This window comes from Nomascus leucogenys, chromosome 13, assembly GCF_006542625.1.
Source record: "Nomascus leucogenys isolate Asia chromosome 13, Asia_NLE_v1, whole genome shotgun sequence".
In the NCBI taxonomy this organism is placed as follows: domain Eukaryota; kingdom Metazoa; phylum Chordata; class Mammalia; order Primates; family Hylobatidae; genus Nomascus; species Nomascus leucogenys.
Genome location: NC_044393.1, coordinates 97466434 through 97538522, shown reverse-complemented (window position 1 = coordinate 97538522; position 72089 = coordinate 97466434). Strand labels below are relative to the sequence as shown.

The window sequence follows — 72089 nt, the reverse complement described above, 5'->3', positions numbered from 1 at the left end:
AAGAGATTTAATATTTGTAAAAACCACCCTGTGTCTATCAACAGGTGAATTAACAAAATGTGGTATATAAACCAATGAAAGCATAAAAGGAGTGAAATAAAGACATAAAAGGAGTGAAATTCTGATGTTTCAGAATTTCAAAAGGAAATTTCAAAATAAAAATAAAAAGATTTCAAAATAATTCAGACATAAAAGGAGTGAAATTCTGATACATGGGTGGACCTGGAAGATATTATGCTGAGTGAAATAAGCCAGACACAACCTTTTGTACAAAAATACAAAATTGTATGATCTCATTTATATAAGGTAGTTAGAAGAGGCAACTCTGTGGAGACAGAAAGTAGAATAGAGGTTACCAGGGCTGTGAGGGGAGAGGTGAATGGGGAGTTTAATGAATACAGAGTTTCTGTTTGGAATGGTGAAAAAATTCTAGAGATGGATAATAGTGATGGTTGAACAATATTTTGAATATACTTAATGCTACAGAATTGTACACTTAAAAATGGTTAAAAATGGTAAATTTTACATGATATATGTCTGCATCTATATATATCTCTCTATATATCTATATATCTTACCAGAATACAAAATTTAATAACACACCCCGAAAACCTTTACAGATGAGGAAACTGAAGGAAACTGTCTACAGGGGAGGAGTTAAGAATTTGCCCAGGATTATTCAGCTGGGAATTTGCATTCGGGATCCAAACTTAGTTCTGTTTGACTCCATGTTATCTACTCCATATTATCTGTTCTGTGTTATCTGCTGGCTTTCTGGATGGTTAAAGATATGTCAGCTCCAAGAAGAATGAGTTTATTTGAATCATTCAGAAAGTTACATTTAAAAGTACGTAATTGTAGTTTGATGGAAGGTACAGTGTGAAACTCTAGACAGACTAAAGGTTAATAACTTTGAGGATTTCTTTCTCAGCCAGAGTGGTAATAGTATGCATTTGAGAAGGGAGGAGAGTAGAGTTCTAAGGATGTGGTCTTTGGAGACAGTTTCTTGGGTTCCAGTCCCTGAACTACCAATTTGTGTCTGGGGTGTTATCCTCTTGATATCTGAGCATCCCTATCTGTAAATTCGTGAGGATAATGATAACATTTGATAAGGTGGTTGTGAGGATTAAAGGAATTGATACATGTGAAATCCTTAGAACTGTACCTGGCACAAAGTGTTTGATAAATGATTTTTAGTTATTGTGCCAATATTATTTTAAAGAGTTGATGTACTTTCTCATTAATGGAACCAAACACTTCTCAAGTTAAAACTATGTGCTTAGGATGTGAAATCCTTAGAACTGTACCTGGCACAAAGTGTTTGATAATTGATTTTTAGTTATTGTGCCAATATTATTTTAAAGAGTTGATGTACTTTCTCATTAATGGAACCAAACACTTCTCAAGTTAAAACTATGTGCTTAGGACTGGTAAGTTACAAAAATGGTACCACACATGTTTTATCTATTTCAATTTAGAAATGTCTGTTGATTAAATGTGTTCAGTTTAAACTACTGGAACAATGTAGACATTTATAAAATGAAAGCGTATTGATCCCTGTTATCTCATTCCCTACCTTTAACAGTTTGATGTATATTCTTCCCCAAATTTTCAAATATATTCATATGTGAATATGTATTTTTACATATATTTTATAAAAATGGGACCAAGTTTTTTGGTTCTAACATGGCTTTTTTAAAAGGTCAATACAAAGATCTATTTTATTAAAAAATAATTAATATTCTTTTAGGGCTCACTATATGCTTGGTACTCTTCTAAGTCATTATTTTATATAGATACTATAATATGGAGAGATGGAGAGATTAAGTAACAACTAGTTAGTGGTAGAGGAAGGATTTTAATTTGGGCACGTTAGCTTCAAAGTCCTGATCTCCCAGCCAGGGATCATTTTTTGTAAGGCCTGCAAGCTGGGAACGTTAACATTTTAAAAAGAGTTGTAAAACACCACCCCACTTCCCTGAAGAATATATAAGGGAGACTAGATACTGCCTGCCAAGCCTAAAATACTTACCATGTGGCTCTTTACAGAGAAAGTTTGCTGCCCCTTGCTCTAAGCCATCTGGCTGTACCTCTTTGGTAAGTGGGATGCATAGTATTCCAGTTTATGAGTGTGCATTATGCAGCAAACCAATCCATTGTGATTGACATTGTTTTCTCTCCTGAAAAGAAGTGAACATCCGTATGTATCTTTGAACATTTGTGTGACAATTTTTATATAGAGTTGGCTGTTCCAAGATTATGAACATTTCTAGTTTTAATAGGTGTTGTCAAGTTATATTAATTTTTAGTTAAAACAACTGTATTGAAGTATAATTTACATACAATAAAAAGCACAGATTTGAAGGGCATGATTTGAGGAGTTTTGACAAATGTATGCACCTGCACCGCTGCCTCGATCAAGATCTATAATGGTTGCCATCATCTGAGTCCTTTCATGCTCCTTTACAGTCATTCTCTCAACTTTTTTTTTTTTTTTCCCCTCCAAGATGAAGTCTTGCTCTGTCACCCAGGCTGGAGTGCAATGGCATGATCTCGGCTTACTGCAACCTCCGCCTCCTGGGTTCAAGCAATTCTCCTGCCTGAGTCTCCTGAGTAGCTGGGATTACAGGCATCTGCCACCACACCCAGCTAATTTTTGTAGTTTTAGGCGAGATCTCGGCTCACTGCAACCTTGACCTCCTAGGCTCAATCGAACCTCTCACCTCAGCCTCCCAAGTAGCTAGGACCACAGGCATGTACCACCATGCTCAGTTAACATTTATTATTAATATTTTTTTGTAGAGATGGGGTTTTCCTGTGTCGCCCAGGATGGTTTCCAACTCCTAGGCTCAAATGATTCTGCCTTGGCCTCCCAAAGTGTTGGGATTACAGGCATGAGCCATGGCACCTGACTTGTAGTAAACTCTCTGAATTAATATTCCATTGTAGGCATATGCTACAGTTTTTAAATTCATTTACCCATGGATGGACATATAGGACTGTTGTCAGCTATTGATAAAGCTGCTATCACCATTTGTATGTCTTTCCTGGACATGTTTTAGTGGTAAATATTGATTTTACTTTGTAAGAAACCGTTAAACTCTTTTCCAAAATAGTTGTACCATTTTACATTGAAAGTTACAGTTGTAACTGTGCAGGAGTTACAGTTTCCTCACATTTTCATTGACACTTCGTGTTGCCAGTCTTTTAAATTTTGGCCGTCAAATGAGTATTAAGTATCTCATTGTGGGTTTGTGTTTCTCAGATGATCAATGATGTTGGAACATCTTTTCATATGCTTATTGGCCATTTGTTTACTTTTTTTGGTTCAAGCCTTTTGTCCGTTTAAAACATTGGATTGTTTGTCTGGTTGAGTGGTAAGAGGTCTTTATATGTTCTGGGTACATAGTCACATTATCTGTCAGATTGTGTTGCAAATATTTTATTGTTCATTTTTGTTTAATTTTGTGTATTTTTAATAATATAAAGATCAAGTTAAAACTTTAATATGGGAAGCATAATCAGATAAATAATGTGAAACAAATTGTCCTTAATTCACGAGTCATTTAATTAGTGTAACAAAATGTTATGCATTTGCAGAAACATGTAAACTAAAAGGATAGTATTAATATACTGTTAGGTGTATGGCATGATAATTTTTTTGAATTAAACTAGTTTTGAAAATGTATTTAGTAATTCTCTTCATTTTGCATAATTCAAACCTTTTCATTTATTAGTGAGTTAAACCTTAAATATTTTTTTCAAAGGATAAATGAGAATATTAAAAGTAAAAAGTGACCTTGATCTTAGAATGTGGTATGTAGAAATGATGACTGCCAAACTTAGTCTGCCTACTTTGACAATCGAGTAAATTTTTTTTTTTTTTTTTTTTTTTTTTGAGATGGAATCTTGCTGTGTCCCCCAGGCTGGAGTGCGGTGGCGCGGTCTCTGCTCACTGCAAGCTCTGCTTCCCGGGTTCACACCGTTCTCCTGCCTCAGCCTCCCGTAAATTTTTTTATTATAGAAATGGATGGCTTTTCAGAGTATATATACTTGGTTTCTGTACACTATTTTATTTTTGTAAAGTACCAGTTCTTTTGCTCAACACCTGAATTGCCCCCACAATAAATTTTAAGTTTTTCTTCAATATTCAAATAATACATAACTTTTCCTTTTCCTGTTTAACAGAGAAAAAATATATATAAAGCAAGCTGTTGGACCTCCATTGGGTGTTGTTTACCACCACTGTAGGTGATCGTGGCATTGTCCACCTCAATCTTCTCATGGCTGTGGATTCAAGTTAAGAAATTCCTGAAGGTAGCATTCCAGGTAGTCTGTAGAACAGCCCAGACTCTCTGAATTAGTATTATCCCTGAATTAGTATTATCCCTGATAGTTTTCTTTGCTTTTTTATTTGAGATGGGGTTTTGCTCTGTCACCCAGCCTGGATTTCAGTGGCACAATCTTTGCTCACTGCAACCTCCACCTCGTGGGTTGAAACAATCCTCCCACATCAGTCTCCTGAGTAGCTGGGACCACAGGCACATGCCACCATGCCCAGCTAATTTTTTGTATTTTTGTTAGAGACAGAGTTTCACCGTGTTGCCCAAGTTGGTCTCAGACTCCTGAGCTCAAGCGATCTTCCCATCTTGGCCTCCCAAAGTGCTGGGATTACAGGCATGAGCCACTGTGCCTGGCTCTGGTAGTTTTCTTCTTATATCTTTCTCCTCTTGATCTCACTTTGTTTTCTTACTAGTCTACAGGACATTTCACGTGGAGATTCTGTGCCTGTCCTCTTTCTGGAATATCTTCCTTATTTTAGCATCTCAAGATGCTGTTTAGCTTCTGGCTTGAAACCACCCCTCTCCCATCCCATCCAAATTAAGCAGCTTCTTTCCTACTTAGAAGTACCATAACATGTGTATTAATCTTCTATCTTTTTCTCTCTCCTTCCCTTCATTTTAAGCTCCTTTTTATTAATCTGTAGGGCAGAGCTTAGAAAAAGGTTTTTGTACATTGTAAATACTAATAAAATATTTGTGAAATTGATTTGGGACTTGGGAGACCTCTCTTCTGTAAGCAACTCAATAAATAATTATTTAAGTACCACCCTCACCCAGTGTACTGTTAGCTGCTGTTATGATATTGATTACTATAAAATTTTAATGTATATCCTTGGTAGACTGTTGATCAAAGTCAGAAAGCTTGAGAAACTCTGAGGCAAAAAAAAAAAAAAAAAATGAAGAGCATGAAATGATTCTGCAAACTGATCTTACGATGATCATTCTTTTTTTTTTTTTGAGACAGAGTCTCACTCTGTCACCCAGGCTGGAGTGCAGTGGCACGATCTTGGCTCACTGCAGTCTCTGCCTCCCAGGTCCCAGCAATTCTCCTGCCTCAGCCTCCCAGGTAGCTGGGAATACAGGCACACGCCACTACGCCTGGCTAGTTTTTGTATTTTTAGTAGAGATGGGGTTTCACCATGTTGGCCAGACTGGTCTTGAACTCCTGACCTCAGGTGATCTGCCTGCCTTGGCCTCGCAAAGTGCTAGGATTACAGGCATGAGCCACCATGCCCGGCCTCTTTTTTTCTTTTTTCTTTTTTCTTTTTTGTACACAGAGTTTCACTCTGTTGCCCAGGCTGGAGTGTAGTGGTGTGATCATAGCTCACTGCATCCTCAGACTCCTGGGTTCAGGGGATCTTCCCAGCTCAGCCTCCCAAGTAGCTAGGACTATAGACATGAGACACGATGTCTGGCTAATTTTTTTAATTTTTTATTTTTTGTAGAGTTGGGGTCTTGTATGTTGCCCAGGGTGGCCTGCCACCTTGTCCTCCCAAAGCTGTGGGATTATAGGCTTGAATCAGATCCCAGTGATATTTATCCCTCAGCTGCATTTATATGGGCTAAATTCATAATAGTGTATCAAGATGTCTCCAGGAAGTTTAAGAAAAAAAGGTATCGAAAAGACAATATGTCATGACTGCTTTATCTATTTTAGTGCCTTAGTTTTTGATACTAAAGACTAGACCGGAGAAATGCTTTAACAAATCACAAAAATCTAAGAAAATAGACAGTTAATTATTTTTAGACAGTGGAAGAATTTCAATCATAATCAAAGCAGCTTTTGTATTTTTTGATGTCATAGCCTATAGTGAAATTTCATATATTCTATTTGTAGATATACGAGTTCCTACCATATGCGTGCACATAATAGAACTAATTACTATTTGTTGAGAACCTGCCCTGTACCTAATATACATGTAGTTTCTAAATCAAACATTTTCCTTTTTTTAAAAATTGTAAAAAGCCCATGGTAAATTAATCACGTTTACCATTTAAAAATGTACAGTTCAGTAGTGTTAAATACATTCACATTGTTGCACAACAGATCTCTAGAACTTTTTCGTCTTGCAGCACTGAAATTCTGTACCCATTGAGCACTAATTCCCACTTCCCCCTCCCCGCAAATTCTTGGCAGCCACCTTTCTACTTCCTGTTTCTATGATTGACTGTTTTAGATACTTATATGCATGGGATTAAACAGTATTTGCCCTTCGTGATTAGCTTATTTTGCTTAGCATAATGTCATTGAGGTTTGTCCATGTTGTAGCATGCGACAGAATTTTTTTCTTTTCTTTAAAGGCTGTATACTATTTCATTGTATGTATAGACTGCATTTTAAAATCCATTTATCTATTGGCGGACATTTGGGTTGCTTGGTGATTTGGTGATTCACTATTCATGACTAGCCAAGAGTAATATGCAGTAAATGTCGGTATACAAATATCTCTTTGAGATCTTGCTTTGAATTCTTTTGGATATACGGTTGCCCATTGAACAACACAGGTTTGAACTATGTGGATCCATCTATTAGTGGATTTTTTTCAACCAGCCATAGATAGAAAATATACTATTTGGCTGGGCGCAGTGGCTGATGCCTGTAATCCTAGCACTTGGGAGGCCAGGATGGAAGGATCATTTGAGGCCAGGAGTTCGAGACTAGCCTGGACAACATAGTGAGACCTCATCTTTACAAAAAATAAAAAAGTTAGCTAGGTGTGGTGGCATGCGCCTGTAGTTTCAGCTACTCAGGAGGCTGAGACGGGAGGATTGCTTGAGCCTGGGAGGTCGAGGCTGCAGTGAGCTGTTATTCATGCCATTGCACTCCAGCCAGGGCAACAGAACAAGACCCTGCTCAAAAAAAAAAAAAAAAAAAAGAAAATACATTATTTGTGGGATGTGAAACTTGTGTATAGGGTGGGTGGGCTTTTTGTATATGCAGGTTCCATAGGTCAGATTTTGGGGTTTGAGTATGAGTGAATTTGCATGTATACAGGTGGTCCTGGAACCAGTCTTATTCTTCCTCTTTTTTTTTTTTTTTATTATTATTCGTCTTTTATTTTTTTGGAACCAGTCTTCTGCATATGCTGTGGGACGACTGTATATCCAGAATTGTGATTGCTGGATCATATGGTAGTTCTATTGTAATTTTTTGAGTAACCTCAGTACTGTTTTCCATAATGGCTGCACGATTTTTACAGTCCCACCCACAGTGCACAAAGGTTTCGATGTCTCTGCATCCTTGTCAACACTTGTTATTTTCTGTTTCTTTTGGTAGTGGCCAACATAATGGGTGTGAGGTGCTATCTCATTGTGGTTTTGATTTGCACTAACAATGTTGAGTATCCTTCATGTTTATTCACCCCAAATATTTTACTTTTGAATTTATTGAAAATCATGCATTTTAATTATGTAAAACTCAATACCATGCATCATTTGTTAAATGGGAAAAGAAAAATTTGTCCTTATGACTATTATAAAATATTCTAATAGGGTGAACCTTTTTTTTTTTCTTTCGAGACAGGGTCTTGCTTTGTCATCCAGGCTGGAATGCAGTGGCGCAATCTTGGCTTACTGCAGCCTCTGCCTCCTGGGTTCAAGCGATTCTCCTGCCTCAGCCTCCCGAGTAGCTGGGATTACAGATATGCACCACCACACCTGGCTAATTTTTGCATTTTTGTAGAGTTGGGGTTTCACCATGTTGGCCAGGCTGGTAATAAGATGAACTTTATACTTCTTTTTTTTTTTTTTTGAGACAGAGTCCCACTCTGTCACCTAGGTGCAGTAGCACGATGATGGCTCACTGCAGCTGTGACCTCCTGGGCTCAAGTGATCCTCCACCTCAGCCTCTCAAGTATCTGGGATTACAGGTATGCACCACCAGCCCCAGCTAATTTTTATATTTTTTGTAGAGATGGGGTTTCGCCATGTTACCCGGGCTGGTCTAGAACTCCTAGGCTCAAGTGATCTCCCACCTTGGAGTCCCCAGGTGCTGAGATTACAGGCATGAGCCACTGCATCGGGCCAGAACTTTATACTTACTAAACAGTATGCTGATCTACCATTAGATAGGAAAAAACTGTGCAATCCTTATTTGTAAAATCCTGATCTAAAACGTGTTATACTAAAATTATTTAATAATGCAAGCAAAATTGGCAAATTTATTTGTAAATCCCATTTTGGGCTACTTTGAAAATTATTTATGGATCAGAAAAGGTTGGGAAATACTTTTCTAGAGTAATTGAGCAGGCCCTGTAGATGGCAGAAATGTTGCTTGAACTGGCATAGAGGAAGAAAGTGTTGAATTGCCCCACTTAATTCCTTAAGTAATTTTGCCTCTTTGGAGAATATTTGCCTGAAATAGAGAGCTCAAGTTATGCTATAAAGATTCTTTTTGAAAAATAGAGACAGGGTCTCACATTGCCCAGGCTGGTCTCAAACTCCTGGGCTCAAGTGACCCTTTCACCTTGGCCTCCCAGAGTGCAGGGATTACAGGCATGAGCCATCTTGCCAGACCAAGAAGATATTTTGGAGGGCTACATCCCACCAATAGCTTGATGTTGTACAAAGAGTGGTAGGCTCTGTGTGAGGCTCTGCCATTACGCTAGTTCTATTTCCTTGGCAAGTAGCTTTTGTGGATCTCTCCTCTTCATGGTAAGATGAATGAGATGAACAAATAATGGAACAACTTGTGTTTATTGAGTATCTACCATGTATGTGCCTGCAGAGAGGATGTCTTCATTTTGTAGATGAAGTAATTAGTAAATAACTTGCCTAGGTTCCCTCAGCTAGTGGGCCCTTGAAGAATAGGCTTTTATGGCCAAGTGCATTGGCTCACGCCAGTAATCCCAGCAATTTGAGCGGCCGAGGTGGGAGGATTGCTTGAGCCCAGGAGTTCGAGACCAGCCTGGACAACAAAGTGAGGCCCCATTTCTACAAAAAAATAGCCGCATGTGGTGGCATTTGCCTGTAGTCCCAGCTACATGGGAGAGTGAGGTGAGAGGCTCACTTGAGCCCAGAAGGTAGAGGCTGCAGTGAGCCGTGTTTGCACCCCTGCACTCCAGCCTGTGTGACAGGGTGAGACTGTGTTTCCAAAAAAAAAAAAATAGGCTATTGCTGCCTATAGGGTTCTTTTTAGTGCAAATATTGGGATTCTAAGCACTTGGTTTCTGTTATCCAGGTAAATCTATTTCTCTGGAGAGTTTGATTACCATCACAGGTGATGGTAAGATTCTCCCTAGCTGGCATTTAATCCAGTGGTTATATGTATCTCTCCCAAATTCTTTATCAAGTTAGTCAATTCATAAAACATCTAATGCTGATTATAAGCCTATTATCTTGTTTGTGTCTCTGCATTATGGGCATAATAGCACCTAAAAGCTTTTGCTATAATGGACTATGATGTATCTGAATAAATTACCTTTATAAACATTCAAATCTAAATTGGCAAGTTCAGATTTACCCAACTTTTCTTATAGAATTTACCCTTGCAGTTAAATAAATAATTGTTTTTTACCATTTGTCTGGTATGACTTGTTATTTATGAATAGCATATAACTGGCCAGCAGTACTATACACATTTTCTAGAAAAGAAAATTTCTTCAGATTTCTTATTGGGTGCCTTAGTCTTTTACCCATTAGGGCTATTCAAATAAAGAATGAGATATTCTCTTATTCTCTAGAAAGAGACATTCTATGCTAATGGAAATACCAACTTTTAAATCTAGACTACCAAAGAAAAAGTCATGTTTTTCTATCCTAGAGGCTATAGATTCTTAATGTCAGCCACTCACCTTGGCCCTCTCATTTTCTTCTTTTTCCCATATGGAAGTTCTGGGGTGATATAGTTTGGCTGTGTGGCCCCACCCAAATCACGTGTCAAATTGTAATCCCCAAAGTTGGAGGAGGAGTCTGGTGGGAAGTGATTGAATCATGGGGGCAGACTTTTCCCTTGCTGTTCTCCTGACAGTGAGTTCTCGTGACAGTGAGTTCTCGTGACAGTGAGTTCTCATGACATCTGGTTTAAAAGTATGTAGCACCTCCCACTTTGCTCTCTCTTCCTCCTGCACCAACCATGTATAATGTGCTGGCTTCCCCTTTGCTTTCCGCTGTGATTATAAGTTTCCTGAGGTCTCCCCAGCCATGCTTCCTGTATAGCCTGCTGAACTGTAAGCAAATTAAACCTCTTTTCTTTATAAATTACCCACCCTCAGCTCTTTATAGCAATGTGGGAATGGACTAATACAGAAAATACATACCAGAGAAGTGGGGCATCGCAATAAAGATACCTGAAAATGTGGATGCACCTTTTGGACTGGGTAATGGGCAGAGATTGAAACAGTTTGGAGGGCTCAGAACAAGACAGGAAGATAAGGGAATGTTTGGAACTTCCTAGAGGCTTGTTGAATGCTGATAGTGATATGGACAGAGATGGCCAGGCTGATGAAGTCTCAGATGAAGATGAGGAACTTATTGGGGAACTGGAGTAAAAGTCACTCTGGTTATGTGTTAGCAAAGAGACTGGCAGCATTGTGCTCCTGCTCTAGGGATCTGTTGAACTTTAAACTTGAGATGTTTAGGGTATCTGGTGGAAGAAATTTCTAAAAGCAGCAGCGTGTTCAAGATGTGGCCTGGCTGCTTCTAAAAGCCTGTGCTTATTTGCATAAGCAAATAAATGACCTGAAACTGGAACTTAAAAGGGAAGCAGAACATAAAAGTTTAGAAGATTTGCAGCCTGCCATGTGGTAGAAAAGAAAATCTCACTTTCTGGGGAGAAATTCAAGCTGGCTGCAGAAATTTACATAAGAGGACGATACATGGGGTAAAATGCTTTTTCCTCCCCTTAAAGCCTTGGTATTAATCTGGAAATAGCAGGAAGGTAACTGTAGGAATTATATAATGGGTTTCCCTGTGCTTGGTCATTTCTCTGTATCATTTCCATAGGTCAGTGGAGACTCAGAAAACCAGTTTCTCTGGGCTTTTGATAAGTAATGTTATAGTAATCAACAGATGGTAACTTCCGGTAAAACAAATTGTCTTCATCTGTTTTGTGCTGGTATAATGGAATACCTGAGAGTGGGTAGTTTTTAAAATTATTTATTTATTTATTTTTGAGACAGAGTTTTGCTCTTTTTGCCCAGGCTGGACTACAATGGCGCAGTCTCGGCCCACTGCAACCTCCGCCTCCTGGGTTCAAGTGATTCTCCTGCCTCAGCCTCCTGAGCAGCTGGGATTACAGTTGCCCACCACTATGGCTAGCTAATTTTGTATTTTTATTAGAGACAGGATTTCACCATGTTGGCCAGGCCGGTGTTGAACTCCTGTCCTCAGGTTATCTGCCTGCCTCGGCTTCCCAAAGTGCTGGGATTACAGGCGTGAGCCACCACACCTGGCCAAGACTGGGTAATTTATAAAGAATAGAAGTTGGTGAGGTGCAGTGGCTCACGTCTGTAATCCCAGCACTTTGGGAGGCTGAGGCGGGTGGATTGCTTGAGGTTAGGAGTTCGAGACCAGCCTGGGCAACATGGTGAAACCCCATCTCTACCAAAAAATAAAAATTAGCCGGCTGTGTTGATGTGCACCTGTAGTCTCAGCTACTTGGGAGGCTGAGGTGGGAGAATCACTTGAACCCAGGAGGTAGAGGTTGCAGTGAGATAAAATCACGCCACTGCCCTCTAGCCCAGGCAACAGAGTGAGACCCTGTCTCACAAAAGGAATAAAAATATATATATATACACACACATATATATATACGTATACGTATGTAAATACATATATATGTATATATGTGTGTGTATATATATATATTTCTCACAGTTTTGGGGGCTGGGAAGTTTAAGATCAAGGTGCCTGCATCTCATGAAGGCCTTCTTACTGTGTCCTCATATGGCAGAAGATAGAAGGGCAAGCTGGGAACAACTCCCTCGGTCAGACTCTTGTATAAGGGCATTTACAAGGCAGGAACCGTCATGGTCGAATCACCTCTGAAAGGCTGCACCTCTTAATACAGTTACATTGACAACACCTGAGTTTTTGAGGGACACCTTCAGACCATAGCACAGATACTGACAAGTCTCATCAATTATTAAGTAAATAGTACTTGAAGAGTTTGAAATTTTGTAGTACCCCGGCAGTGTGTTTATATTTGTGATAAATTTTAAGTATAGGAAAACCATGGAAAGACTTACTGCTCATAACTGCGCTACCTCGTTTACTTCTATCTTTTCCTAAACTACTGCTGTTCTTAGCAAGATCATGAACTGTGGGGCCGACATAAGCCATAGGAGTTTCTGAAGAGTCTGCTTCAGTAAGGGGTTCTGTTGGTAGCCATAGAATAAAGAAATGGCACTTGGCAGATATTGGTACTTCCTTGAAAGAACTGGCTGTGGCATATACAGAACTCAAAAATTGAAATTACTAGGTAATGGTTACTTGGTTTAGGTTGCCTGCAAATTATGAGAGGTTCTGTAAATGCTTTGGGATTAGTAGTTTGAACCACCTAGTCCATTTTATGATTCTATCTTCAGAATATAGAAGGAATTGCATCTTATTTGGGGATTAGGATATGAAGTTAGTGTACAAGGCAAAATAGCATGTAGGCAAAGTTACCCATGCAGTGTTTGTGGGAAGATGCTTTACCACAAAGCAGTACCTTTTTAGGTTCAAGACCAGCCCATTTTTCCTCTATAATGAGAACAGATCATTGCTCTTCTGTTGAGCACAGAGTTGTTGGTTTGTACTTAAAGGCAATCCTATTAGAATCACTCCTGAGTGGCTAAATATCCTCAGTCTGAGAGACTTGGCCAGCAGGTTATGGGAACAGCAGATTCATGTCGCCTCTCTCGTGCTCGCTTAGGCATATGCTTAGTGTCTGGAATGGTGGGTAGAACCCTTGTATTTACTACCAAAATTGAGCTTTCTCTGACATTTTTGCTCAATGTATGTTAGATTTGTGTAAGTTAAATTAGATGTTGGCTTATGCGTGGTAAAAGATTTAAAATAGACTTCTTAGCAAAAAGAACATCTGGTATCAGATTGACTTACCTCTTTATTTTGTTTGCTTGTATTCAGTGGAGTGTTGAAATAACAGGTATCTCATGTCTCATCTTTGAATTATAATGAATTTCGTATCATAGCTTTTTTTTTTGAGACAAATCTCGCTCTGTCACCCAGGCTGAAAAGCAGTGGCGCGATCTCGGCTTACCGCATCCTCCGCCTCCTAGGTTCAAGTGATTCTCCTGCCTCAGACTCCCAAATAGCTGGGATTACAGGCACCTGCCACCATACCCAGCTACTTTTTGTATTTTTGGTAGAGATGGGGTTTCACCATGTTGGCCAGGCTGATCTCCAACTCCTGACCTCAGGTGATTCACCCGCCTCAGCCTCCCAAAGTGCTAGGATTACAAGCGTGAGCCACTTTGCCCCAGCCTCTGGTACATAATTTTTTCCATTTTCCGTCCAACAGTGTTTCAGTAAACTGAGTATATGCTCGATGAAATGAGAAGATTTAACTTATAAAATCGATTTAGTATAGTTTTGAAGAAAAACTTAAACCTTTTTTTTTTCTTTTTTTCTTTTTGAGACAGTCTCACTGTGATTGCCCAGGCTGGAGTGCAGTGGCACAATCTTGGCTCACTGAAGCCTTGGCCTCCTGGACTCAGGTGATTGATTCTCCCACCTCAGCCTCCAGAGTATCGGAGACTATAGGCACATGCCATCACACCTGGCTAATTTGTATTTCTAGTAGAGACAGGGTTTCACCATATTGCCCAGGCTGGTCTCAAACTCCTGGACTCAGGCAATCTGCCTGCCTTAGCCTCCCAACGTGCTGGGATTACAGGTGTGAGCCATGGCCCCCAGCTGAAAACTTTAACCTTTAGATGTCAGTTCAGTTAGTGAGTCTGTTTTACCTGTTGTTCAAGCAAATTCTTTAAAACACTTAACAGTTCTTCAATTGGTTGAAATTTATATGGCCATTTCTTTTCTAAGCAGTACTTTCAGATGAACACCAGAATGCTGGTCTATGGACTTCAGTTTGAAATCAGTAGTTTACTCTCTTGCTGGAAGGAGGAAAGTGATCTTATTATTGTGGAAAATATATTACTGCAGAATCTACTCACTTTTGCTGCAACAGTCAAGTTAATGTTTTCTATCATTCAGCGAAGATTGCTAAATTAGTATAACTTCCCTTTGCCTCTGAACTTTTTAGCGCTACAGAAACCAGGACTACAAATACGTTCTTTACTTTTTTCTGTTATTTTCCCCTATCATGAGACTTCTTGAACGCAAATGCTGTTCATTATGCTTTCTCATCTGTAGTTGCACGTACATGTAATCCACTGTAGTGAAGGCACTGAAACCTGTTGTATTTTCCACATTTCGATGGATCTCTCACAGGATTTAACACTTTTGGAATGCTCAGTAAATTATTATTGACTGCTTGATAATACCTCTTTGTTCCTGCCTTTCCCCAAGTCCTTCAACAGAAGTTTCTTCTAGCACTTTGCAGGTCAGTTGAGTGGAATATTTGGGTCCCCCACAGTAATGAGCTTGTGTGTTTTTGTCATTCTTTTTTCTTTTTTTGAAAAAACAATAGAGTCATTTAAGGAAGCAAAAAGGTCCCTGGATCAATCTTTTTATTTTACCTTTTATGGTGATAGGGTGAGGTGTGAGTATTTAGGGAGATGGTTGGTAGGATGGTGTTGTCTTAGGGTTGCAGGAGGGTCAGAAGGGTGACTGTAACTACTGATGATATCTTACAGTGGTGAAGGAGAAGATAAGTGAAAACAGAAGCAATTTGTTTAAACAAATTTTAGTAGGTATTAGTCTCTTAATTTGGCACTGACATATGACAGATTATTTCATTTAGATCTGTAGTTTGACAGGTATAATGAAGTACCCTTCATTAAATATTCTTCACATATACTCTTGTTTGCCTTTTTCTAGTTGCAAGAGTGGTGATTTCTACGTTTCGTTACAAAGTTTAGAAATATATAATTTGAATATATTGTCTGTTCTAGGTTCTTTGAGTCAAGAGTCAAGAAAAGGCAGGGTATTATGACTTCTGATTCGTATGATGTCTGGATATATTTAAGGGAGCAGTTCTCAAAGTGTGGCCTGGGATTATGGGATCAAAACTATTTTTTCTTTTCTTTTTTTTTTTTTTGGAGACAGGGTCTCACTCCGTCATCCAGGCTGGAGTGCAGTGGCGACATCTTGGCCCACTGCAACCTCTGCCTCCCAAGTTCAAGTGATTCTCGTGTCTCAACCTCCCGGAAACTATTTTCATGATAATACTGAGTTGTTACTTGCTTTTTTTAAAAAAAAAAAAAAAAAAACAAAAAACCGTGTTGGACATTTGTACCCATGGTGCAAGAGCAATGAGTAAACACTGTTGGCACCTTAGTACTTGCAGTTAAAAGCCAGTTTTGTTTGAGAATGTCCTTGATGAAGTACTAAAAATGATTAATTTTATTAAATCTTGATCCTTGCGTGCGTGCAATTGTAACATTCTGTGCAGCAAGATGGGAATGTGTGTAAAGTGCTTTTGCATATTGAGGTATGTTGGGTTTTGAGCAAAAGCACCTACGTGGTTAAGTTGTGAGCTCCACTAGCCACTTTTTTCATGGAAATTTCATTTTTACTTAAAAGAGGGTCTGACAAACCATGATTATTCAGACTTAGGTATTTGGCTGACATTTTTTAAAATCAATGAAGTGAGACTGTCACTTCAAGGAAAACAACTGACCATATTTGTTGGCAGAGAGAACATTTGGGCTTTCAAGCAAAAATTAAAATTTTTGGAAAACTTTTGTCTGTTAGTGTGAGCATGACAGCTTCCCAGTACTTAAAGACTTTCTGATGAGATTAATGGGTTTAACAACATGATTTTTTGAAATATGCCAACTTCTGGAAAATCTGCGTAACTCAGTGGACCAGTACTTTTTAGATGAGGAATGATGATTTATAACATCGTGCCTGGGTTAAAGATTCATTTAAAGTGAATAAACTAATGAATGTTAATGTGGCAGAGTAGGAAAAGTTCACTGATAAAATTTCAGATTCCATGTTGCATCTAATCTTATAAGAAAGAAATTACCACTGCTAACTGAAGTATGGTGGTTATTTTGAGGAAAAGCACCTGTGAGATTGAGTTGTGAACTGAACTAGCCACTTTTTAATAGAACTGTTTTGGTGTAATATCAAAGCACGAGATCCACAATGACCTCAGAAGGCTATTCAAACACTGCCTTTTCTAAGCTAAGTATGTTTGAGATTGGATTTTCTTCATATACTTGAACCAAAACAACATATTGGAACAAATTGAATGCAGAAACAGTTACGAGAATCTGTTTCCTATTAGATAGATATTAAAGAAATTGGCAAAAATGTAAAACACCACTTACTAATTATATATATATATATTTTTTTTTTAAATAAAAGAAGGCTATGTTGCTCAGGCTGGTATGAAACTCCTGGGCTCAAGTGGTCCTCCTGCCTCAGCCCCGCAAAGTGCTAGGATTACAGGCATGAGGAACCACGCTTGCCCTCACTCACTAATTTTTTTTTAAAGGAAAATAGTTTCTTTTTAAAAATGTATTATTTATATTAATAGGTACAGTTGGCCTTCCATATTTTCAGGTTCAGCTTCTGTGCATTCAACAACTGAAGATCAAAAAATACTTGTGGAAAAAAGCCAATAAAGTGATAGAACAGGCCGGGCGCTGTGGCTCATGCCTGTAATCACAGCACTTTGGGAGGCCAATGCGGGTGGATCACCTGAGGTCAGGAGTTCGAGACCAGCCTGGCCAACATGATGAAACCCTGTCTCTACTAAAAATACAAAAATTAGCTGGGCATGGTGGTGTGCGCCTGTAATCCCAGCTACTCAGGAGGCTGAGACAGGAGAATCCCTTGAACCCAGGAGGCGGAGGTTGCAGTGAGCCAAGATTGTGCCACTGCACTCTAGCCTGGGTGACAGAGTGAGACTGTGTCTCCAAAAAAAAAAAAAAAAAAAGATACAAATAATACAGTATAACAACAATTTATATAACATTTACATTGTATTAGATGATCATAAGTAATCTAGAGCCAGATGATTTAAAGTATAAAGGAGAATGTGCATAGGTTATATGCAAATACTACGCCATTTTATATAAGAGATGAGCATCTGTGGATTTTGGTATCCATGAAGTTCCTGGAACCAATACCCCCTAGACCCCCATGGATACTGAAGGCTTACTATTACAGTTTTTAATAAAAATAAAAAACAGGCCAGGTGTAGTGGCTCACATCTGTAATCCCAGCACTTTGGGAGGCCAAGGCAGGCTGATTGTTTGAGCCCAGGAATTCAAGACCAGCCTGGGCGACATGGCGAAACCTTGTCTCTGTTAAAAATAGAAAAAAATAGCCAGACATGGTAGTTTGCACCTGTGGTCCCAGCTACCTGGGAAGTTGAGGTGAGAGGATCACTTAAGCCCAGGAGGGCGAGGCTGCAGTGAGCCGTGATTGCGCCAGTGCACTTCAGCCAGGGCCAGAGTGAGACCTTGTCTCAAAAAAATAAATAAATAAAATAAAAGTAAATTGTAAAAAACTCTTTAGTTTTTCATTTCTATTATGTTAAATGTTAATAGCTATAACACATATAAACTAAACAGGTCATGAGACCAAAATGCTGAAGAATGGTGTTAATCGTGTTCTTACTTTGAACTACCGTTTTTGTTTTTCTATGCTAGCTAATTACTATGTGAATAATTAATCTCAATGAAGTTCTCTATTCTCTGTTGTAGCAGTGGCTGATTTAGGGCTCAATTATCTTTTGACCTGTTCTTCCTTCTCATATGATTGCATCTCGATTTTTAATTTTAGACTTAGTTTTCATTCTAAAATTAAAAATCTTTTTTTTTTCTTCTATGCCCACTGCTGTCAACCCAGTCAGGGCCCTTGTCACTTTATTCTTGAATTACTTCAGTACTCCATTTTTTTTCTCATGTGGTGTTTTTCAAACTTGAGTGTCGATTGGAATCCCAGGGTTAATTCGACTTTAATTTTATGAATATGATTTCATATAAGTTCCTTATGATAAAACTAGAGCAGATTTACAAATTAAATATAGACCATCAAATTAGCTACACATATTTAATAATGAGATTTTGTTAGAACCAAATAGTCAATGTTAGAGCCTATAGAATGACATAGCCTCAGGATCAGCTTTATAATAAATCAGTCTTTTTAATTTGGCTTGATAATACTAACAGAATGGCTATTTGCATAAATGTGTTTTATAAAATGGTGTTAACTTTTAGTCTTTGTTCAGGATAATGAGACCTACTAGTTAACCAGAATGGGGCCAGCAAGCAACTCTTGAATGCTAGTTTTAATGGCTGATCAAAATTCTGTAAAGCTGTGTTGATCACTGAGGCGTTGCGGATATACTGAATCTGCATTAAGTGGATATTTAATCTAATTATTTCTGGAATCTTTACCAGAAAACATGTTCTTACCTGGTTTGCTCCTGGGTTTGCTGTTGGTGAACTGCCATTGTTTGGTGGGATCTCTGTGTCCCATGGGCTTTGCCACACAGCTGGGGCTCTGAATGCTTCAGCTCACATTCCTTTGTGTGCCACCCTTGCCTTAACTCGCTTACCTGTATTGTTTTTTCTCCCATAGCACTCAACGTCATCTTACATGTAAACATTTTACTTTGTTGTTGTTGTTGTTGTTAGAGTCTTGCTCTGTTGCCCAGGCTGGTGCAGTGGCACATTGTTGGCTCACTGAAACCCCTGCTTCCCAGGCTCAAGTGATTCTCATGCCTCAGCCTCCTTAGTAGCTGGGACTACAGGTGTGCGCCACCACTCCTGGCTAATTTTTGTATTTTTGGTAGAGACGGGGTTTCACCATGTTGGCCAGGCTGGTCTTGAACTCCTGGTCTCAGGTCATCCACCTGCCTCAGCCTCCCAAAGTGCTGGGATCACAGGCATGAGCTACTGCGCCTGACACTTTGTTTTTGACTGTTTCTATCTAACTAGATTTTAAGCTGTATAAGGTCACAGATTTTTTGTCTGTTAATTGCTAATTTTTTTGTCTGTTAATTGCTAAGGACTGTTTCTATCCAACTAGATTTTAAGCTGTATAAGGTCACAGATTTTTTGTCTGTTAATTGCTAAGTCTTCAGTTTCTATTGTAGTCCCTGGCTTGTATTAGATGCTCAATAAATATTTGTTGACTTAATAAATGCATATTAACCCTTCTCCTTTTCTTTATTCAACTGCAAACTCAAATGCTCTTTTCTGAGTTTTGTGCTCTCACTGTGGGTAACGACCACAGTTTTTCTCTTCATTTTAAACACCACTAAACTGGCCCTGAATTGTATAGAATCCTTTTGATTTGTTGTTTGATCAGTACAAATTCAGTCAGTGGCACAGTTACTTCCCTTGATTCAGATTCTGTAGAAGCCTAAAAGTGTGTTATCTCTTCAAGTAGACATGTCATCATATAGGCTGCTATGGAGATCTTTTTTTTTCCTTTTAAATTGTTTGTGTAATGTTTTCTGTTTTAAAACAGTGGAATTACCAGCCTGGGCACTATAGTGAGACACTTTCTCTACAAAAAATAAATTTAAAAAAATTAGCTGAGTGTGGTGGAGTGCACCTGTATTCCCCAGCTACTCGAGAGGCCGAGGTGGAAAGATTGCCTGAGCCCAGGAATTTGAGGCTTCAGTGAGTTGCGATTGCATCACTGCACTCCAGCCTGGACGATAGAGTGAGACCTTGTCCCTTCCAAAAAAATTGAAAAAGTAGAATTATATTTGGGAGTTTTTTTCCTCAAATTCCTTTGAAGTTAAGATTTATAAAAGTATGGGAGGCCAAGCTGGGATTATCATTTGGGCTCAGATGTTCCAGGCTGCAGTGAGCTATGGTCGGGCCACTGAACTCCAGCCTGGGCAACAGAGTGAGCCCTGCCTCAAAATAATAATAAAAATAATAATAATGGTACAAGCTCTCTTAATTACTACCTGTTTGTTTGTTTTTTTTTTTTTTTTTTTTTTTTTTTTTTTTTTGGAGACAGAGTCTTGCTCTGTCACCCAGGCTGGAGTGCAGTGGCGCTGTCTAGGCTCACTGCAAGCTCTGCCTCCCAGGTTCACGCCATTCTCCTGCCTCCCAGGTTCACGCCATTCTCCTGCCTCAGCCTCCTGAGTAGCTGGGACTACAGGTGCCCGCCACCACGCCCGGCTAATTTTTTGTATTTTTAGTAGAGATGGGGTTTCACCATGTTAGCAAGGATAGTCTCGATCTCCTGACTTCGTGATCTGCCCACCTTGGGGCCTCCCAAAGTGCTGGGATTATAGGTGTGAGCCACCGTGCCTGGCCACTACCTGTTTTTTTTTAACCCTATGTTTTTAAATAATTCTAATCATCTATTCATATTTTTTGTTTTTCCTATTTAACATTTTATGTAACATTTTTAGATTTTAAAATTTGTTTCTCTTATCACTTCTAAAAGTGAATGTCATTTTTAAAAATGAATGCCTTTACGCTGGGTTGTTATGTAACCTAATTTGCTTTAACAAATAACTTTATTTTGGAATAATTATTTATTTATTTATTTATTTGCGACAGAGTCTCGCTCTGTCACCCTGGCTGGAGTGCAGAGGTGCGATCTCGGCTCACTGCAGCCTCCACCTCCTGGGTTCAAGCAATTCTCCTGCCTTAGCCTCCCAAGTAGCTGGGATTACAGGTGCTCGCCATCACGCCCAACTAATTTTTGTATTTTTAGTAGAGACTGGGTTTCACCATATTGGCCAGGCTGCTCTTGAACTCCTGACTTCCGTGATCCACCTGCCTCAGCCTCCCAAAGTGCTGGGATTACAAGCGTGAGCCACTGCACCTGGCCTATTTTGGAATAATTTTGGATTTATATAGCTATGGTATATTTGTTAAAACTAAGAAATCAGTATCAGTATGTTGTCATTAACTAAACTCAAGACTTTATTTGGATTTTGCCAGTTATTCCACTAATGTCTGTCTTTGGTTGGTTGGTTGGTTTCAGGATCCAATCCAAGATCCCACAGTTCATTTAGTTACCATGTCTCTTAAGTTTTTCTGATCTGTGGTTGTTCTCAGCATTTTCTTATTTTTCATGACCACTTAATCGTTTTAAGTGTATCGGTCAGATGTTTTGGAAGAATGTCCTTTGATTTCGGCTTATTGGATGTTTTCTTATCATTAGACTGAGGTTATGGATTGAGGTTTGGGGGAAGGATACCACAGAGTTGAAATCCCCATCTCATTTCATCACATCGGGGAGTACATAATGACAGCAGCTCATGTTAATGGTTATGGTTTTTTTTCACAGAAACATTACTGTTTCCCTTTCCAGACTCTTCTTTGGAAGTGAATCACTGAATCTAGCTCACGCTCAGGGGGAAGGAAATTGAATTCTACCTCCCAGAATGGGGACATACACTCATGTAGCAGTTGGAATTCTTGTTAGGAAGAGTTGTTCCTTCTCCTCCATTTGTTTATTTAATCACTTATTTATATCATATACTCATGAATAATTATTTTATTCTGTTATAATACTGTTATGATTTATTCTGCTGCTCAAATTATTCCAGCTTTGGCCACTGAGAGTTTCTTCTGTTTGCTTCCAGTCTTGGACCTATCCCTGTCCTTTCATCTTTGGAGCATTTCCCTTCTGCTACTGGCTTGCCTTGTAGTTTCCCTGTCCCAACCCTAGAATCAGCTGTTTCTGCAGATCCTGCTTCCTTGTGTTTATTGGAGGGTGGTATTTAGAAACAAAAGTCTTGGGTGCTGGGTATGCTTATTGCACCTGGGGTATCACTGCTTCCAGGCCCTCTGTTGGACAGACCCTGGAAATGCACGTATTTCAGCTAACCCACATGTGCATACATTACCTATGTTTCTGTATCTATCTGCATATATTTTAAAACACGTGAGTTCATATTGATATATCTGACTAATTCATCACCATCCCTTGCTTATTTGTAACTTCTTTCTGTGACATTGAGAAACTTGGCTCACATTATCTACACTTTATTTACTTATAAGTTTAACCCTAGTGTACATGTATTTTCAGAATCACAGACTGGTACCCTTATGAGAAACAAATTTAACCAGCTAGAGTACAGTGTAGATTGTTCAAAGTTCTGTAGATTAGCTCTCCCCGGCCTCCTGCTCCTTCCATGAGATTATCTCATAAAATTATAATACCGTTAGACTTGTTGTATAGTTTGCATTCTATCCTGAGATCCCCTGACATCCTGTTTTGTTTTTATTTGCATACAGTTTATCATTTTAAAAAAGTCTTTATATTGAGTTGTTAACTTTTTAATATAAATGTTCCTGGTATCACTCATCTGCCATTTATGTAGTTGATAGTCACTCCTTTTTTTTTTTTTTTTGAGATGGAGTCTTGCTCTGTCGCCTAGGCTGGAGTGCAGTGGCGCGATCTCAGCTCACTGCAACCTCCGCCTCCTAGGTTCAAGCGATTCTTCTGCCTCAGCCTCCTGAGTAGCTGGGATTAACAGGCATGCATCACCACGCCTGGCTAATTTTTGTATTTTTAGTAGAGGCGGGGTTTCACCTTGTTGGGCAGGCTGGTCTTGAACTCCTGACCTCATGATCCAACTGCCTCTGCCTCCCAAAGTGCTGGGATTACAGGCAGGAGCCACAGCGCCTGGCTGATAGCCACTACTTTTTTAATGCTGATATAGTGCTTACTATCTGCCAGGCACTGTCTATGCACCATAAATAAATTTACTTCTCATAAAGACTCTGAGGCTAGATAACTCTTGAATTAGCCTTTTTTCATGAGGAGAGTGAGGCACAAAGATGTACAGTAACTTGGCCAACTTCACACCCAGCTGCTAAGTGGGAGAACTCGGATCTGAACCCTGGGAGTGAGCTTTGGAGTCCAAACTCTTGCTTTTTGTTTAATACTGTGTATAGGACTTAGAATTAATACGACTAACTCTTCTCTCATTAGTTAGGTTATTATTTGAATTTGGTTTGAAATGGAGAGTGCTGCCACCCCAATTCTTTGCCCCATGTCTGTAACAGGCATTATTAATCATGACAGCACTCTCTCTGCTGAGCTAGAACATGGCCTGGCCTAAGGCCAAGAATTCTTATGGACACAACCCTAAAAGTTGTTGTTTGAGATGAACTCTCCTTGCCATCTCTGTTCTTGTCTGTTTGGAATCCTGATTCTGGTGCCCAGTACATGGCACTGTGTGCCTGTTTCTCCTGGATTCCTCTCTCATGGTCTTCCTTTTTACAGGGACAGGTTTTCTATATTCCCCCTCAGGCATAGGATCTGTTTCTCTTAAGTAATTAATTTTTATCACTTACCAATAGTTTAACATCTATATGTCTAAGTTCTCTTTATATTGTTTTTCTTATCCTTACCTACAAAATCTCATTTACCATTAATTTAAATTTCAGTATATTGAAACAATGGATTATAACTTTAAAAATAAATGAAATTGCCAAATGATACTAACACTGCCTTCAAAGCATTTAAACATACAAACAGGCACTATTGAAGACTGGAGAGTTATCAAAATTGGCAATTTTTTGGCAGTCTTGCTGTGAAGTAAACATTTTTAAAAGGAAGGACATTGAGAATATTGTAATCATATTACTTACATCTTGTTGGGTTTGGATTTGACCTTACTTAGGCTGGTATTCAGTTAAGAGTCCAAGTTGCCGCTATTAATTTAGTTGAGAAGGATAAATAGTACATGTAGTTTATTGTTTTCTTTAGACAAATAGAAACAGAAACATCTATTTGGCCAGACCAAATAGGTGGTCATTCCCTTGATTTAGCAAATCCTTGAGGTAGAATTTTTATTTTTTTCTTTTGAGATGGAATCTCGCTCTGTCGCCCAGGCTGGAGTGCAGTGGCACGATCTGGGCTCATTGCAAGCTCTGCCTCCTGGGCTCATGCCATTCTCCTGCCTCAGCCTCCCGAGTAGCTGGAACTACAGGTGCCCCCCACCACGCCTGGCTAATTTTTTGTGTTTTTAGTAGAGACGGGGTTTCACTGTGTTAGCCAGGATGATCTCAATCTCCTGACCTCGTGATCTGCCCATCTTGGCCTCCCAAAGTGCTGGGATTATTGGCGTGAGCCACTGCACCTCCCGGTAGAATTTTTAAAGAAGCATTTAAGGACTCTGACAATACCTATGGGACTTTTTTCAAATTATTCAGTTATTGGCAGCCGGGTAAGGAGGGACAGGAACGTCTGATTTAGGTAAAGACCTCTCACAAGTGGAGTAGGGGCGTATCTGGTAGAGAACAGTGCTGATTCCTTGGACTTGTGTGGCCCGGCCACCTGAGAGGTAGGTAGGAAGGTGTGTCTTGGCCATGTCCTGGGGCCTGTAAACCTGAGAGGATGGAGGAAGCTCTACCTTTTCTGACGATGCTGTTGGTGATAATGAAGTAGGCTATGAGAGCCCATCGTCCATTAATTCAGACGTTCCTGTACGGTTGGCCCTCTGTAAATGGGATTCCACATTTGTAGATTCAGCCAACTGTGGGTAAAAATATTTGAAAAGAAACAAAAGTGTGTGTACTGAACATGTACATATTTTTTCTTGCTGTTATTCCCTAAACATAATAGTTTAACAACTATTTATGTAGTATTTACATTGTATTAGGTATTTCGTAATCCAGAGACGGTTTTAAAGCAGGGGTCCCCAATCCCCAGGCCATGGAGTGGTACTCGTCTGTGGCCCATTAGGAACTGGGCTGTACAGCAGGAGGTGAGCTCTGCCTCCCGTCAGATCGGCAGCAGCATTAGATTCTCACAGGAGTGTGAACACTATTGTGAGCTGCACATGTGAGGGATCTAGGTTGCACACTCCTTAAAAGAATCTTTTTTTTTTTGAGATGGAGTCTCGTCTCACTCTGTTGCCTAGGCTGGAGTACAGTGGTATGATCCTGGCTCACCTCAACCTCTGCCTCCCGGGTTCAAGTGATTCTCCTGCCTCAGCTTCCCGAGTAGCTGGGATTACAGGCGCCTGCCTCCACACCCAGCTAATTTTTGTATTTTTAGTAGAGACAGGGTTTCACCATGTTGGCCAGACTGGTTTCCAACTCCTGACCTCAAGTGATCTGCCCGCCTTGGCCTCCCAAAGTGTTGGGATTACAGGTATAAGCCACCATGCCCGGCCATCCTTATGAGAATCTAACTAATGCCTGATGATCTGAGGTGGAACAGTTTCATCCTGAAGCCATGTACCCTCTCCCCTCTTTGTGGAAAAACTGTCTTCCACAAAACCAGTCCCTGGTGCCAAAAAAGTTGAAGACTGCTGGTTTAAAGTATATGGGAGAATGTGTATAGGTTATGTAATAGTGTACCATTTTATATCAGGGGCGTGAGCCTTTGTGGATTTTGGTATCTGTTGGGGGTCCTGGAACTAATCCTCCGTGGATATGGAGGAACAACTGTGTATATGGTCTCAGTAATAAATATGTATCTCAGATACCCTCTGTATTAAGAAAAAAAGAAAAAAGATGGGGGGAATTTCTGGACTCGTATAACTGAATAGTTCCAAAATTTGTTTGGGAAGGTCTGACTGACTTAGGGCTTAGGTCATGAGACTATAGTTCTTTCTTGGCTTTGACTTTTGTTTTTTGTGGTTGTTGACTCTGTTCTTTGTAGGCTCTTCTCAATGGTTGCAAGATGGCTTCCAACAAGTCCTTGGGCAAACATTTTTCCAGGTTTAGACCTAAGGGGAGAAGAGTGAGCATTCTTGTCCTAGCATTGCAGGAAACCTGAGATTTTCACTGTGACTGCACTGATTGTGGCCATGTATCTAACCCTGTAGTGGTCACTATGTCTGGGGAGATGTACCTTGGTCAGGCCAGGGTCACAAGCAGCTTGAGTCAGCTTCCTCCAGTGTACTTGGTAGTTCTCAGAGAAGAGTTGGTGTGAAGTTCCCAAGAGAAGGGTGAATTGACCCTCGGTGGCAAAAACAACATAGCATGTACTCTAGTGGGATAAAGTAAGATGGTAAGGCATGGTGTTCAGGGTATTTCTGAGTTTGGTTTGATTCACAAAATAGATTGTGAACACTGTAATTGCCCTTAATTTTAGTTAACCTATGTAAATGTAAATCTGTGAGATGTCACTACATTCTACTAAAGCTTTGATGGGCTCCTGCCATATTCTGGTTTGGCTTTTGTATTAAAGAGCCATTGTTGTTTTGGTTTCACTGTGTACAGGTAGACTTTTGTTTTAATGAATAGAGGTATAATCTGTTTGGATGGGAAAAGCTGCTTTTGTATTCTGGATAAAGTTCATACTAGTGGGATTTCACCTATGAAACTAAACAAATCTTTGAGAAATTATTTACACAGTGTCCATTCAGTAGAAGTCGTTTAAATAAAGACTTCTGCCAATATATGAATATTTAGAGCTGTATTTTATTATTTTACTTTTTTTGAGACAGGGTCTCGCTCTGTCACCTAGGCTGGAGTGCAGTGGTGTGAAGACCGTTCACTGCAGTCTCCACCTCACAGCCTCAAGAGATCCTCCCACCTCAGCGTCCTGAGTAGTTGGGACCACAGGTGTGCGCCACTACACCTGGCTTGCTTGCTTATTTATTGATTTGAGATGGGAGTCTCACTATGTTGCCTAGGCTGGTCTTGAACTCCTGGGCTCAAACAATCCTCCAACCTTGGCCTCCCAAAATGCTTCGTTTACAGGCTTGAACCACTGTACGTGGCCTTGAATCTGTGTTTTAATACTATGCTTACTTGGCTGTGGTGTTGTGAAAAGATCACTGAAAATGGAGTCAGAGGCCTGATTTGAGCCTGTCGTTTGTTGTGGGGGAAGGAGGTCAGGGGAGCTAACATCGAAAGGCTCACTGTATGCCAGGCGCAGAACCAAGTGTGTTTGCATGTATATTTCGTTTTTGTTGCCAGACTTTGAGGTAGGTTTTATGGATAAGGTCTTTAAGGCAATATCAGCTTCCTTTTTAAGAAGAAATTCCAGAAACTGAGTTTTAGGCTCAAGATCTCTTACTGGTAGGGACAACTGAACCACAGGGTCCTAACTGACCCTGTGATTTATCTGCTTTTGGGGGGGTTTCTTGATAATAGGTGCACTTTACCTCACTTTTTGGCTCAAGCATGGATAGGCCACCCTTCCTTTTCATACCTGTAGCTAAACTTTACAAATGATATGCTGATAAGATACAAGCTACTCGTTATTCATGTGGGTTAATAGACCTGTTTGTTTGCTTGTTTTTAAGTCTATAGCTGCCCCACCCCCAATCTACAATTTCACCTTCTAAGGTTTTAGTTACTCAGTCAAACCGCAGTCTGAAAATGTTATTTTGAGAGAAGACTCTAGCTACATAACTTTTGTAACAATATATTGTTATAATTGTTCATTTTACCATTAGTTATTGCTGTCAATCTCTTACTGTGCCTTATTTATAAATTAAACTTCATGGATGTGTACCGTATAGGAAAAAACATGGTATATTTAGAGTTTAGTACTATCTGCAGCTTTAGGCATCCGCTGTGGGGTTGGCGGGGGGGCGGTCTTGGGAGATAAGTGGGGACTACTGTACAATTATCAGGCGCACACAAGCTCTGGGATTTTACAAATGAGTAAAAGTGGTTCTTGCTATTGAAGCCCTTACAGTGGGAGTACAGTGAAATACATTAAAATGTGATTTTAATATGTTGTAAATGCTATGATGGTGGGAGTTTGTTTTGTATAAAACATCCTTTTAATTGGTACTTTAAATTTTAATATCCTTTCACAGATCTACCTATTTAGTCTTACAGTTTCAAAGAACTATCTGGACACTGTAGGTTTGTCATGATATACTTTATTAGGTATGTTATTAATGGTAGAAACAGCATGGAAAGTCTTCCAGAATATTAGACAAGGACAGTTCTAGTACTAAAACATAAAATGCTAACTAATGTCTTCACCAAGACATAAAATATATATCTTAAAAGATAAATTGTAGGCCGGGCGCAGTGGCTCACACCTGTAATCCCAGCACTTTGGGAGGCTGAGGCAGGTGGATCACAAGGTCAGGAGATTGAGACCATTCTGGCTAACACGGTGAAACCCTGTCTCTACTAAAAATACAAAAAATTAGCCGGGCGTGGTGGCGGGCACCGGTAGTCCCACCTACTTGGGAGGCTGAGGCAGGAGAATGGCGTGAACCTGGGAGGCAGAGCTTGCAGTGAGCCGAGATTGCACCACCGCACTCCAGCTTGGGGGACAGAGTGAGACTCCATCTCAAAAAGAAAAAAAAAATTGTAATAACACCCACATTATACATCAGTGAAAACTAAACACATTAATACCCTAGGCCTTATTGCACAGGGGTGCTACCTCCAAGGAGAAATTTGTCTAGGCAGCAGATGGACTAGAGGTAATTAGCCTATGAGCGAATGAGGCTACAGATCATTCCTTTTTATCTGATTCCTTTTCTTTCTAGTTCCTAGGCACTTAGCAGTGCTAAGTGGTCTTAAGTAATTTGCATAGAATTAGTTAAGTTCATCTGTTAACTAACTAGCAGATAGGAAGAAAACTATTGTCATGAAATTATTTAAAAAAAATAATGCTCCCGTTTCTTCCCATCTTTGATGTCCTTTGGTCCCACCTCACTGCCTTTCTAACACCATTTTCTGCTTTACCTCAAAGCTGAGGTTATCTTGAGTTTAGCCTTCTCAATCCGAGTGACTGTCAGCTTTACTCCACTTTAGCAACTCGCAGGCAAGGCCACACTTGGAAACTTTTCACTTGGAATAGTTCTATCTTGGTGATTTCATCAGCCTTCTTTATGTCAAATATACTCAAATTCCTGCCCATTCTTATCTCTTCATTCCCTTCAGGTCCTCAGTCCTTTTAATTTGTGGCTTTCACTCTCCAGGTCCATTCTTGTTAAATGTCTGCCAGCCAGACTTCAGTTGCCCCCTGTCCAGCTTTCTCTTGCTGAGACCTAAGATTTCTTTAGGTTCTTTCTTTGCCTTTTGAAATCCAGCTCAGCTTTTTAAGATTGAGTTCCTTGTTACCTTTCCTGCCATCCTTCTGCAGTTCCTAATATTCTTTTCTTTCTCCCAAAGTGCTTTTGTATAAACAGTCAGCCTTCCATATCCATGAGTTCCAAATCCATGGATCCTGAATTCATGGATTCAACCAGCTGCAGATAAAAAATATTCAGAAAATAATAAAAGATGGTTGCATCTGTATTGAACATGTCTGTACGGTTTTCCTTGTCATTATTTTCTAAACAATACAGTATATAACAACTGTTTACATGGCATTTACATTGTATTAGGGATTATAAGTAATCTAGAGGTGATTTAAAGTATATGGGAGTCTCTCATATCCCAGGAAGCCAAGTAAAAAAAAAAAGTATATGGGAGGCTATGCATAGGTGATACGCAAATATTACACCACTTTATATCAGGGACTTTTGAGCATCTGTGGATTTTGGTATCCGAGGGGTGTCCTGGAACCAATTCCCCAGGGATACTGAAGTATGTCTGTCTATCTCATACTATATTTTTCCTTCTATCTTAGGTAGAATATCAGCTCCATAGGGGCAAGGATTTAATAATATTTGTATATTCATTTTATTCAAGTTCGTATACACTGCTTGGGTCATAATATTTATTACATGCTTGAGAAAATGAATTTCTTCGCCCCTTTATTACAGCTCTGAGTAAACAGCCACCTGCTTTCTCTGTCATCTGTTGGTGGTTGAGTATTTCTGTAGAAAGTTACCCATTGGCCTCAGGACTGTTACTCTAAATCTTCTTAGGCAGTTTTCTCTGTGCATGAAGTTTTTATGTAAACAAATAGATGAAGCCTGCCCTACTCATTTATTTGTTCAAGCCAGAAAGTCACCTTCTTCTTCACTTTCCATATTTAAATCATCATTTGGTAGAATTTTGGCCTAAGCAACTCTTGAATTCATGTACTTTTCCCTGTCATCGCCAGTGTGGTGTAGAAGCCTCTGTCAACCCCTTGTCAGGATGCTGTGCTGCAGCAGCATCTAACCTGGTTGCAGTTACTTGTTTACTCCCACACCGCACACCCTTTTACTTAAAACACTAAAAGTGGCTTCCCATTGTTCTTAAGATAAAGCACAAATTGTTATTATGGCCTGTAAAGCTTTGCATAGCCTGACAGAGAATGTCCTGCTAATAATTTGAAGGTACAGTATGATTTTAATACTTTAGGAGAAAATGTTCTAGGAAAAGACGCTTGTTTAGATTTAAGGTGAGGACTCTGCAGTATAAATTAGACATCTGGTGAACTATAAGCTGTCCCCGCATTTAAACATAATTGGTTCTGAGAGCCTGCAACTAAAGATAAGGCAGAAGAATTTACTTTGCATTTCCTGCATTCCTCTTTTCGCTTGATAGCAGAAACCCCTCATGTTAATAAAGGTGGCACAAGAGGCAAAAATACAGACTTTATCACAGTGTTTAAGGAGAGGTGCATGGTTAAGTGTGTGGGGAGAGAGTACCTTTGTACATTTTATTATATGGTGAACTATATGTTTTCTACTTTTAGTAGTGTTTGTAAGTTTTACTTCTTCTTGGATTTACCTTTTTCAGTTATATTATTATTCCATTATGCCTTGCTCCTGTAACAGCTAATGTAATGATGAAAAACTTAGGATATGTCTTTATATTTTCTTCCTTCCACAAATGTGGATCTCATAGAGTTAAGAACTAGGTTGTGATACAGTAATGGGATCATGTTCCTATAATATGGCTGCAATTTAGTGTAGAATTTTTGTAAATAAAAGTGTATTTTAAGTTTAACTTAAACTTTCAATGAAATGTTTTAAGGATTTAACCATGCAGCACAAATGAGCACCTTTCTGCAAATGCCAACAGTGTAATATGTGTCATTTCTTCACTGATTGTTAGTTTGCTGCGGATTAAAACACAGGTGATCATATTCAGGTTGGTTAGATTAGTGATTTTAATATGAAACCATTGCTTTTAGAATAATCATGGGCCAGACTGGGAAGAAATCTGAGAAGGGACCAGTTTGTTGGCGGAAGCGTGTAAAATCAGAGTACATGCGACTGAGACAGCTCAAGAGGTTCAGACGAGCTGATGAAGTAAAGGTATAATTTTATCTTTTGTGAAAATGAATATACAATTAAGGATAGGTTTTTTTCCCCTCCTAAGTGCAATAAGTTTTTATTTAAAATAATTCTAACCAAGTTTGTATTTACAATAAGATGAGTGAATACTTGGAAGCTTAGGTTCTTGATCTGTCTTAACATTATACCATGCACATTAATCAGTCTTTGTTTAGTATACTTTTATTTGCATATGCAGCTGCAGGACCTAAATATAAAAGGATGCGTTTCATGATTTTATGTTTCTAAAGTCATTGTGATTTAAAAAAATACACACACACACACACACACACACACACACACACACACACAAAGTCCACAAAGAAAGGATGGCAATCGTTTCCTGTTCTCTAACCACTTGCAATAAAATAACAGATGTGGTGTTTTTGTATTATTTGAATATGGGAAACTATAGTGTAAAATCTATATGCACCTAAGAAAATGTTCTTGATATTTTTGAGGATACACTAGATTTTTAACCTGCTTTAGAGGTGTTATACATTTTCTAACAATGAACAATTTCTCCTTTCCTCTCCTTCATTTTTTTTTTTAAAGAGTATGTTTAGTTCCAATCGTCAGAAAATTTTGGAAAGAACGGAAATCTTAAACCAAGAATGGAAACAGCGAAGGATACAGCCTGTGCACATCCTGACTTCTGTGAGCTCATTGCGCGGGACTAGGGAGGTTGGTTAACATAACATGTTGTAGTAATTATCATCACCTTTTGGTTTATGCTATTGAAACATTTGTTTGGTTATTGGGAGGAAATCACTGACCTCAGGGTGTCCATCTTTTTATTGCTATTTCTTTTTAATGTGCAACTGTTAATGGCTGCTGTAGATCACACTATTAGCTATTCCTATAACAGAGTTCTAAGTGTTTGGAATATACTTTGAACTAGTTAGATGCCTAGATTTTATAAGAATGTTGATTTTAAAAAAAAAGCTTTTAAATCAAATACTCTTTAATGTCCTCATCAGATCACTATTAAGAGCAAGGTTTTCTGACTCACTGTTGTAACCCCAATTTGAATTAGCCATGTGGTAAGAAATGTTTTCATATTCATGGACAAGAAAGCTTTTTATTATATGTTTTGTTCAGAGGCTAAGCCTCTCTATAAGAATTTTTGAATTTCGTGTTGAGAGATTGGAATTTCTTTTTTCTATAGTACTTTCTGAACGAGGTAGCTCTTAATTACTCCAAGAGTTTCCTATTTTCAAAGAAAGGCAGTAAATCTATGGTAGAATCTATAATTAAATATCCCGTTAAAACATGATTGCAGCAAGATGAGAAGAGAATGACAAAAGCCTAAATAGCTTAGGCATTTCTGTTTTTAAGTGCTTTTGTTGTATAGAAAGACATGGCATAGGATATTTAAAGGGGAGTCGAAGCAAAAGCGGAGTGAGTTGGAATTAAAATTACACTATGTAGTAGATTGTTTATCTGAATGTCTAAATATGAGAAGCACCTAAACAATGGAATTTGTTTTAAGATAATTTTTCAACGAGTAGCCATTTTTAATATAACATTATTGTAACAAGCAACAATTTGCTATTGTATGAGGCCTTCTGGAGATTGTGTGACATACAAGCTTCAAAGACTTGTCAGTGATATCCCAGTAGCAACAGACATAATCCTAATGATGATTTCAGTGATATTCTGGTGGTCTCGATGGTGACACTTGGAATGATTCTTAGTCATTTATTCTTAGTCAATTATGTTAGGTGACACCTCTGTAAAGCTCTGACTTATAATTGTATAAATATTGATTATACACTGACACTTTCCTCCTCATCTGGTACAGGCCAGCGCCTAGATGTTAGAGGTCAGTGGCATGGGGGAAAGGGATTCTTTTCGATGCTCATCAGAACCTTCTTAAAGGGAATAAGGATGGGGCTTTTAAGTAATTGTTTTGAAAGTTTTTATCTGGTGACCTTTCAGAAATGTTGAATTGAAAGAAAAACCTCATTTTCTCTCTGGAGGAATAAATCATAGAAATTTGGAGAAATTAGGTAGATTCACATGGAAAACTTATTTTTGCCACCCATTATGAATCTCAGAATGCTACTAAAGCCAAACTTAGGTTTATAATAAAAGTCAACAGCAATAATGAATTATGTCACTGTGCTAGGTACTTTATACACATTACCTCGTTTAATCTTCATGATAAGGAAGGAGTATTACACTTTTTTTTTTTAATCCAGGCAAGGAAACTGAGCCTTAGAAGCATTTAGTCAGTTTGCCTGCTCTAAGGATCTGATGTGGGCCCAGAAGAGCACACTTTGCTCAGACACATGACATATTAGTGAAGTACATTATTGACATACAACTTGAATTGCTCATAGTATATTTGGCATTAAATTTAAGAGTATTGTTTGTTCAAGTGGATATTTACTAATTGAAATTTTCTTTTAATTTTGTCAAATGGAGACAAGTCATTGAATATAATAATGTTCGTGAGTTTATGTGAAAAATTGTGAGAAGAAATCAGCATTTTAATAAAACAAAATTGTTTTCTAAACTTAGTGCCTCCACAGTACCACGCACACACACAGATTGAGAATAAACATTTTCACAGAATATGGGGGAAAAGGAGGAAAATAATCCCCAGCCTTAGGAATTCAGTTTTTGTTGCATAGAACTCTGACCTGATTAAGGTCATTTGTTTTTTTTGTTGCTAGTGTTGGTAGCTGATCCTGCTTCAGATGATCCGTCTATTATTTCCCCTTTCCCCCTTTTTAAACCATCACCACTGACTTTTATATCGTTTGTGATAAGCTTCTTGGTGTTACCACAATAAATCGTAAAGCTTTAGGGCTAAAAAGGACTGTAGTGGTCTCATGGTCCAACCTCCTGACTTTTGAGATGAGAATATATCCCTGTTTATTTTTTCTTTCGTTTAAGCATTTCCATCTACATATTATTTCTTTTATATATTTGAAAGATTCTAGTCTGAAGTAGGTCAGGCAGGAGAAAATAAAAGTGATTCTTGTTTGGCAAAGACTTTCCTAGTGGTAGGCTTGGCAGAATTTCAGACTGCAGTATTGATTCAAACACGTAAAGTCTATAGCATTCAACATTTGAAGTGCCATTATAGCATTGTTTTAATTAACTGCTTTCTTTTTATAAGCTAATTATATGTAAGTGCTGGTGTCTTCAACTTAAATCCTCTGCAGCATGACAAATCAATGACAATTTTTAGTTCTTTTGTCAGGTCTTAAACTCTCGTTTGTAGTTGTAGAAGTGGATATACTCAGTTTGAAAAAGACTGATTTTCTCCAAGTTATTTTGGTAACGAATGTCTGACAAAAGTTTACTGAAGTGAATGCTTTAGATGCTGACTTCAGGTCAGGTTGCTCTGCATTTGAACCCAAAGACCACATCTTCTTACTGTGTGTGGTTTTGTTTTGTTTTTGTGACAGGGTCTTGCTCTGTTGCCTAGGCTGGAGTGCAGTGGTACAATCACAGCAGCCTTGACCTCCCGGGCTCAGGCGATCCTCTCACCTCAGCCTCCTGAGTAGCTAGGACTACAGTCACACGCCACCACATCGGGCTAATTTTTTTTTTTTTTTGAGACGGAGTTTCGTTCTTGTTGCCCAGGCTGGAGTGCAATGGTGCAGTCTCGGCTCACCGCAATCTCTGCCTCCCAGGTTCAAGTGATTCTCCTGCCTCAGCCTCCTGAGTAGCTGGGATTACAGGCATATGCCACCATGCCCGGCTAGTTTTTGTATTTTTAGTAGAGATGGGGTTTCATCATTTTGGTCAGGCTGGTCTCAAACTCCTGACCTCAGGTGATCCACCCACCTTGGCCTCCCAAAGTGCTGGGATTACAAGTGTGAGCCACCGAGCACATCTGGCTGATTTTTTGGTATTATTTTGTAGAGACAGGATCACACCATGTTTTCCAGGCTGGTCTTGAACTCCTGGGCTCAAGCAATCCATCTGCCTTGGCCTCCCGAAGTACTGGGATTACAGGTGTGAGTCACCATACCCGTCCCTTAATGTGTTTTTAAGATACTTTGGGGCAACTCTTTTTTTTGTTGTTTTTGAGATTACAGAACCTAAGCATTATTTTTCATAGAATTTTAATACAGAATGTGTTTACTTTTAAAAAACACTTCTGACTTTTTGAAGACAGTGACTGTATCTGTTTTACATTTATTTCTTTTATTCTTAAGTTAATCTTTTAAAGAAGCATCCAGCTTCACACTGTTATTAATCAATGCATATAGGTCGAGGGATGTACATTTTATTCCCATAACATGTTGCTGTTCGTCAAGAAATTGTTTCTAGGTGACTTTCATAACTTTATCTTGTCAACCAGTAATAACTATGTTCTGTAGGTCTTCATAGTGGTAGTTGTGTTCTTCAGTGTGTCTCTTTTCCCGTTTTTAATGAAGAAACTGGTTTAAGAGTTACTCTTGAGGTTCTCATTAATGTATTTCTTTTTCGTACATCTGCCCATTTCTTGCTGATAATCACAAGACACTTCTCCACTGACTTCGTATCAAAATGTTTTCTACTGTATGTGTTATGACTGGAAGAGAGGTTTGCTTAGATAATGCCTGTCTTCTGGGCAAATGGTATGATTAGTTTAGGAATTTAATCCATCTTGCCAATATACATTTCTAGATTCCCAGGAGAATATGATGTTCTTGTAAGAGTTCTGTATCTTGTTTACTAATGAAAAGAGAGAATATGGTGTATATTCTTGGGGCTTCAGAATGTCTAAAATAGAAGCAGCATCAGAAGGGGATCATGGTCCTCATATGAAGAATTTAAAAACTTTTGGACTTCTAAATAGTTACAGATTTGCACTTCGTAGTAATATTTGAAATGATTGTAAGTTCATTCCTTAGCATTTGATATTAGCAGATTTTTTTTGGGGGGAGAAGCTTCTATCAAAATAATGTGTAAATTATTTTGTATGTTGGCAGTTTGGACTTAACATTTTTGTTGAAGGAGAAGAAAAATACCTGGTTTACATGTAAACACTTGATTGCATTTTTTATTGATTTAGTGATGAAGTTCCTTCAGTTAATTGTAAATGAAAATTTAGTTACTGTTTACAAAGAAAAAATAATATCCTAGTGTATTTCATGTATAATTTAGTGTACTTTACTCAGATACATTCTTTGAGTGTAGTAACATGGTTTCTTTATACATTTCAGGATTATAGGCCCTATAAGTTTAGATTCTCATGAGCCTTTTGAGCAAATATGGCAGAAAGCTGGTCACTTTTCTTTGAATTAAGTGGATGGCTCTTCAAGTGTCTGTCTTACTCTTAGTCTGAACATATACACTCATTCTTATTGCCTCAAGGAAGTGGTCTCTGAGTTGCTTTCTGTGGCTCCTTGCCTCTCTTAACTATTATTGGTATTTACTTGGAGACTTGAGTCTTGTTAGGTTAACTGTCAGTCGTTCCCACCTGTATAACTTGTAAATCCATGCAGCCTTTGCTTTATTTAGGCTGAAATAGATGTAACATTTCTTAAATGATCATATAAGGATTTTTTTTTTCCTTTTGAACAGAAACTAATATAAGCATTTTATGCTTTTCCAAAGGGTTAGCTTTAAAAAAAAGAAAGGTCGTTTGTGATATTTGAGTTTATATAGCATCATATATTAAATACATGTCATTTATTATGTTTATATTTTAAATTTGATTATATATCTTCAGTTTAAAAGGTGAATTTTAAAAAGTCACATTTAGGCAACTAATAAAACTAGCAGAAGTTGCTTTTTATTTGTAGTTTTTCTCCTAGAATATTGTATATATAGTTTGTGTTTTATAAATTATTGTTATAAAGGTTATGTATCTTCCCCAAATGCAAAACCGAGTTCTGACAACTATTTAAAAATAAAACAACAAATCCAAACAAACAAAAATGCTTGGTTAATCTGGAATGTTAGAAATTGTTTTATTCTCTGAAGAAACAAGAAAATTGCATTAGACTGAGGACTTTTGCCATAATTTAGCTTTATAATAGGGATTGACTTAAATTTACTCCTTAGGATTCTGTCTTACCTTCTCTTAGCAGATTTTATAAAAGAATATCATTTGAGTAACATTTTGGGAAGGCTGGGCAGATTTCACAAGCTACCCAACAAGGCAGTTTTATACTAGCTAATGTGACTACCTGTTGGGCTAATGAAACTAGTTTAAAAGTTTTATCTTTTTCTCTCCACTGAACAGATCATTGTAAAATGATTATTGTAAAAATTTAGATAACACAGAAATAGGTAAAACAGAAAGCAAAAATCCCTGTAGTCCAACTGCTCTGGCTTTTATTCTTTCAGATTTCATTTTTTATATATACTAGAAGGTTAATAATTTATTTTTAAAAATTATTGGCCAGATACACATCCTTTCCATTTTGGGCCATCACTTTACAACCTCTGTCCAAATTTTCATTCTTTTAAAAAATGTGTAGTGTTTGACATTATGGATATACCATAACTTATTGCCCCATTCTTGATGGACATTTAGATTTTTAATTTTTACTTTTGCAATCAGTGCTGTACTGAACTTCATATACATCCTTGCATCTTTTGAGTAATTCTGTAGAAGTTCCTAGAAATAGAATTATTAGATCAAGAGGATATGCATATTTAAAAATTTAGCAGGTATTACCAAGTGCACCCTCAAAAGTTTTACATTACACCCCCACCAGCTGTTTATGGAATGTCTGTTTACCTGTATTTTCAACACAATCTTACCAATCTTAATCTTCAGTCCAATAGGTAAAACATTGTTAGAATTGGTTATACCATGTCTTAATTATTCAGTGAAGTTAAATGTCAGTTACTGTTTGTTTATATTTCTTTTGTGAATTGGCTGTTACAGTGTTGGATCTTGTACAATTAGGTTGGGCTTTTCTTATGATTCATAAGGACTTTTTGTATATTACAAATACTAGTTTTGGCTGGGTGCAGTGGCTCACGCCTGTAATCCCAGCACTTTGGGAGGCCAAGGTGGGCAGACCATTTGAGATCAGGAATTCTAGACCAGCCTGACCAACATGGTGAAAGCCCATCTTTACTAAAAATACAAAAAAATTAGCTGAGTGTGGTGGCGTGTGCCTATAGTCCCAGCTACTTGGGAGGCTGAGGCAGGAGAATGCCTTGAACCGAGGAGGCGGAGGTTTCAGTGAGCCGAGATCACGAGATTCAATCTCAAAAAACAAAAAAAAACAAAAAAAAATAGTTTTTTTGTCGTATGTTTTGCAGATTTTTCCCCCCATTTTGATGTTATTTCTGGTATATCTTGGTTATACAGTTCTTTTTCTTTTAATTTTTGTCTTAAAGGTTCCAAAAGTCTTTCTTCACTTCAGGATTATAAATTATCTACCTATCTTTCCTTTAGTTCTCTGTTTTCATTTTTATATTCTAATATCATTTAACCCATCAGGAATTTCCTTTGGTGTAAAGAATGAGTGGGGGATTTGGTTTTTAATTTTGTTCTTTTTAGTTTCCTGGTTGTTTCAACACTATTTACTGAGTGATTAGTGAATAGTGAGGGGCAGTTGTAAACTTTTCGAAGATCAGCAGAATCAGCCTTCTTGGTTGGTGGTTCCCTGGGCAGTTCTACCACTCGAGCAAGACCTGAAGTGTTTCCCTTCAGAAACCACAGCCTATGCCATCTTGCTCACTCCTTTTTTTCTTTTCTTTTTTCTTTTTCTTTCTTTCTTTCTTTTCTTTTCTCTTTCTCTTTTCTTTTCTTTCTTTTTCTTTCTCTTTCTTTCCTTTTCTTTCCCTTTCTTTCTGTCTATCCTTCTTTCTTTCTTTCTCTCTCTCTCTCTCTTTCTTTCTTTCTTTATTTTTCTTTCCCTTCCTTTCTTTTCTTTTCTTTTCTTTCTTTCTTTCTTTCTTTCTTTCTTTCTTTCTTTCTCTTTCTTTCTTTCTTTCTTTCTTTTCTTTTCTTTTCTTTTCTTTTCTTTTCTTTTCTTTTCTTTTCTTTTCTTTCTTTTCTTTCTTTCATTCTTTTCTCACAGAATTTTGCTCTGTTACCCATGCTGGAGTGCTCACCTCAACCTCTGCCTTCTGGGTTCAAGCTATTCTTGCGCCTCAGCCTCCAGAGCAGCTGGGACTACAGGCATGCACCACCACACCTGGCTAATTTTTGTATTTTTAGTAAAAACAAGGTTTCACCATGTTGGCCAGACTGGTCTTGAACTCCTGACCTCAAGTGATCCGCCCACCTTGGCCTCCCACAGTGTTGGGATTACAGGCCTGAGCCACTGCGCCTGGTCTTGCCCACTCACTTGAACTTGAACCTCTACTACTTTGTCGTATTAAACCCAGATCCACTGATTTAAGCAAGGTTTCAAAACAATTTTACTGCCACAGCCTATATAAACTATAGATTTATATAATACTCTCTGTTCCATTTTAGTTGTTTTTTTCCCCCAGTGACAGAAATTGTTCTGTTTTCCACTCACAGGACTGTTACTGAATTAGAAATTTGAGTTTACATGTGATGGATGAACATCACTGTTGTTACCTGCTTCATGTACTTTTTTGAGTGCTTACATCCTGTGATGATTATTCTATTTCTGATCTTCAGTACTTAGCAAAACTGGAGTTTTTCCGCAAAGCTGCAGATGAGGGAATGATTTACCTTAACAGCCCGTCAGGATTTTAACCTAGGATTAACTAGGTTTGCATGTTTGTGATTCCTTTCATTCAGGGCCCGGCTACTGAAGGTAGGATGCAAGGAAGAGCTTTAAGGATCTAAATTTCCTCCCAGCCTGAGCAACATAGTGAGATCCCATCTCAATAAAAAATAAAAAAATGAGCCAGATATGGTGACATGTACTTGTAGTCCCAGCTACTAGGGAGGCTGAGGTGAGATAATCACTTGAGCCCAGGAGTTTGAGGCTGCAGTGAGCCATGATTGCACCACTGCACTCTAACCTTGGCAACAGAGCTAGACCCTGTCTCAAAAAAAAAAAAAAAAAAAAAAAAAAAAAGGAGTCTAAACTTCCTGATACTGTATTCCAAATGTCCTATGTTAAATGCTGCGTTATCATTCCCCGCCCTTTGGAATGTAGAAACCGTACTTACAGGATAAAAGTGAACTGAGAAGCAAATACCCTTGTGTTGTAGGGTAGAGGTTCTTCACCCAATCTGGAATTGGTCTGTAACAAATATTGAACAACACAAACTGAAATAATTTACAATCTGATATGAATTACTCTTTTTCATTCCTTAACTCCAACACTTGATTAGTTGCTTTCATTAAATACATCTGTGTCGATATCTTAACAGGGTTTTTTCTTCCGTTTTTATTTCTGCCTCTCTCCTGTTGGAGCGACTCATTTCTTTTCAAGTGTCGTCTTCAATCTCCCTTCTCCTATTTTGCCTTCTCAACCTGATTATGAATTCACTTCCATTATTGAGCTTCTCTTTACTTTATCCAAATTTGCTATTTATCTCATTGCAGTTTTTCTTCAGTACTTACTTTGCATAAAAGTAGCCTGAACTTAAATTATATACACAGTCATTTTCACCAGAAGGGCTAGCTAATTTAAAACTTGGGCGTGTTATCTTTTCTTTCCTCAAATCCTGCAGAATATAGGGTAGTTTCAGAAATCACCCTCAGCTTTTCTCTAGACTTGGTGACAGCTGATGCTTTCTTCTGACTCTTCCTCTCCTGGAGTTGCGACCTTCCTGCACCTTCCTCGCTGTTGTCACATGGAAAGGCTACAGGATGTTAGACAATGTCAACAGTTTACTGTGTCTCTGGCATGAAATAAATGACCAACCAGTATCTGAGAATATTTTTTACTTGGCTAATTGATTGTATATTTTCCCCTACTATATGGAAGTTGGACTTAGCCCTTCTCATGTTAAAGATTATTCAGAGGCAGGACGGCCATGGCTGTTGTCTTTGGGATGTCCTGCTGTAAAATGGGGAGTCATACCTACCTCACAGGGTAGTTGTGAAATTTAAAGAAGCTAACTTTGGTGAAGTCTCTAGCACAGTGATTGGCACATAGTAGGGTGTTTTAATTTCTTTCCCTTCCCTGCAGGCCATTCACCTGCTCTTCCCTCTACGATTTTCCATAACACAGTTTTTACTTGGAACCAGCCTTCTGCCAAGAGTCTCAGTTTGGTTGTGTACTCCTACAACTACTATTTTTGGCTTGACTTCCCTCTCCAGCTCCCAGTGGTCCAGCCACACAGTCGCCTATTGTACCAGCTGGTTGATGTAAGTCTATCCATCCTCAGAGGAACCTGGTTACTTACCAGTAAGCTGTGTTTCTCTGAAAATGTAGCATCCTTGGTAATGAATCTAGTCCCCCCCACCCCCCTTTTTTTTTAAACCATTGATGATGAATCATGTCTGACTTCCTTGTGTGATCCTCAAGTTGGACCTGGAATTAGAGAATCTAATTTGTTGATAAAGGTCTCCTAGTAAGTTCCTGAGTCCAGGACACATGGCTCTGACCAGGTGAAATGTGGAGACCCATGAGGTAAAAATTCTTTTCACTACTCTGAGTGACATGAGACTTAATTATGTAAACTGTCAAGGATGATACATTTTCAAAGAAAAATAAGTTGCTGGTAAGTAACTGGGATTTTTGAGTAATTTTTCTGTAAGTCAATAAATAAGAATCCCACGTTTGTTTTCACCAACAAATGCTTTTGCATTTGAATATTTCATAAATGAAAGGAATATGGTTATTAGTTACGGTTAATAGTTAAAGAATGGGATAGGTTTCTAGAGATACTAGAAATACAATGAGGTGGGGGTAGACGGTCAGTTTTCTAAATAGGTGCACTCTTAGCTTTAAGCAGAAATTGAAGTCTCCATTAGAGAAAATCATCAAATGTAGTCTGTTCATTCCAGAAACATTTTTTGAGTGCCTACTGTTTTTTTGAGACACTGTGCTGAGTATCGTTTCAAGACAGAGGTGAAGCCACACTTGGCTTAGCTGCTTTTGCCCTCAGAGAGCTTATTTCTTGTCTCTTAGTGACTCTCGCATGACTCAGAACTGAGGCGATGGGATACTGGGGCATGACAGAGGTATGGGACTGGAAGTAGTACGTAGTGCTGCAGCCTGTGCCTTAATATTTTCTGTGCTTCCATAAGTTCTTTCTGTTAATGGGAAAAATCAGCCGACTTCATTCAGAATTTGTAGAGTATTTGCTGTATCACTAGAGCAACCATAGATGAAGCAAAGCCAATCCTCCTTCTTTGTTGTGGTTGAAAACTCATTCTCTAACCCTTATGTGTGACTTTGGAGTTAGGTGTTAAAGCAGGTGAATAAGTCAGAGTCGGAGAGGCAGCCCACTCTCCCTTAAGCTTTAAAACCACTTCTTCCTTCAGAAGCCACAGAATTAATTTATTCCTGCCAAATGTAAAAAAAGTCGGAATTTTTTTTTTTTTTTAAGAAATGAAAATTGTTTTGTACTTTAAGTCCCTGGACAGTATTTGATACTATCAGTATCAGTATCAGTAATTATAAGCACCTCCATCCCTAAATTTACCCAGTTAAGTGGAAAGAAGGAAAGAAGACTTGGTAGTATTAATAAGTTGTTGTTGGAGGAGATGCTCCTATTACATTGTCATACGTCTCTATTTTATTTTTTCTTTTTTTTTTTTTTTTTTTTTTTTTTTTGAGGCGAGGTCTCCCGTCACCCAGGCTGGAGTGCAGTGGTGCTGATCACGGCTTACTGCAGCCTTTGCCTCCCAGGCTCAAGTGATCCTCCCACCTCAGCCCCTCAAGTAGCTGGGACTACAGGCACGTGCTACCTTGCTGGGCTAATTTTTTGTGTGTTTTTAGTAGAGACAGGGTTTCCCCATGTTGCCCAGGCTGGTCTTGAACTTCTGGGCTCAAGTGATCTGCCCGTCTTGGCCTGCCAAAGTGTTGAGATTATATGCTTGAGCCACTGTGCCCAGCCATGTCTCTGCATGGCTGTAATTGTTATTTTACCTCATGAGCATTGCAAGAGCAAGAACTACAGTGCAGTAATTAATTAAGCTCACGGGTGTTGCAGTCAGACTTTAAATCCAGGTTTTAATCCTGGTTTTGTAATTTGCTACCTTTCTGACTAGACAAATTATAAACCTTCTCTGAACCTCAGTGTCCTCATTTGTGAAGTTTTGATGCTAAAACTACACCATAAGGTTGTAATGAGGAATAATTAAGATAATGTATATAAGCACTTAGCACAGTGCCTGCAACATAGTACGTGCTCAATAAATGTTAACTGTTGCTTTTATTGGATTATCGGACGGATGGATGAAGGATTGTATCAGAGGCCAAATAGCAGGAAGGGGAAAGATTGTGGGCTCTGGAGTGTTAGTAAACTGTTTACACCTTCTTGTTTACTTGAGTTATGAGCCTTATTAGTATTATTATCTTTATCTTTGCCTTTTTGGAAAGCAAATTAATAGACGAATCACTGTCACAGTTCTTCCTAACTACTCCATCTTTAAACCTTTACTTCCACTAAGGAAGGAATTATTTTTGTGCTGCAGTGACTGTGATGATTGAGAGATTATCCCACTGGCCTGATGCAACCCAGTGCTGAGGGTCGGGTGTGGCCCATATGCCAGATTTCTACTCTGAATTTCACCACACCTAGTTCTGCTATTTTTAAGACATTTTAAATAAAAAATTTAAACATTTAATATGTATGTGTGTGTATATATATATATATATGATTTTTTGGTTTCATTTTACTACACTTCTTTTTTGCTCTATTTTCATTGATTGTGGATTTTGAATGTATGTCTAGGATATTTTTTAGAAGGCTCTGGAGGACTTACACCTGGGCAGTAGTACCCTTTAAGGAATCTCAGATTCGTAGACAGGGTGGAAAGTGCTGTGGTTATTTGGGCACAGAGTTTTACCATATTTCAGAGAATCAAAGATGCAAAATTTTTCACATTTTAACATTGGAAACCAACGTGCATCTTAGAATCACTGTGATAAGAACGGATTATATCTTTGTTTAGTTGGCAGCATTTTTTCTTAGTGATACAGAAGATAATGATGTACCTTGAAATTGCTGTCATCATAGATTGTATGAAATATGGTGTTTCAAGGGACTATGTGCACTGACACATTTTCGCAATATGGTATCATGGCAATATAAGGAGCGGGCAGAGCAGGGGCTCCAGAGTCAGGCTTTTGGAGTTTACATTCTAGCCCGAGAACCATGCGCAACCTTGGGCAAGCTACTTATCCTTTCTTTTCTATAGTTTTCTCACCTATAAAATGGGGGCTAAGAATAGTACCCATCTTACACTGTTATAATGAGGATTAAATAGAAGACATGTAATGTGTTTAAAATAGCCTAGCACATAGAAAGTACTTAGTAATTAGCTAATGTTAATTCAGAGATTACAGCTTTGCAGAATAGATTTGAATTTACTTTGTTGTGACTGAAACACAAACCCATTACCCTTAATATTTATGTATCATCTGATAATATCAGCAGTTGACACTTAGATTTTAAAAAAGGAAGATAAAGATAAGGAAGATTAACCTAACAAGTTTTCTTATTCTTGTTAAGTAAGACTTAAGTGGCTTATTTGGTATATATATTACTATTCTGTGTGGTTGGAATGTAAGAGAAATGAAGGATGAGCTAGGAAATAAATGTGTAGCAAAAGCATGGAGCAGTTAATCAGATTGCTGAGTCTCACATAAGTACAGTTTTTGATTCTTACTGATATTGGTAAGTATGGGAAGGGTTGGAGGTTTTGAAAATTTGGAAAATTTGAAGCATTTTTGCACCCTAAGTAAAAGAGAGAAGAGAGAATCCTATTTGGGTTATATGACCACTTTACTGTCCTAGGTAAGGACTTTTTTTTCAAAATTAAATATTTAGGTAGGCAGCATCTCTTTACAATATGATGGCTACAGCTTAAGGTTGTCCTTTTATTCTTAAGAGTCAATTTTATTTTTTCTGTTTTAGTGTTCGGTGACCAGTGACTTGGATTTTCCAACACAAGTCATCCCATTAAAGACTCTGAATGCAGTTGCTTCAGTACCCATAATGTATTCTTGGTCTCCCCTACAGCAGAATTTTATGGTATGTAAATAAGATATCTTCTGCTTATTTGATAATCACTTATTTGAAATAAAAAAGCATAGATAATTTTATTGTCAAGGTGAATCAAGACAGTATAAATTCTAAAAAGCTATCAAAATAACACTTGAAGTAATTTTTAAAAATTGATTAATATAGTTTTTTTAAGGCCTGTACAGTATTACTCCTTTCCTATACTCTCCAAAGGAAAAGTGTTAAGCAGTAACCATACTTAGAATTAAAAATATTTAAAAGATAGGCTGGGCATTGTGGCTCATGCCTGTAATCCCAGCACTTTGGGAGGCTGAGGCAGATGGATTACTTGAGTCTGGGAATTGGAGATCCACCTGGGCAATATGGCAAAACGCTGTCTCCTCAAAACAAAAATTAGCTGGGTGTGGCGCATGTCTGTAGTCCCAAGCTACTCAGGAGGCTGAGGTGGAAGGATGGCTTGAGGGAGGCGGAGGTTGTAGTGAGCTGGGGTTGTGCCATTGCACTCCAGCCTGGGTGACAGCCAGACCCTGTCTCAAAAAAACAAAAGGAATGAAGCTTGTAGTTCTTATCCTTAAAAAAGTCAGTGTCTTATAATCTAAGTCTGACTTTGAGTTTTTGTTAATTGAGAACTTATTATTTAAAACAATTTTAGGTAGCATTTTATTGTGATAATGTACATTATGATGTAATATTCATAGGGCTTGTAAAACATGAGCTGAAACATATTTCCATTGCTAACTTGGACCCAGCAGCTTTTGTAATAAAATGCTAAAGAAAAACTGAAGCATGTGTTCTTGACTTGAATTGCTAAATAAAAAATATATAGTTGTATTACTTAATTGATATATAAAGTGGGAAGGCTAATAAAATGTTGATAGAAGTCCTTGGTGAACCTGCTTTAGGGAAGTTTTTAGTAACTTTTATACTTTGTACAGTAGAGTGTCAACTTCAGTTACTCTTCTGTAGTTGTATAAATTTGAGTGTAGTTTGAGAATTGCATTGCATGACCTTGAGGGAAGTTTCACGTTTTCACAGACTGAAATTCTGGAAGAATATATTATTTAAATTTGTCATTAAATATAATTTATGAATCATCCATGGATTTTGCTGGTCTAGCCTGGGTGACAGAGCCAGACCCTGTCTGATTTTGCTGACCAAAGCAGATTAGGCACACAATCTTTATTATAACTAAGATATGTTTTGGAGAGCAGGATGATGTGGATATGATTGAAAAGACAAAATATCTAAGTGTCACTTAATTTTGGCTTAGATATAAAGAAATCAACCCCTAGTTTAAATGAGATTGGTGCAAGTGAAATGAGATGAAAACAGGCCTCTAGTGTGTACATAAGCTTGAATTTGAATATATGAATACATTAAAATCTGCATTTTAATTATATGCTCCTTTTATCCCACTTTTTCTTTTCCTTGTCTGTCTACGGTACTGTTATCTTTATGAACTCGACAGTTGTCCTAAATTTGTTACCTAGGGATTATTTGAGATTTTTTCCACATTTCCTGGCTGCTACTCGTCCTGTGTGTGGCCTTTCCCAGCGTGTTCTTCCCTGTGGGCCATGATCATAGTGCCGGGCCGAGTCTACGCCATCTCACCTTTTAAAGAGCTTCTGTGTCCTCCCAGTCAGGCATAGCCAGTTCATTCTGCTTATCAGAATTATCTTTCTAAAATTCTGTTTTCAACCAATACCCTTTTCAAAGGCCTCTTAAGACTTAGACTTGTCTTCACTTGGAATTAGTCTCTTTAAACATGTACTTCAGAACTGTCCAGTCTTTATCTATAACTACTGTCATTTTTATTCTTCATTGAAAATGCTCTTCCTCCTATGAATGTCAACTTTCTTTACCTTGTATTCTTAAGCATTCTATTCTGTCTTAACTTTTCTTTGATTGGCTCTTCTTTCTTCTCTGTTGTCTTCCAAAGCTTGATAAAAACTCATCTATCATCTTTACTAGCACTGTCAACTTTGATATTCATATCATTCATCTAAATATTGAAATATTTTATGTTTTTTGTAGAATGTTCTTATTTTACATAAGTACATACCCTTTTGGCATAAACTTCAATGACTATCAATACTCTGTATCCCTAGAATTTTATTATATTGGATGTCTTAAATTTTTTTTTCATTTTACCTTAAACTATTATAAGTTAATGGCTGTTTTAATAACTGGATCATCAAGTGGAGTTTGGGAGTCTTACGGTAGTTTTTTGGTATGGGTCTTTATAATTGATCTTGATATACCATATTTCATCATCCTCTATTAACATCTAAAGTGTGCCTTAAAACCGATGATGGCTGGGCATGGTGGCTCATGGTGCCAGACACCTGTAATCCCAGCACTTTGGGAGCCGAGGCGGGTGGATCACTTGAGCTCAGGAGTTCGAGACCAGCCTGGGCAGCATAGTGAGACACTCGTCTCAATTCAAAAACAAAAACAAAAACAGAAAAACAAACGGATGATGTCTTCTCATAATCTAGAGCATCTTTTTCTTTCTTAGAGGTATGTAAAATAATGGTAAGTTTTAATGATTGATGACAGACTAAGTGCAGTATTTTTTCTTGAATTAAATTTTTTTTTCTGTCAACAGTTTTCTCAGATATGCTTATTGGCGAGAGGGGTCTTTCACTTTTTGATAAATTTTAGAGTTTGCTCTCTGACTAGTATTTTAAATTTGGAGAACTAGGTAAAGACATCTACATATGAAAAAAGGTTGTATTTTAGTTATTTCACATTTGATACTTACAGTAAACCTGCTTTTTAAATATATTTTTTTCTTTTAGGTGGAAGATGAAACTGTTTTACATAACATTCCTTATATGGGAGATGAAGTTTTAGACCAGGATGGTACTTTCATTGAAGAACTAATAAAAAATTATGATGGAAAAGTACACGGGGATAGAGGTGAGCCATATGCTTCTTCTCTTGGAAAAAGGGGCTAAAGAATTGAGAGACACTTTTGTTTATGAAGCATATAGGGCATGAGAAAAATTTTAATATTAAAATTAAGTTTTGCACTGAACTATAAGGGACTGAACCTCGGCCCAGGCCTAAGATTTTCAGTATTTTCCCTAACTATTTTTGGGAAACCTAGTTAGGAGGATCATGTTTGCCACCTGATAATTATGCATAGTTGGTTATAACATAAATTGTAATGGCAATAACATGTAAATTAAATAGAACTTGAGTGTACGTAGATTTTAAGATTCTTTAGTAGTAAAATTAATTAGGATTGGGTCTCTGCTTCTGTGGTATATGGGGGCTCCAGCAGCCCCTACTGCTAAAAAATACCGCTCCTTTAGGGACTACAGTACCTGAAATTCAATCATTAGAGTCATGGTTTCAGTTTTTTGTGTCCAGGAGGCCCTGTTAAAGTGTCTGAAAAGATAATATTTGTAATATCATCATCCACTGTCATTATCAGCAGAAAGCAGAGTCTGAAATGATCAGTTAAAGGACAGCTCCATTGTTTGGGAGGAGGCTAAAGCCACAATCAGTTCCTGGAAGATTCAGTTTTCTACTAGAAACTTTTGGGGAGGGGCTATTCAACAGAAAGTAGCAGGTATTAAAGATAATTTTGCTTCCTAACTTTGCCTAACGCCAGTCTTGAAAATGGTCTTATTTTTTCCTCCCCTCATTTCAATAATAATGTTTTAGTGCTAGTTATTAGACTATGCCTGTTTTGTCCAAAGTAGAAAAAGGATACATAAACTTTTGACATTACTACTTCTCCTGTGTGTTTCTGACATTTGATGCATTTCAGAATGTGGGTTTATAAATGATGAAATTTTTGTGGAGTTGGTGAATGCCCTTGGTCAATATAATGATGATGACGATGATGATGATGGAGACGATCCTGAAGAAAGAGAAGAAAAGCAGAAAGATCTGGAGGATCACCGAGATGGTATGCCTGATTATTAGGATTCTGTGTAGCCATTACAGCTTTCTTTCAAAAACAGTAGAAAGAGTAGAAATAGGGCTTAGTTTCTTCTTTCTCTTTTTCTTTCTTTGTTAAATATCACATTGATAGCAGTATAATCAAAATCAGCATATTGTGGCCAGACAGGGTGGCTAACCCTGTAATCCTGGCACTTGGGAGGCTAAGGTGGGCAGATTGCTTGAGCCCGGGAGTTCAAGACCAGCCTGGGCAACATAGTGAGACCCCATCTCTACTAAAAAGTAAAAAAATGAGGCAGGGTGATTGCTTGAGCCCAGGAGGTGCAGGCTGCATTGAGCTGTGATTGTGCCACTGCACAGTCTGGCTGGGTGGCAGAGTGAGACCCTGCCTTAAAAAAGAAAATAAAAAAGCATAATACTTGCAACATTATCTTCACTTGAGTATCTTTGTTTCCTTTGGCTAGCGAAGAACGTAATTTCTTGTGTGCTTCACTGGGCATCATTATAATATATAACATTGATACTCATTATGTACAAGTTGTATACTAATCACTTATTATGCACCAGCTCACTTAATCCTCATAATGGCTTCATGAGATGGATGTTATTATCAGATCCATTTTCTATTTGAGGGGATAGATTTAGAGAGGTTAAGTAACTTACAAGATTATACTATTGGGAAGAAACAGTCAATAGTTGGTGTTCTCTGCTTGGCAAAGCTCATGCTAAGGCAGCATAGAATAATTTGGCGGGTGAAATAGCAATTTCTAAAAAGCATATTTCAAAAAGAGAAAATAACAAAAAGGTACCTTATTGACCTTATTGATCATCTAGTTCAGCTCCTTCATTTTATAGATGAGTAAACAGACCCAAGAGGTAAAGTGATCACTCTCAGTAACAAAATCAATTAGTAGCAGAGCTGGGAGTAGAACCTAGGTTTTCTGCTTCCCAGTGCTCTTAAAACTTTTCATATTTGAATTTGAATTTGAATTTTGTTTTTGACCGACTGGCATTCCACAGACATGTAAAGTATGTGAGAAGTAAGTAAAACACAAAATTGAGATGATTTCTTAGAAAATCAGCTTTGTTATAGAGACATAGTTGGGTGGAGAAAATGAAAGATCAAAAACTTGTTTACTTCCATTCTTTTTTTCCTTTCATATTCTCCCATTTAGATAAAGAAAGCCGCCCACCTCGGAAATTTCCTTCTGATAAAATTTTTGAAGCCATTTCCTCAATGTTTCCAGATAAGGGCACAGCAGAAGAACTAAAGGAAAAGTAAGATTTGTTCCTTTGAGGCAATCTTGCCCTGTATGGTATGTAACTCACCATTTTGGTTTATTAAAAATGGAATCAATGTAGCGGATGAGCCACTACACTTTGTTTACAATGTTTGCAAGATACTTGAAGCAACATGTATACTTGTGGTACTCTGCATTACAAAATATTTCCTGTAGATAGAATAAATACATATGTATAATTTATATACACACATATACACATAAAATTTACAGTAGTACATTTACAGGAAAATTATCTGGATACTGGTAGAAATTTGGTGTTTAGTTAAAACTAATATAATATCCTTTTCCATGATACATTTGAATCATATCGATGAATTTGATTCTTGATAACACCATGCACAATATTTAGTTGGCTCTTTATCTAAATGGAGCCATTCCTTTATGTTTTAGGTAAGATAAACATCAAAAGTAACACATGGAAACCTTTTAGAAACTGTTTTCAAAAAAGTGATTTTTGTTTCATGTTTACTTAAATTTTTCTTGGTTAATGTCAGATATAAAGAACTCACCGAACAGCAGCTCCCAGGCGCACTTCCTCCTGAATGTACCCCCAACATAGATGGACCAAACGCTAAATCTGTTCAGAGAGAGCAAAGCTTACACTCCTTTCATACGCTTTTCTGTAGGCGATGTTTTAAATATGACTGCTTCCTACATCGTAAGTGCAATTATTGTACGTTTTCATTTTCTATCTTTGTTGTGGAATGATGTTTTAAAGCAGCTTGGAGAGTGATATCATTTATTACAACTAGAATTTATCATTTAATCTTGTAGTTACTTTGAAAAATAGATCTCAGTATTGTTATTTTTACTTTGTTGCTTGAGGATTGCTCTGAAATCTTTTGCATGTATTTCATTTGGACTACTATTTTCCACTAATACGGAATTCAGGTCAGTGATTTTTTTTTTTCCCGTAAGTGCTAACTAAGCAGTTGTTTTACAATAAAACTATTATTATGAACTGATAGCCCAGAGCAACATTGCTGATATTGATTAATAAATTGTGTTAAATAAGAAATTGGCCAAAAAAATGTTCAGGTAAGTGCTTGTCGATTTAATTTAATTTATTTTAATTTTATTTAATTTTAATTTAATTTAATTTTATTTTTTTGCCCTCTGGGTAAGTTGTTTTTTTTAAAATGCCTGCATTTGAATACAAGTAAAACGTAAAATGTTCTTAGTGAAAATTTAAGTATGGTATATACAAAAGTACTTTTTTCCTCTGGCGTTTCTAGGGAATGTGGTTTCTTAGTAAATTTTCCTGGTGATTGAAACTTTTAAGCACAGTTTAAAAGCATCAACTACTTTTGAGGCACGTATTTTGAAAATGTATTTAATACTTCCTAATTTTCCTAGAGTAGTTTGTTTATTATAGTTTGGTTTTTCCTATATCGTATTTTAGTACGTCTGTCTATGGCATGGTAATTTCTTTAGGGGCTTTGACCCATTGTAAAATCGTTTTCCCCTGTACTCAACGGCCCCACATTGCTTTGTTGTTTTGAGTTCCTGTGCCTACCACTGACAGATTTATTCCTCCTCATTCACCAATGATACGTCTTTACGTCTTTCTAAGCTTGCCCAAGCAGCTGTACCTTACCTCCTTCTAAGTGTTTGCTCTACTTGTTTTTGCTGCAGCTAATAATGTGTTGAGTGATGTATACACTGGTCTGGAAATGTTAAGTTTTGTTTTTGTGTGTGACGTATTAGTGCTTTAGTTATCTTAAAATAGAAAAACTTGAAGTAGATTTTTAGAATTATCATTATATTGTTACCTCCTTGCTCTTGTTCTGACTCCTCATCTAGTTTAAATTGATTTGGTAGTTTTAAAAATTCGTAGTAAGTCATCCATTTGTTGCTTCAGCCATTGGACAGTTAAGCCCTTGAAATAGTTGTCTTGAATTTCATTTTAATTCCCCTTTACACACCATCAATTTATGAATTACATCCAGTTTTTATTAAGAATATTGTACATTGTATGTAGATATCACTGTAGCAAAATAATGGAGTGGAAGCACTATTTTGGAGTCGCTGAAAGGTCCTTCCAATTTGTTGTTTATAGATGTAGCATTTAATAAAGTTTTTTGCTGTAAAAATGAACCATAGAAGTAGGACACTACTTGTAAACATTACAAGAGTTTTTTATTGTGCTATTCAGAGATGAGTAATTTTTTTTTTTTTTTTACTTGAATCTTGAACCTGTTACTTATCTCATTATTCTAGCTGGGAAGAAGAGAGGAATATTTTACTTTAATAAAGTTGGCTTTCATGGGGCTAATTGGCTGCCTCCTCATAGCGTTTGGTGGCCATGGGTCCAACTGTGCTAGGCCCACTTTTACTTCTTTTTACAGTACAGCCAGTGTCTTCATCATTCAGTCCTATTGAGTTCTGTAGGAACTTCATTGTTTTACATTAACTTGGAGAAAATACCACAAATGATATATCTTTCTTAGGTAAAATAAGTTACTAAATAAATCATTAAATATATACAATCATGCATTACTTATGGATGGAGATGCATTCTGAGAAATGTGTTGTTAGGTGATTTTGGCATTGTGTAAACACAGAGTGTACTTACACAAATCTAGATGGTACAGCCTGTGACACACCTAGGCCACACACCCCTGCAGCATGCCACTGTACTGGATACTGGAGGCAGTTGTGACACATTGGCAAGTATTTGTATATTTAAATCATAATAAACATAGAAAATATACAGTAAAAATACAGTATTATCTTATGGTACCACTGTTGTATATGTGGTCCATCATTAACTCACATGTTATGCAGCACACGACTGTTTTTTTTTTTTTTTTTTGAGACGAAGTCTCGTTCTGTTGCTCAGGCTGGAGTGCAGTAGTGTGATTTCGGCTCACTGCACCCTCCGCCTGCTGGAGTCAAAGGATTCTCCTGTCAGCCTCCTGAGTAGCTGGGATTACAGGCGCCCGCCACCACGTCCAGCTAATTTTTGTATTTTTAGTAGAGACGGGGTTTCACCATGTTGGCCAGGCTGGTCTTGAACTCCTGACCTCAAGTGATCCACCTGCCCTGGCCTCCCAAAGTGTTGGGATTGCAGGCGTGAGCCACCGTGCCTGGTCGATTGTATGTTGAATGTAGCATTTTGTGCTTTAGTTTTCTGGTCTCTATCTTGGGGATACGGTAGTACTTCCTTTACAGAGCTGTTGTGAGGATTAGATGAATTAATGTGGGGAAGATACTTAAAATGGTACCTGGCTCTTGTTAGCTGTTGTTATTTTTAAAATAGGTCATCATTCACATGGTTTACGTTTCCAAAAAGTATTAATATGAAGATGTGCTGGGCGCGGTGGCTCATCCCTTTAATCCCAGTGCTTTGGGAGGCGGAGGTGGGAGGATTGCTTGAGCCCAAAAGTTTGAGGCTGCAGTGAGCTATGATCATGCCACTGTACTCCAGCTGGGTGACAGAGTGAGACCCCGTCTCTTAAAAAAAAAAAAAAAGGTATGGAAATGTGTACATAAAGTCTCCCAATGACTTTCTGTTCCCCATCTTTCGAATTTTTACCTCACTCCTTCCACTTTTATTAATAGTTAACCACTTTTATTAGTTCTCTTGTATTTTTTTTACAGTTTCTTTGACAAGTATAAAGATACTCTTTTTTTCTGACCATCTTATTTAAATGGTGCCATAGCATTCAGGCTTTTCCCTTTTTTTGGAATAAGGATGGGATTTAATATTGTAGCTTTTAGCTTTATCTGTATAGCTGCATAGCCTGTGCTGTAGGAGGTTCCAGAACCTACTGGACTGGTCTCTAATGGTGACCATTTGGATTATTTTGAGCCTTATGCTGTAATGGTGCCACAGCAAATATCTGTACCCATTTCATGCAAGTTTAAGTTTACCTGATAAACTCTATTTAGGTATTGCCAAATGACCTGCCATATGGGGATGCAGCACTTTAAAGCCCTACCAGCAAAGTCAGAGAGCCCTGCCCATAGAAGGTGTTACCAAACTAATTTTTAAAATTGATTTTATAAGTGAAAAATGGCTTTTAGCATTATTTTTAAATTCTTGTTTTTATTTTTTAATCTCTGCTTCCCACAGGTGATAAGCATTGTTTTAATATCTGGGTTTTATTCCTTTGAGGGTAGGATCTTCCTGTATGTTGAAGAGTGAACTATTTTTATTCTTTGTTTTTTTGATTTTGTGAGACAGGGGTCTCGCTCTGTCACCCAGGCTGGAGTGCAGTGGTGCAGTCTTGGCTCACTGTGACCTCTGCCTCCTGGGTTCAAGTGATTCTCCTGCCTCAGCTTTCTGAGTAGCTGGGATTACAGGCGCGCACCACCTTGCCTGGCTCATATTTGTATTTTTAGTAGAAACAGGGTTTCACCATGTTGGCCAGGCTGGTCTCAAACTCCTGACCTTAGGTAATCCACCCACCTCAGCCTCTCACAGTGCTAGGATTACTGGTGTGAGCCACCGCGCCTGGCCTATTTTTATTCTTGGTCTCATAGGTCTTTTTGATGTCTTAGGAGCTTTTTATATAATCAGGGAATTCGGTTTTTTGAAATATGAGTTGCAATTTTTTTCAAGTTTATTTGGTAAAAGTCCCATAAGCAAAGTTTAAACTTTTTTTTTTTTTTTTTTCTGAGATAGTCTTGCTCTGTCACTCAGGCTGGGGTGCAATGGTGTGATCTTGGCTTATTGCAGCCTTTGCCTCCTGGGTTCAAGCGATTCTTGTGCCTCAGCCTCTGGAGTAGCTGGGACTACAGGCATGTGCTACCACATCCAGCTAATTTTTGTATTTTTAGTAGAGATGTGGTTTTGCCATGTTGGCCAGGCTGGTCTCAAACTCCTGACCTCAAGTGATCTGCCCGCCTCAGCCTCTGAAAGTGCTGAGATTACAGGTGTGAGCCACTGCGCCTGGTCAGTTTAAACATTTTTTAAAAAGTAGTTGAATTTCATCAGTTAGCTTTCCCATTCCAAGATTATAAAGGGTTTCTTACTTTTTCTAGTATGTTTTAGGCTTCATTTTTAAAAACATAAATCTTTGATCCATTTGGAATTTAATATGATGCGGATTATAAATCTGATCCTCCTCCTCACTTCCAAAGTTGCCTAGTTGTTTCATTTACTGAAAAGTTCATCTTTCACTACCTTGAGATATTTCCTTTGTTGCCTGTTGCCATATGTATTTGGGTTTCTCAACATTGTGTTTCTTTAGTCTATTCATGAGGCGGTATTCAGAGATCTCCTGGCAATTCTTGTTTTTCTATATGAATTTATTTATTTAGAGAGAGGTATACACACACACACACACACACACACACACACACACACACACCACACACACACACACACACACACACACACAGGGTCTTGCTCTGTCACCCAGGCCGGAGTGGTGCAGTGGCGCAATCATGGCTCACTGCAGCCTTGACTTCCTGAGCTCAAGCTATTCTCCTATCTCAGCTTCCTGCGTAGCTGGGACTACAAGCATGCACCACCATTGCTGGCTAGTTTTCGTTTTCTTTTTTTCTTTTCTTTTTTAGAGATAGGGTCTCACTATGTTGCCCAGGCTGGTCTTAAACTCCTGGCCTCAAGTGATGCTCCTACTTTGGGCTCCCAAAGTGCTGGAATTACAGGCGTGAGCCACCCAGCCTGTATACATTTCAAAATCTGTTCGTCTAGTTCTTTTTAAAAAAAATTAGTGGTATGTTTATTGGAATCCCATTAAATTTAGAAATTACCTAACTTCTTTTTAAAATATAAGGGTTAAGTCTAACTAACCATACTATCACCTCTCTTTTTGTGTCCTTTAATTACCTCCCAAGTTTTCTTTTTGTGACTCTTGTACATTTTTTGTTGAGTATTTCTAGGTATTAAACTTGCTGCTGCTGTTAGGCGTTTTCCACATTTTGTCTTCTGTTTTGTACCCTGCTACCTTACTGCATTGTCTTCATGTTTATCAGTTTCTCAGTACATTCTTAGGAGTTTTCCAGCTGTGTAATTATACTGTCTGTAGTTATTAATGGTTTTGCCTTCTATCCAGTCTTTATAACTGAAGCTTCTTTCTCTTTTCTACCTACTTTATTTATTTATTTTTTGGTTGGGCGGGGGCAGGGAGTGGGGAGGCTTTCTGATAAAAACTGGAAAGCCTGCTAGACAAATTCTAAAAGAGCTGTAACTGTCTTTTCTAGCTACTTTAGCTTGTATTTTCAGTACAGTTTAAAAATTAGTAGTGCTGGTAGATAGAGATAAATGTTCTGTCTCTTCTGGATGAGTTTTAGAAAATTATTCTTTACATCCAGGTTTTGAGATTTATTTGTATAAAGTTTACGTGTTCTCTAATGTTCATTTTATTTTTGTTAATATTCTTGTTCTCTATATATTTCATGGTCACTTTTTTGTTAAGAAGTGGTTTTTATATTTTAAATTATGTATTTTTTTTCTTCAGAGAACCAGCTACAATGTTAGTTTAACTCATAAACAGAAAAATAGTTGTATTAGGGTTCCTAAGCGAATGTAATCCGGCACCAGATTAGTATTGGTGTTAGGCTGTCTGGAGCCTAATTGCTCACACACTTCCAACAGAATCTGAGCCTTGAACTTTTCTTCTTTAAAAACACAACTTTGTCCTTTTTTTTTTCCTTCCTTTTCTCATCAGTCTTTAAGTATAGCTTTTTACAAATATTTAAAAGATGATTTGTTTTGTGGAGATGTCACTTGTTTTTCTCCAAATTAATTTTCATCTTGTATAATTCTGAATAGTCCATTTCCAGCATTTCCCTTTTGTATACGAGGAAACAAATTTTTGCAAGAAATTCTGTGAAGTTTGCACTGCTGTCAGTGTTCACACTTTTCATGTAGCAGTGTATCCGCATTTGAATATTTCTGTTGCATTATTTTGGAATTTTAGGTTTCAAACGGTGTATCTTTCTAAAATCCGCTTTTTTGACATGGTAATTTTCTGTGGCAAGACACTATAAGCTCTCACCAGGTTCTTGGATTGGGTATAATTCACAGGAATTGAGTGTTAGTAATCTGGGGCTGTCCTCTTTATCATTAAAAATGAGTTTTTACAACTGATGACAAGCTGATTGCTGACCTTTCTTTAGAAATCAAGAAATTGTATGTCAGAATTAAAAATAGGAAATCTGATTTAATTGTAGAGGGACTATCAACTGCTTAAAGAGAGATAGTAAGATTCAATTTAAGTAAATGTTTATAACCGTAGTTATGTGCATCAGTTTTACTTGCAAGAAGAAAAATGAGAAATCACGACTCATTCCAGAATTTACTGTTTTTCCTTCCTGCTTAATGGTTGGAAGAGGAGGAATGGAGAATACATTGTGATCATTCAGTAAGAGCCTGAAGGAAAGTTGTATAAAGTAACGTAAACCACATATTAGCAAGATTATAATCCATTAATTGACTTTTCCAGTGAAACTGGAAAAGTGAAAAAGTAAGTATTTTATAGTTATATTAGATTCTTTGTTTCATTTCTTTTGCAGCTTTTCATGCAACACCCAACACTTATAAGCGGAAGAACACAGAAACAGCTCTAGACAACAAACCTTGTGGACCACAGTGTTACCAGCATTTGGTAAGACTTAGTGCCTTATTATTGCAGAGGGTACTTGAGAGGACTTAATTTTGCACTTTGGTGGAGGTGATCAAGTCAGCGTTAATGTTGTCTGCACCCGTGCTGTTATGGGCCATATGATAGACAGAGCTTTCTCACCCATGCTGTTTCTTCCATAGCTCATGTACTGCACATTTTAGTCCTTCATTAATGTGGTATTATTCTTTTTAAAATCTGTGTTATCTCTTCAGCAACATTTCAAGGTCTTTAGGATCAAGGACTTTTATGCCTTCCACAAAGTCTATGAGAGTTGCAAGGCACAGATAGTCCACTTAGAAAGCAGGCATGCAGTAATCATACGCAGTAGATCCCAAGCCCCTCTCATAGCCATATCCCTCTGCTTGAGTTTTAGGTGCACTGTCATTTCAGCTATATGATAGGTTCCACAGATTTTTTCTTTTTAAATGATGGAGAAAAGGTAAGGGGTTAGGAAAATATGAGGTAGAAAAGTTGTTTTTTACGGGTACTCTCTTATTTTTACCATTTCCCCTCTTTGAACCAAGCCACTCCTACCTAGGAACTAAATGGGTATATATTGCCTGTTGGATTTTGGACAGAAGATTCATTGAATGGCACCTGCAGAAGGTATCCTATTTTTAAGCAATTTGGTTTTTGTAGAATGAAGTATAAAACTGTTGGCTGCTGTCAAACTTCTCCCTTCTATTTCCACTAAAAAAAATGGAATTCTTGAGCACTTGTTTTATTATAATATTCTTTACAAGGCAGAATTTTGTTTGGCTCATCTAAAATGTTTCTGTGGTCTCTATAAACCATGCTCTTACCATTGTTTTATACTTTGAGACTGGATTATTGTACTTCATAATGCAAGATGTAACCCTCACAGTCTTATTCCTGAAGTTCCTTTCATGTCTTCCTGTGGCTGTGTATCCTTCACAGGAAAAAAAAAAATGTTGGATGTTTTAATAGTAAGACAGGAAGTGACAAAGTCAAGCATGTTTGTGTTTTGTGTTCTTGTATACTTTAAATATTAACACGAAGAGGTATGCATTATCTTAAACTCTGCATAGGTAGTCTGACTCCGTACACATTAGGTATATGATTCTTTTGTAAAGATTCACTTTTAAATAGACTGTATGTCCATAGAGATAATTACCTTTATTACATGAAGTATATTTCATACTTTATCTTCTTATATTTTAACTTAATTATAACTAGTTAATATATTTTACAAATTCACAATATAGAACTGTCTTGCCTGATTTTTGTACCATTCTAGGAATATATAGAACCCGTATTTCTCTTTCTGAAATTTTCAGACTATCAAAAGCATATCAGAACAAGTATATTAGACATGCAAGTGATTATTTGTGATACATGGATAATGTGATAAATTTTTTGACTAACCTGGCTTATATAGTATTTTTTTTCTCTTCCATCAAAATGAGTTTTAGAACTTTGCCCTGATGTTGACATTTTTCATTTCGTAGGAGGGAGCAAAGGAGTTCGCTGCTGCTCTCACTGCTGAGCGGATAAAGACCCCACCAAAACGCCCAGGAGGCCGCAGAAGAGGACGGCTTCCCAATAACAGTAGCAGGCCCAGCACCCCCACCATTAATGTGCTGGAATCAAAGGATACAGACAGTGATAGGGAAGCAGGGACTGAAACGGGGGGAGAGAACAATGATAAAGAAGAAGAAGAGAAGAAAGACGAAACTTCGAGCTCCTCTGGTAAGACACGTCTAATAACTGGGTTTTACTGTTCCGTGGAAGTTCATATTATGAGGATTAAGGATGTATAATGCATTGAATAATTTTCTTAGTTGGTTAGTTTCAGTATAAAGACCAGAGTCTAAGACCAGAGTTATCTCAAGAATGTGTAGCTGCGTTGTTTGTTTCCTGCCTCCACCCCTACCCTAGCTTGTGGTGTTTGCCCTGCTTGGATGTTTGAAAGTTGATGATGCACTTTATTCTCATTTTTTGTGCCATTTTCCTTTTTCGATCTTTCTCAGGTAGGGAATAATGAAATTTGGATCATTTGGTTTAATATTCTTGATGTTCTATGAGTAGTTTTGTTAGAAAATGTGAACTACTGATGTTAGTATTTTACCGATTGGATTTTAGTTGTCCTTATCTTTTTGCTTTTTTCTTAAGCACACCTTGAATTTTACTTCTTAATATTATTTCCAATCATTTCTTGACCGGTGCTTACATTTGGTTTTGTAGAAGCAAATTCTCGGTGTCAAACACCAATAAAGATGAAGCCAAATATTGAACCTCCTGAGAATGTGGAGTGGAGTGGTGCTGAAGCCTCAATGTTTAGAGTCCTCATTGGCACTTACTATGACAATTTCTGTGCCATTGCTAGGTTAATTGGGACCAAAACATGTAGACAGGTAAGATATCCGATAAAAATGTTGTTAAAAGAGCTTCAAACGTAGAGATAAAAATGTACTCATTGTCCAAACAAAGAAAATTGTTGGTTATTACTAAGCTCCTATTCATCTCCTAAAAATAATTTTTTTTCTTCCCAAGAGGGAATTGAATGAAAATTATTCTCCAGGTATGTTACACAATTTCCCCACTGTAGACTTTTAAGGTTAGATAGGAGTAGATTTTAAAAGCTAGTAAGAATTTAAATTTAGCATCACAGTTCTTGACCAGAATATAATTACCGCTACCCCTAATATGAGGGTAGGGACAGCGATGTGTGTTATATCCCCAGCATCTAGCAGTGTCACAGAAGAGACAAAGACATTTTTCTGGTATGCGTGAGTATAAGAATGGTTTGCCTAAATAAGACTGTCCTCATGGCTCTGTGACTGTGCCTCTTGTCAGGTGTATGAGTTTAGAGTCAAAGAATCTAGCATCATAGCTCCAGCGCCCGCTGAGGATGTGGATACTCCTCCAAGGAAAAAGAAGAGGAAACACCGGTGAGTCTGTCATGAAGCTGCTTAGAGAAGTCAACACAGATAGACACTGCAGGCAAGGCCCTTCCTAAGGGCTGTCGTTGGTTTCTACGTAGTCTGTTTTTAAAACACCTTAAACTGCCATCAAAAACAGAACTATGGAATCTTATTTCCACTGGGAATTGCTAGTATTTTTCTATAAGAATACAGCAGCCTTCAGTATATTTGGTATGTTAAGAGTCATAAAAATTACAGTTACCAGACTGCATTTGGGTTAAGAAAAACATATTTAGTAGCTTTTGCAGTAAAGGTTACATAAGCAATTACTTTAACATCATGAAATGTTCTGTGTTTCTGATGTGAGCTCTGGGCCAGTTTTTAGAAGTATCTTTTATTCCAGGAGCTTGAATTTCTAAGTTGTGTGGCATTGCATTCCGATACTCCTAATTGGGTACCCTAACTTTAAGCCTGTGTGAATGTTATTTTCACCTTAGCGAATGTTTTCAGGCTGATTTGATTTGTAAATGCAGAGCCAGAAAAATTGATGAATGGACTATCTGCTCTAATCTCCCCATACCTCCACCTCACATTTTTGAAAATGGGAAACATAATTGGGTAGGTAAGGGTACAGTTAGATTATGCTTCTTAAATTGTGTACAGGCTCATGTTACGTTTTGTTACTGTAACATTTTGTTACTTTAACAAAAATAAGTGTAGGGCCAACCCAATTTAGAGTGTTTTTAAAGTCAAGTTTTTATTTTTATTTTTATTTAGGCTTTAGGAGATGCTTCTGAAATTTTGGTTATTTCTGACCATGTAGTTCACTTGATTGGTTTATGATGCCTGAAATAAGAGGAAGTGATCAGTGTCATCCACATCAGAATAAATCAACAGGCAGACACACCTGCTGCTTGGTGCAGCATTGGGAGCTCAGAAGTTCTGACTAGGAGTCATGGATGAACACAGGAAATGACGTCTTGCCACACCTGGGGCAGCCTGAGCCATCAAGCTGTTTGAGTTGCTTCAAACTGATGGCAAATATAAACTGGGCAGGGCATGACTCTTGGCTTTAACGCATTCCTGTATTCATGGCACAGATAGATCCAGTTAAGCAGCTCTCTGTTGGATTTGTAGCTTCCTGCAGAAGTTTGGTTTAATTTTCTTTGTTTTTGCAGGTTGTGGGCTGCGCACTGCAGAAAGATACAGCTGAAAAAGGGTTAGCATCTTTCCATTCCCCTCATTATTAGCTTAACAATGTCTGCTTTGTTTTCATTTGTTTTAGAATAGTAACTGGATTAGAGCTTGGGTTATTCTAATATAATTGCCTTCTGTATGTTAAACCAATTTGAATGGAGGATGTCTACTGATGAATCTCTTCTGTAAAGTGGAGGCTGACTGGAAGGTGTGAGTCCGAGTCAGTTGAAGGAGAAGTGCTTTGGGATGGGACTGAGATGTAGCCGTGCTGTAGATGGAACTCATAAGCACTTGGGGGTGGGAGAGTATTTTTGCCATCGTTTTGGAAACCGGAATATGTGTAATGTTATGCATTCAGTAAAGGCAGGCCAGCCACACTCCACAGGTAGTAGGGAAGAATGTACTCGTGTTAATTGTGTATGATCGTTTCCATCTCCCTGGATTCATTGGCCTGCATGATGTTATCTTTACTCAGACGGCTCCTCTAACCATGTTTACAACTATCAACCCTGTGATCATCCACGGCAGCCTTGTGACAGTTCGTGCCCTTGTGTGATAGCACAAAATTTTTGTGAAAAGTTTTGTCAATGTAGTTCAGAGTGTAAGTATTTGTTGCTTTGATGCAATTGCATGAGAACTAAATAGGTCTTTGGTTAGCAATTTAAAAAATCAAAAATAAGAACACGGGAGCACTCCCTTGTTTACTTGACGAAACTCATCAATTTGACAAGTATTTATTGAGCCCCATACCTGGCCCTGTGCCAGTGGCCAGTCAGTCGCCTGGGTGTTGTGTGTCTATGTGTGTGAGGCAGGCAAAGTTGTATTAAAGGAACCTGAATTTTATTTTTTTCTTCTTTGATCATTTAAATTAAGTTGTATTAAGGTTGGCACAGATTGTAAGAGGAATCTAGAAGGAGCTACCCAAATAATTTTTGGGCACCAGAAATTGTCAGTTAGGAGGGTTTTAGTCTTCAGATTAAAGGAATGTAGTGTAAACACAGTAGATTTTTATAATTGTTTAATGAGACTGCACATGAAGCTTGGGTATTAAGGGAGTGTTTAGAACCAGGGGCTATTAGAATGGTCAAGGACCATGGATATTGTTCCATACAGACCCTTTATTCACACCTACTTTAAATATGTCCACTATTTAACAAATGAAAAATGGAAAAACAACTCAATGGTGGTCTTTTTCAGTGCAAACAGCTATAACTTCGCTGTTAATACTTCCATTTCGTTGTCTATATAGTAGGGTAATAAGGTGGTTGTGAGGGTTGCGAGTCAGTCACATGCCCAGTACAGCCCTTGCCATGTATCTTTCTGCAAGTTTTTGCATATGGTGATGATGGTGATGAGTGAAGAACCTCCAAATCTCTCTCTGAAGGTCAAAACCGCTTTCCGGGATGCCGCTGCAAAGCACAGTGCAACACCAAGCAGTGCCCGTGCTACCTGGCTGTCCGAGAGTGTGACCCTGACCTCTGTCTTACTTGTGGAGCCGCTGACCATTGGGACAGTAAAAATGTGTCCTGCAAGAACTGCAGTATTCAGCGGGGCTCCAAAAAGGTGAGCAACAAGTTGCTTCTGGAAGATTGTTTGTAGTTAGCTGTTTAGTGATGCAAATGTCAGGATTGTCTTAGATGATTTAGCTGGAGCAAAAAGTAAAAGTGATCCTTGAAAGGTGCAACTGATGAGAAAGTGTTGATAATTTTCTCTGGGTAATGCACCCTTGGGCAGTCTCTTCAGTTTTATATAGAGCACTGTACTCTGATAGTAGGAGAAACCAGCACATTCTGAGAAGTAGCCATTCATGGTATCAGATTTAGGAATAAGAGGTATTTTTTCTAGCTGTTTAATAGATTATTTGAATTTCTCTTTTAGTTAATAGTAGTTTATCTAGTATCCTTAATGCAAATAAATGGTGATTTCTATCAAAATATAGACTCATTCTCATCAAAGAGAATTTATAGATTCCTTGCTATGTAGAGTAAAAGACAAAATTTCCCATGGCAGGTTTTTATAGACTTACTTCTGTTTGTTTAATAACCTTAAAAAAAACCCAGCTAGGAAATATATATTTTTAGTCTGGGGAATTGTATGTAGGTGATTTAACTCTATCAGCCAGGAAGTAATGATTGAGCAAAAGACACTTCAGCAGCATGTATTTGGGAAATTTCGTATCTTTTTTTTTTTTTTTAGGGCAGATGATAAGTTCTTTCTTCAGTCAGCTCTTTTTATAATAATAGCTGACATTTATTAAGCATGTAAAAATAGCAGGCTGTTCTGAGTGCTTTAGTGGATTCGTTCATTGATTCTCCTAACCCTGTGAGTGAGGAATAAGTGCTAACCCCATTTTACGGGTAAGGAAACCCAAAGTCACAAGACTTGTAAAGGAGCAGGAGATCAAATCCTGCAGGCTCCCATTAACCTGCTCTTACGCTCTGTGTGTGTGTGTGTGTGTGTGTGTGTGTGTGTGTGTGTGTGTGTGTGTGTGTGTGGTGTAGAGTAGACATATCTTTGTTGTTGGACCATTTATTTATAATTGAGAACACATTTCTTACCAGCAAGTCCCCTTCTACCAGAAATTCTGCTCCAGGCAAAACATTGAAGTTCTCTTGGTTTTGTTTGTGTCTTTGAACCAAAGTCTGTTTATGGCAGAGAGCTGTGCAGGGTGGTGGGTTTTTTATTTTTGTTTTTAGCTGTGACTTTTTTCTTTTCTGTTAGACATTTAGATCATTTTACTCTAGGCAGTTATATGTCCATTTAGGTCATTGGATCACAGTGACTCTGGTTCAGTTTCCGATGGCATACCCGCCCAGACCTAAAAATCTCAATTTCCCCCCCCAAACAACTTACCATTGTACTCCTTCCTCACTTTGTTCAGAAAGTGGGCAATTCTATTCATACTGACATGTCCTCTTTGTAAGACATTTTTTAACTCTTAAAAATGTTAAACTGTGTAGATACTTTTTACCAATTGGGTTCCATTTGCATAGCAGTATTTAGCTAATTTAGTTTCTGATCAGAAGGCTATTTGGGAAGTTCACCTGACAGGTGAGTGGTAAGATGGTCCAGAATAGGAACAGATAGGAAGCCTTTGTAAAGGTCACAAGAAAATTTTGGATGAAGGCATAATACTGAGCTGTGATGAAAAATTGGCGTATGGGAACACATCCCTAAATACATAATTGACAGCAGTGATCATCTTGACATTTCTGCTGAAAATAGCCTCCTGGACTGACAAGATCATGAGAACACCTCCCGGTAGTTTCTTGTGTTGTCCTGAGGAGGTGGGGCGGAAGAACAAATGCAAAGCCAAGCTGCTATGGGCTTGAGGGAACCAACGCCAGTGAAGAATCAGGGGGTGTCCTGGGGCTGAAAATGGAGTAACTATTAATAGAATCACTTGGGGGAAGTAGAGGGAAAGGTATGGAGAGGAAGAGTGATTTGGTGGTGTCTTTATATTAAATTCAGGTTGAAAGTGAATTACTTGAGGAAATCAAGGGCTGAAGAAACAGGGAAGCCAAAAGTGCAGCAGGCCTAGAGCACCTTGTTGAACGATGGTCATTGCAGAGGACCAACACTACCTAAAGGTTTTCTGTAAGACAGAGATTCTTATCTGCTGTATAAGGAAAACATAATGTTCATAGTTAGCCATTCTCAGCAGCTTTCACATTGACTGAAGCTGTGTGCTGAATTACTGCCGTAGAGCAAACAGGTCTGAGGATTTAAAGTGATAGCTTTTGTTTTCATGCTGTAGTCTCCTTTGTCCCCAGTCCATCTTCACCCTCCTTTTTTGATTATGTGATTGTGTTTTATTCTCTAGCATCTATTGCTGGCACCATCTGATGTGGCAGGCTGGGGGATTTTTATCAAAGATCCTGTGCAGAAAAATGAATTCATCTCAGAATACTGTGGAGAGGTAAGGCACTGATTACCTGTATTCAGGTGGCATTGTATATACTAACTTTTCTTTATTTTAGATTGATTTTATTAGGTAAGTCTGTGGGTTTGATTGGAAATGAATTGCCATAAACTGCGTTTTCACCCTAGACTGCTGGGTGTTTGTGGATTTGCATGCTTAGTAACTGGATTGTGCTAGGCACAGTGGCCAACTCCTGCCATCCCAGCACTTTGGGAGGCCGAGGCAGGTGGATTGCTTGAGCTCAGGAGTTGGAGACCAGCACGGGCAACATGGCAAGACCCCGTTGCTACAAAAAATGCAAAAATTAGCTGGGCATGGTGGTGCATACTTGTAGTCCCAGCTACTTGGGAGCTGAGGCAGGAAGATCGCTTGAGCCTGGGAAGTTGAGGCTACAGTGAGCCATGTTTGTGCCACTGCACTCCAGCCTGGGCGACAAAGTGAGACCCTGTCTCAGAGGGAAAAAACAAAACAAAACAGGATTGCTTGGTTCTAGCCACATTTAGCTTTTCTCATCTAGGGACAACAGGGAGAACAAGAGCTTTACCATAGAGTATCTGCTTAATCCACAACCTAGTTGATAAGGACCTGGAAATAACGTCATTAGTTATTCACCTTTTAAATTGTCAAGTTACCGAAAAATCATAGGCCTAGCTTCAGTTTGGAACCACCTCACCCAAATAGTTTTTGTGTGTTTTTTTTTTTTTTTTTTTTTTTTTTTTTTTTTTTTTTTTTTGAGACAGAGTTTTGCTCTTGTTGCCCAGGCTGGAGTCCAATGGCGTGATTTTGGCTCACCGCAACCTCCGCCTCCCGGGTTCAAGCGATTCTCCTGCCTCAGCCTCCCGAGTAGCTGGGATTACAGGCATGCGCCACTGCGCCCAGGTGATCTGCCTGCCTCGGCCTCCCAAAGTGCTGGGATTACAGGCGTGAGCCAGTGCAGCTGGCTTTTTAAAAAAATTCAGCAAAAAGACTTTGGTTCCTCACTTTCTCCAAGGATAATTACTTCAGAATGTGGAAATATTTCTGAGTTGGGGTCCTTAGTATATACAGTTATTCTTTATCAGTGTGCAGACTGAATGGGAAGGAGAACTTGGCTGTAGTGACCCTTTTTGTCGCGTTTTCTCCAGAAGGTCCAGTATTCACTCTGCGCTTTTGTGTGTTCTGTGAGGCTTGATCACCTTTATCCAAAAGAATTTTCTCCCATGTCTTTCTTTTTAGATTATTTCTCAAGATGAAGCTGACAGAAGAGGGAAAGTGTATGATAAATACATGTGCAGCTTTCTGTTCAACTTGAACAATGGTATGTTTCAGAGCTGGGAGGCAGTGAGTTCCTCTGAGTTGCATGTGGCAGCCTTCTGCCGGCCGAGTGTTCAGAAACGAGGGTAGAGGTCAGTGAGGTGACCGGAAGGAGGATCTCCTTAGAGGCATGGGGGGCTGCTTGTTTGAAAGGAACTGGAGGAGCAAGGAGTTCCTCAGGGAGCAGATAGACTAGATGTGCAGGAAACCGCCTCTGTGGAGGCCCGGCTGTCTGTGGGTGGCGCTATCCCAGCATCTGGCTGTGAAGGGGACGTTGTGCTCTTGCTGCTCACCTCACCTCTTGTGTTCAGGCAGCTCAGCACACCTCCTCCAGTCAGTGCCTCTGAGTGGGGAAGGAGGGGAGGAGCACTGCACTTGGAACCATCTTCCAGACTCCCCTGGATATTCTCAAAGGACTGAGAGGAAAGGCAGCTGCTTTCATAGCTGATGTTCTGGGGTAGAATGTAAGGCTGTGTAGGGATGTTTCTGGTGGGATTATGTGAAAATGGAGGTAGGCTTAACATGTAAGATATTCAGAGAAACTCTTAGTTGGAACAAGTAGAATAGGTTTTTTTCTGTGAATGCTTTATAGACATTATAATGAAAAAAACTAATTTTAAATGTGAAAATGCCTATGATGTTTGGAAGAATTTTGTCAGATTTTTTTTTTTTGCCATGTTTTGCTCAGTAATATATGTTTATAGTTGATAATTAATAGCTTTTGAATCAGATACCATCTTGAATTATAGGTGATTAATTTTAACCTGGAACAATAGTGTGTTCTTCCAAATGTCATTTCTTACTGAGTGAAGTTGCTTGAATGATTTATTTGCTTTTGCAGGCAAACCCTGAAGAACTGTAACCAGTTGCATTTAGAGAATCATAATAACCTGATTTACTTATAACTGAAATTATTCACTGGGCTGTGCTTATTTTTTTCTTTTTAGATTTTGTGGTGGATGCAACCCGCAAGGGTAATAAAATTCGTTTTGCAAATCATTCGGTAAATCCAAACTGCTATGCAAAAGGTAGGTACCTTTGACGTCAGAATCGGAACTCCCTTTTCAATCCTGTGATGGTGGACTTGAATACTTCTGGGATAGTTGTTTGTTATGTGAACAAGTCAGTTAACCCCCCGTGGCCTGTCTTCATGCTCACTGACACCAGTGTGTCTCTTTCCAGTTATGATGGTTAACGGTGATCACAGGATAGGTATTTTTGCCAAGAGAGCCATCCAGACTGGCGAAGAGCTGTTTTTTGATTACAGGTTGGTAAAGTACATTTCTAGCATGATCTCTAAGGGCTTTTTCTACTGGATTGTGAACTCTGGACAAAGGAGGGTTTTTAGTTCTTTGCTTCTTTTGACGAGTCACTTTGCCATAGCATTAGTGGGGAATTAGGTTACACTTTCCTGTTATGTATTTATTATCCATTTATTTATTATACAAGTCATGCTTATTTTAAAAATAGAGTAAAATCCATGCAGAAAGCCCCATTTCTCACCCTGCTGTTGACAGCTGGGTGAGTCCTAGACCTTCTCATAGCATGCTGCATGCTGCATGCTTGCTCGTGGAGTGTTTTCCAGATGAGTGCGATCACACTGTCCTGTAGATTTTTCTGCAACATGGTTTTACTTGACAGTATACTATGTATATCTTTATGGATTAGATCTACTTAATTTATTGTTTGCTATAATACTTATTACACATATCATTACCATTTTATAAGGTGCTATTGGCAAATCGCTGTCTGATCACCCCGTGGGGATGCCTGGGACATGTGGGCCACCAATGGTATCCGTGTGGTTAGGCATTAGGCTGCCAGTTAACACTGTCAAGCTCTGTGGAATACATCTAAGTCAGCCATTGAATACAGATTTAGGTGCAGTCAGATGACTGTCTACTTAATGAACTCCTGTGGCCCCGTGTACATCCCATCCGGAAGCTGTCTTTGAGTACTGTGTTCTTGCATATTCAGGCTGGCCTTTAATGGCCGTTGCACAGTGAAGAGCTCTCAGTGAGGCAGACAGGGTCTGAGTGAAGGGCCCACTTTAGCAAAGGCCGCTGCCTTCACTCCAGGCTGGCTCTGAATGAAGAGTATGGGGTGGAGCTTCCTTAGGATGACCCGGTGGCCTCACCCCCCATGGTGGGCTTCTTGTGCTCCTTTCTGGGTGTCTGCTGCACTCCAGTTCTCTCTTCACCTGGGGGAGCAACTGGCGGGCTGCTCTTTGGCCTTCTTTGCTATGGTCATCATTTTTTCCAGACCATGGTTCTATTTTGCCTTTCCAGCGTCAGGCCTAAACATCTGATGTGGACCAGCCTTCCTGGGGCCACTTGCTTCAGAGGCATAGGGGAGGGTGGTCAAGCTCTGGGAATGCTTGTAGACAGGTTTGTTCAGAACTTGGCAGCGTCTCAATTAAATGGCCAGCAACACAGACCTATGCATTGCCTTCTATGAATGTGCCCTTATGCAGGCAGCTGTGTAATTGGATGGGGTTTTTTAAGACATTTTAATGTACCCACTATCTTCAGCAGGCTTTGTTGTGTTGTTGGATGGGTGGCCATCCAGCGGACATCTCATCTCCTTCCTGTTGTTTCAGATACAGCCAGGCTGATGCCCTGAAGTATGTTGGCATCGAAAGAGAAATGGAAATCCCTTGACATCTGCTACCTCCTCCCCCTCCTCTCTGAAACAGCTGCCTTAGCTTCAGGAACCTCGAGTACTGTGGGCAATTTAGAAAAAGAAAATGCAGTTTGAAATTCTGAATTTGCAAAGTACTGTAAGAATAATTTATAGTAATGAGTTTAAAAATCAACTTTTTATTGCCTTCTCACCAGCTGCAAAGTGTTTTGTACCAGTGAATTTTTGCAATAATGCAGTGTGGTACATTTTTCAACTCTGAATAAAGAATACTTGAACTTGTCCTTGTGGAGTCCTCTCTCATAGCCTGTCAGTCACTGCTTTTAGGGCTGCTCAGCAAAAACCTTTTAAATTTAACTCCGTGGGTTTTTAGTGTCTTTGTATGAATCTTGATTTAACTAATACTGCCTGTTAATATGTGGGAGACATGAACACCGCTGTGCATCCTGAGGGCTTACCCAGTAAAGGGCTTGATCTTATAGACAAGAGCAGGGTGGGTACATTCCAGTCAGTCAGCTGTACGACCTGGAGAAAGTGAGTTAACCGCCAAGTCTGTTCCCCATATGTAAACTGACACAGTAGACAGGTTATTTTTAAGAACGTACCTAGTTCTAAACTCCATTAGTCTAGATAGAATTGTTTAGAAACACAATATAAGTTGGGATTCCTTGCCTACCTTATCACAAAAGGTGATAGGTAGAACCAAACTGTAGTTTTATATCTTCTCAAAGGTAAAAATCACAAACTCTGAAAGCGTCAAGGAAACATGTGCCTTGCATGCCTCATGATAATGTGGTTGGTCTCAGCTTCTTGCACCCTCCCCAGGTACATTCACCAGCATCATCATGGGAACCCTGACAGACACCCGCTGCAAACCAGCCCGTACTGTCAGTTACTTGGTTGCCTTTTCTACAGTTGTTTGTTAGATTTTTATTTACAATGGGATTGATGATTGATAGTATTAATGTGAAACCTAATTAAATTGACTCATCTTGCTTTCCAGTTCCACAGCATTTGCGGGATCAGGTCTCCGACACATCACTGCACAGGCGCAGCAACTCGAGTCCTAAAGTTAGTTTGCCACTTGATTTGGGATTGAGGAGATCCCCCCTCAGCCTCGTCCCATGGTTTCTTAATGACAGTGCTGATCTATTTTACATCTAAATAACTATCTATCTCCACTCTCACCCAGAAAATGGTACCATCCACTTCAGAGCTTGTTGCCCTCGGTGCCCTCATGTTCCACTCGGCGCTCAGCAGGACCCTGGGCAAACTGGGCAGCCATCAATCTCCTGAGGCGATTACTTCATTATTTGGGTTAGGTCATTCTCTAGATGGCTCAATGGCCTTGCCTAGGCACAGGCGAATGGAGCCCATCTGTTCATCATCGCCTGTTCATGAGACCCCAAAGATTACTTGGGCTCAAAAGTACCTGCTGACATGGCTCATTCAGCTACAGCCCTCAACCCATCCTCAGAGGAACAGCTGGGAAGCAGATCCTTGAGGCCTCCAGTGAGCTCAATGTACCAGAGCCCCAAATGCATAGGAAAGACAAAGTGGCATTGATTGAAAGCAGTAGTTTTTGAGCCCTGTCTGGTGTATTCTCAATACACAGCAAGCTTTTTATACCATGATCTGAAATGGCACTTCTCTAAAAGCCTCTTCAGTGACTTCCATGAACACAGATTTTCTGAACAGAAATCCTTGACGTAATAACCCATTTGATATAACCTTCTATCAGGCTTGTCTGGCCTGTGGACGGCCGGTTGCATACAGCCCAACACAA

The 72089-nt window shown here is 38.5% G+C and overlaps 1 protein-coding gene and 1 non-coding gene across 2 annotated transcripts; one reads left to right on the top strand and one right to left on the bottom strand.

Annotated features, from left to right (window-relative positions):
- Positions 1 to 31368: 31368 nt before the first annotated feature.
- Positions 31369 to 70587, top strand: EZH2 (enhancer of zeste 2 polycomb repressive complex 2 subunit). Its single transcript, XM_030826097.1, has 19 exons — positions 31369 to 31488; positions 32062 to 32190; positions 45442 to 45558; positions 48351 to 48471; positions 49331 to 49471; positions 50640 to 50742; positions 51263 to 51426; positions 58257 to 58348; positions 59836 to 60076; positions 60572 to 60741; positions 61184 to 61278; positions 62430 to 62470; positions 62924 to 63049; positions 63833 to 64011; positions 66272 to 66367; positions 67586 to 67667; positions 68611 to 68691; positions 68846 to 68930; positions 70263 to 70587. The coding sequence occupies exons 1-19, from the start codon at positions 31372 to 31374 to the stop codon at positions 70321 to 70323; spliced, it is 2241 nt and encodes a 746-aa protein (XP_030681957.1). The 5' UTR covers positions 31369 to 31371; the 3' UTR covers positions 70324 to 70587.
- Positions 56873 to 56934, bottom strand: LOC115838112. The gene has a single exon (XR_004033158.1). It is a non-coding gene; the product is annotated as a U7 small nuclear RNA (small nuclear RNA).
- Positions 70588 to 72089: the final 1502 nt, after the last annotated feature.

Bases quoted from the DNA above. Each gene is read 5' to 3' on its own strand.
- EZH2 (XM_030826097.1), top strand. From the start codon at position 31,372: ATGGGCCAGACTGGGAAGAAATCTGAGAAGGGACCAGTTTGTTGGCGG. The intron at 50,743-51,262 runs GTAAGATTTGTT...GGTTAATGTCAG, and splicing joins GCAGAAGAACTAAAGGAAAA to ATATAAAGAACTCACCGAAC. The intron at 60,077-60,571 runs GTAAGACACGTC...TTGGTTTTGTAG, and splicing joins CGAAACTTCGAGCTCCTCTG to AAGCAAATTCTCGGTGTCAA.